This window comes from Tripterygium wilfordii, chromosome 5 (genome assembly GCF_013401445.1).
Source record: "Tripterygium wilfordii isolate XIE 37 chromosome 5, ASM1340144v1, whole genome shotgun sequence".
NCBI lineage: Eukaryota > Viridiplantae > Streptophyta > Magnoliopsida > Celastrales > Celastraceae > Tripterygium > Tripterygium wilfordii.
In genome coordinates, this window is record NC_052236.1 from 633,188 (window position 1) to 686,621 (window position 53,434).

Below are 53,434 nucleotides of genomic sequence, written 5' to 3' on the forward strand. Positions count from 1 at the left end.
GAACATGGGTTGTAAATGTATGACTGTCTCCATTGATTACAAATTATATTTGCTTAGATTTCAAAAGTGGAAGTCCTTTGGTTATAAAAGATCATAACACATTATGTCTGGCAATCATGTCAAAGAGCAATCATGAATCAGCATAAACAGTGATATTGCACACCTCGAAAACATGGTCATAAAGGCCATAAAAATGGCTTTAGACTAGTTCCCAGTCATGTGGGTTCAGTTTATTAAAAAAAAAACAATTATTGGTTCAGATTGTAAAAAGTTAGTTGTTTGAAACTCTTAATACATGTGCATAGAAGGTGGCAGGTTCTAAACCACATTTTGGTGCGATTTAACATTATTTTCGTATTGAGTTTCGGCTCAGGACTTAACCGACTCATGTGGTTTGTGGGTACTGCATATGGTCTGTGGATTTACCATTGGGGTGAAGTCCGATAAACTGTACTTTCGATGAATTCGCTCTTCACCCAAAAAAAGGTTTTGGTTTGTAAATACTGGATAGTGAAGTTAAATATTTTCAATGATTCCTAAAGTATTGAAGAATACCAGGAGCGGATGTCTAGGCCTGCTGTATTTTTTAGGCTCTAAATTTTTTTAAAAAAACCATATATGTATAGTATTTAGTCTAAAAAATATAACAATATTTTTTGTTCCATACAAAAATCAAATTCCATCTTATCGAAATATCTAATGTGTTTTATACCTAATGGTTTAAAAATGTTACACATTTTAGGTTGAATTTAATTTTTGTTTCGGAAAAAAAATGTTTATGATTTTTTTTAAAAAAAAAATCTCAAAATGTTAATACAGTGGGCCCAGCCACTTGCCCAGGAACAGTGTCGTAATTATTATGCTTATTGGGCAAAGATTATGTACGGACAAGGTTGTCTAACTTTATGGATTTTTTAGATCTTCTATTGATTTGTGATATTTGGGACTTGTAATCTTAAGACATGACACCGAGAAATGTAAAACAGGACTTGCTCTATGAGCAGTCGTTTTAATATAAGGAGGAGTCCTTGATGCTGACATGAAATAGGGTGTCAATATTAGTACAATTAATGGGATTTGTCTTAGCATTTTTTGTTTGTATGTGTTTGCATGTGTTTACTCTCATCTTACACAAAAGTTATGTGTTTTTTTGTGCCTACTAATCAATTACTAAGGCATGTGAAAAATAAATCCGTGTGGATTTGTGGTTCAGAACGGACAATATTATTGATGCGTTTGAAGTTGGATTTCCAACATTAGAAGAACCAAATATTACTGCTTATGAAGAACAAATTCGTCCAGGTTTGTGACCCAGAGGCCTGAGCGGACAATTTTCCTTGATGTTTTAGGACTTGGATTTCCAACAACATATGAGAAGTGTGTTAGGATTGATCAATAAATTCAGAATCGATTCGGATCGTGTATGGAGGCGAGGTCTGTTGTTGATATGACATTTCTGGAGTTGCCTCCGAACTGGGGGGTTAGTTTTCTGAACACCTCAGGTGCGTGAAGTGGCATAAGAGCTTTAATAGACCTCTGAATCGAGGAAGGATGAAGACCCGTCAGGACAAATGATAAGGGCATTCGGACGGGTATGCTAAAAAACATGTCTGTAGGACTTTCCGTCCATACAGGTTAAGCAGTCATCTGGACGGTTGACAGGACAATAGTTTTTTCATATAAATAAAAGTGTTTTCTAGAATTGTAACTAAGTTCCCATTGTTTTGTTTTCTCTAAACATGGGTTAGAGAGGCGGCCAGACCTAATAAGACAATAAGGTAGAGAAAACTTTGTGGTATATCTCTTGGTGTAATTGGGTTCCGGGTGTGAGACTGTGAAAGATTCAAGATATAGAGTCTTAGAGAGTATAAGGTGGAGTGGGTTGATGATAATCTCTTGGATTCTTGGATATTATTTGGTTTCTTGGGTAGAGATGTCAATGAGAATATGATTGTACAAATTTGCCACATAATGAATTTCTCTGGTTGTCTCTGACAATGACAGTTATTTTTCTCCGATTTTAGAATTTTTCACGTAAATTCTTGTGTTGTATTGTGTTGCTATTCTCAATTTCAACCAAATGAAGTTGTATTTCTTCAGCTTATACAGCATTTGTCAATTGGATAATTGCGTTATGAACTTTTTATAGGTGACTTATATCTAATTCAATAGGGCCGTACTCATACTGAGTTGCATTCCTTGTATTTGTGTACTTGTCTTCATGGGTTACACACTTAGCTTATTGTTTTTGCATGGCATTGGGGGACGGTTTAAGTATAGGTTGGGTTTTTTTTTTTTTTTTTTAAAAAAAATACCACTGAAAAATATATGTATAGGTTGGTATTTGGTCCCTATTGTATCCTTAAAATTTAGTTAATATGGACATCAAACTTGCCAAAAAAAAGTCACTTAAATGCCGAAAGTGCAAGTTAATATGGCCCATTAGTGCATGGGCTTCTCATTAATTTATCCAGCCCACTAGATTGTGGCCCATTGGTTCCACCCATTTTTTTTTTTTATAAGCCACAATATATTAAACCAAAGAAGACGAAGAAAATAATAGAGCATCTCAGGAGATGGCCTAGATCAAGGATGAAGGAAATGGGACAAAACACCAAGTCATGATCTACAGAAAAACTAAGAAAAGAAACAAAGCAGGCAGAGGACATAAAAACAAAAGACCAGTGCAAGACATTAAGTTTCAATGGAAGTTACAACATGCATGGTCGCAACAATCGTTAGTCGGCAGCAAGGCGGTTCTCGGGGACTAGTCGGGGATTAATCAAATTAATCATTTTAAGTTTTTTTAATTATATATATATATGCAGTACTCATAGAGACTAATAACAAGTCATTCTCATAGAGAGAATATTATATACACATATAATTATATATTATATATTATATATATACATACACTATATAATTTATTCATCATTTTTAAAAAATGAATTGCAATTGAATATATACAAATGAATTGCAATAGAATAACTATTAAAGAAATGATGAAAGAGTTTGAATAAAACTGTGCCATTTGGTGTCAAAAAGGTAGTTGACCAAAGCATATCTATATGTGATCTAATAATTGTGGAGAAACCCACAGCACGAAGACACGAGTGAGATGATTGTTGCGAAGAAACCAAGGAGCTGTGCGAATGCTTCTCTACCTCCTCTGCCATGGTCGCACTCAGAGGTGGGTTTCGATCTCTCCGTTCAATTCAGGTGGTCGAACACTCGGGTCTGTTCTCCATGGCAGGTGCGAAGCCGCGTAGATGGGGATCAGAGTCGGAGGTGACGCAATACCTCTTTTGTTTCGACTATTTGACCTAATTTCACAAAAGCTTCTTCTTGATTTTGTTTTGTTTCTTCACGAACATTGTAAAACAATGTAGTTTAGGCCTTTGCCCTATGAAACGAACCATCACGTATTTAATCGGGTCATCGATTAAGCCGACTATCCCTGACTAGTCGGTATTTAATGGGGTCACCTATTAAGTGACCCGATTACCCTCTAGTAGAAGCGGCAAGCCTCGACTAACGACTAGTCGGCTGACTAGAGGGATTTTTGCAACCATGACAACATGAAAAAGATGTTCTTAATTTACACTACTTGTGGATCTCTTTTATTTGGAATCTTTCAAGTCTATTGGTGGATTGGATTGGTCTCCTTTGGTTGAATGTTTGCCACTTTTGAGGAGACGTTTTGGTTCCAATTGTATTGAGCTTTGTTATGACCTTGGCGCTTTTTGAGGAGATCCTCTCTTCCACCAAAAGTGTGACAGTATTAAATAGTGTCCCAGTGTTCCTAGATTAGCAAGGTAGACTGGAACAGGAACTTCGTGAGCCAGCTATTAAACCCAATCTGGAAAAAAAAAAATTGCCCCCATTTTGAGGACATTCATTATTTTTCTGCAAAAACTTGGAAGAAATTCTGCAAACCCCCACACCCTCGGTAAAAGTGATGGATTGGCTTCATCCATCTCTGATAACAGCTCCGGAGCTTGGCAACAAATCAATTTCAGTATAAATCAAGAAAGAACCCTCTCTGTAAATGCTAAAAAATGGGGCATACACACAGGAGAACGGTAGCTCACGCCCAAGAGAGAAAGGCAGAAAGCCCTTTCCTCCAAACACAATTTGGTATATACACACACCCACACGCAGTGCATACACACAGAGGAAAACAGAGGACAATGCAGACTCGAAGATGTATCTTTTTAAGAATCCACTGGCTTCACCGGACTGGATTCAATATTAAAAACTGTACTTTTACCAAAATATGTTCGTTGTATGCAGAGACGAACTACAAGGCAAAGGATGTATCACTAATGCGAAAACTAATTCCTGTAAAAATTAAGCAAAATGGAAAGAAAAATTTGACGGAAGCTAATATCACAAAAATTTACGAAGCATCTAGTTTCCAGGCAAGCTGTAGCATCAATATGATGAAAAGAAAGAAAGTGAATCTGCATTCATTTTCTAGATATCATCATCACCTTCATCAATGTCTTTATTCCAAACAACAATATTGCGGTCAGCTACATGATTCCATATGAGAAACAATCTCATATATATTTTTAAACACTCTATTTTTTACCTTTCCTCCAAAAAAAAAAATCAAATATACTACTTCTATGATTACCTAGTTCGATTTGCACATGAAAAAGGGCTCTCAAATAGGGCATCTGCATTGCATCATATGCTGCCCCAAAGCATTTCTACATAGTGCAAGCTTGAATCGAAACGGGCAACAATCATACGGATTGTAAGTTTTGGGTTTGCAGAGCTTCCTGTAAACATTGTGCAGCACCATCATAGTTCAAAAAGCCCATATACCAGAATTCATGATTATCAACAGAAATTACTTGAATATATTTCTCAGCAAGATTTACTCTGCTTGTTGAAGGATTGACTGCTTTAAGTTGATGTAATGGGATAACTACCTGTTTAGGCAGGCAAGAACAAGCCAATAATTAAAATAGAAGAATTAAGACAAAACAAAAGGGTGAGCAACAAAAGAAAAACAAAGAATTATCATAAGAAAATCATTGGCAATCTAGGGTGGGCAAGATATATTCTACTAAAGGCAGATGACAATAAACAAGACAATAGTTTACAGAATCCCCAAGACTGATTCAGCACCATAAATCCAGTCTGCTGACGCTACAACATATAAAAGAATTCACGACTAGAAATAATATATACACACACACACACACACACACAAGAATTCATGTCCATGTAACATAAAAAAATTCTAGATAATCACCAAATACAGCAAAAGCGTCGCAAACAGTGCAAATAAAGACAAAATTTACACCGCAGGTTTCGCAAACCTCTTAGAAAATATTAACTCATTTCAAAACACATTGTAGACGAGGCTTTCACTTAGAGATACATAATCCATGAGTGGATGCCATAGACATCAATGTAAGAAATGTATGATAAATATATGCGCCTGGCAAGTAACGGGTGGATGAAATGGATGAGTACATCCGGGGATTTATGCGAGTTCCTCATCTACAACCTAAAGCATTTGAACATTATTTGGAACCTTAGGAAAATAACTAAAGCCTCTTTAACTACACTCTGGAGCTAAGCTATGACAAATTCTTGTCTGTTTCAATTAGAATTCATAATATAATAACTTAGATCTGACCTTTTAAAAAAACTAACTAAAGATGTTCAACCGAATGAAAAGATTATTGCACAGTTGAGGATAACAGCTAAGTCGCACTTAGAGCTAAACAACTACATTAAACACAAAACTCAGAGATTCATAGGATTAATGGAGAGCCATGAGTAACAATGCTCATTTTCAAATTAATAACACTGAAGTCCTTTAACTATGTCCACTTTTGGCAGCAATGAGCCAAATCAATTATGCCACTCAGATAAAGCATAAGACATACATCATATTCATATGTTGTCAATGAATTTTCCACACTGGCAGCCATATCCTTTTAACGTGAAGTTTCCGCCTTTCAGATGGGTGATGAGCAAGAAATCAAGTGAGAGGTGTTAAGTGATTGCAGAGATTATAAATCCAAAATGCTCAAGCATTGATCAGACAATCTTCTCATTATTTATTTTTTAACATGCACATATTCAAGTAAAGGCTAGACAGTCAAAATGAAAATTCAAGCTAATGAATTTGAGCTACAAGCCTACAATTAGGGATACTACATCTTAATGCTGCCATCTCATGCAAGCATATGAGTTTTGTTCAAATGTACCTTGTAGTAGCTCCATTCATTTTTCCCATCAGATTTATATGGAAGAGGGTTATCACTGCAAAATGCTAGCTTTGCAGAAGAGACATACAAAATACCCATGACTGGACCAGCTGACGTGGACAAATAACAGGCAAATGAATTTTGGAGTTGCTCCTCAGCTACTGTCTCAAAAGTTTGTCGAAATATCTTCTCATAACCACCTTCTGCTAAAACCTTTGTTCCTTGAGCAATTCTTCCCAATGCAGCTTCAGTGAAACTAGGGCTTGTTTTCACTAATTCAAAGCAAAAGGAAATCATCATTCCAGTATTCTCATAATTGCAAAATCATGAAAGGTATAATAAGGTGAAAGCAAGAGATGCCACATTATTTGTCAGAGGATTCCAAATTTCATTTAATTTTTTTTCTCTCAAAACCAAGGAAAATAAATTGAGTCTGTTGTAAGCAAGTTTGGATAGTTTGATCTCCTTCAAAAAAAAACAACAATTCAACAAAAGAAAAAAAAAATCTAACTGATTAGCAAAAGCATGCAGTGAAATTGGGTCAATTCTGGGAAAAGGCAACACATCCTTAAATACAAGATTAAGGACAACATGAAAACTCTAATATATCATTATAAAGACCCAATGATCAAACAAACAATGAAAGAACAAAAATCTTAGTAAGAACAATCACCGAATGAAATCTCACAAATTACACATAATGAAAGCAAGGGAAAACTGGACTGAATCCAAACTAAAAAGGAAAAAAAGAAAATAAAAGAAAAAAATGAAGAAATGAATACTCACGGTGTTGCCAGGTGTTTCTTGAGAGATCTTCCGCCTTCTTAGTCGCTTCTCCGACCCTTTTTCCCCATCTCCCCAGCGTATCCCGGACGGACACCATCGTTTCTAATTCAGAACACAATCAGACAAACGAATCCAAAAACACAAGGACACATATATATGGGAAGATAGATAGATATACGTAGTACGTAGATGGTATTCAAACCTTTGAAGGAGAATGAAGAGTCGGGCGCCGGTGAGGAGGAAACGTAGGGATTGGACTCGTCAATGACATTGCGGCTATGAGTATTTATATGATCGGGCGCAGCAGATTCGGACACTAATTCAGGGTTCCAATGCACCGATTTCCTCACCGATCCCGTACTGTCCGCGGATTCCAATACCTCATTCTGAACCTGACTCTGCTTTTCAGTCTCAGCTTGCGACGTATTCTCCGATCCTACCACAAAAGTGGCCCAATTCCCGTCCCCACTCGACGCACTATTTTCTTGCTTCTGATCCCCGCTCTTCGGATCTGGTTTTGGGCTCGGTTCCTGCATCAACACCGGCTCCTGCGTTTTCTGCTCGTTCTCTGTCTTGGTTTCTGCCTTGGGCGGTTCCATCTTCTAGAGGACTCGGAGGTGGAGGTGGAGGTGGAGGTGGAGGTGGAGGTGGAGGCGCGTGATACGAATTGGCTGGTGTGGCCCTCTTCGTTGTTCTACGTTGTGTGTTTTTTGCTTTCGGGTTTGAAAATGGCGTGGGGAGTTTTTTCTTTTTCTTTTTCTGTTTGGATTTGATATAAAGAAGATGAGATGGATTTACCGGGAAGCACGCCGATTGACTTTTTTTTTTTCTGACGCGAATTAAAGGGAAGAACCAATAATGGGCCGACCTGCATGTGTCCATGGGCCGCGTTTGGAAGCTTGAGACAAGCCTCACAATGCTATTGGATTCAATCCAACATTACTCTTGGTTGGTTTTTTTTTTTTTTTTTGCGGGAACGTGAATCATGCAAGTTTTTCCTTTAGACATTGAATATGATTCTAAATTGGATTCGTCATACCCACGCGCACAACAATTTATTACCTGACGTCACGACATGATAAATTAGGTAAAAACTTAACACATGATCCCAAAAATATTGTTATTAGTGATAATCGAACTTAAAACATTTTGAGTCCAATATTTGGTCCTAATACAAGTAGTTAGCTTAGGTCTAATTTGAAGTTTTGAACACATATTGGTTGACTTTGAATCATATCCCTCCAAAATCACTCAATCCAAACACGCTCTAAAGTTTAATAGATGATCCAACCGTTTGGCCCATCATATTGCACAATGGCCCGGCACAATTCAGTGGGCTGGCGGCATTCCTAAACTATTCTTGATTCTGTAGGTCTTTTGGAGATATGATGGCCTCGAGCCCCTTGCCTTGATGTATTCCTGGTATTTCATGCAACAGAAAAGAAAGAACAGAACAAATTGGAGGAGAAAGAAGAAAAGGGTAATTGGGTAGGTGGAGGCCTTTCTCTCATCAACTACGCAGGCAGTGAGTAGTGACACAAACCAATAACTCCTGTAGTCACTAACCTCTCATTTTCTTTCTTTCTTTCTTTCTTCCTTCTTCGTCTGTGTTTCAATTGCAATCACAAATGGCGTCTTCTCTCGCATCCAAAACATTCACCGGGGCTCCGAGAACGAATTTGGGTTCTCTACACCCGGATCTTCAGAAAGCTCTCATCCCCTGCTGTTCAAATTAGGATCCACACGCCAATATGCTTTCATGACCAGACTTTCCTTCAGCAGGAAATGGGGCATCGAGGAAATGAAGGTCCAGCCTTTCGAGCACTGTTTCGGGCCATACAGAGACCCGTTTCTTGAGAATCTATGCACTTGTGTAAAAAGTCACACATATAAAGATGTGAGCACTCATGCCTTGTTTATAAGGCTAAGCCTATCTCTTACCACTAACAAAGCCTTTTCTTAGGTTTGAGTGGATTGGGCCTAACCCACCTGCTTGGGCCTAAGGAGAAACAAAGCCGTGCGGGCTCGATGTATCCATGGGAACCGGACAACCCAAAGCGGACAATATTGTTGATGTGTATAGGGGTGTGGATTTACAACATGGTATCGGAGCAATTCGTTCCTGTTGGACATGACCTCTACTCCACTTATTAGGTCTGGCATAACCCAACCCGGGTTTGGCATAACCCAGCCCACAAGTGCGGGGGAGTGTAAAAAGTCTCACATCTAAACATGTGGGCACTCATGCCTTGTTTATAAGGCTAAGCCCACCTCTTACCACTAACAAAGCATTTTCCTAGGCTTGAGTGGATTGGGCCTAACCCACCTGCTTGGGCCTAAGGAGAAACAAAGCCGTGCGGGCCCGATGTATCCATGGGAACCGGACAACCCAAAATGGACAATATTGTTGGTGTGTATAGGGGTGTGGATTTACAACAACTTATCCTGAATCCGTGAAGGCACAGAATTCTGGGTTTTCTCTTGATGTGAGTGTCCTCCATTTCGTTTTGCTTTCTTTTCCCTTTCCATGTCTCGCAGTGGACAAGTGGCCTTTTCTATGTTATCAATTACTTGGTAGGTCTAGCTCTTGCCCTGACCAAACTGGTTTGGTGGCATTCATTGCTGCAGATTCTCTGTCCATAACTGGTTTCAATTCTCAAACAGAGAGTAAATTGGTGCTTGGTACTTGGTGCTTGGTAAGGGTGTAAGTAAACCCTTTTGCACCGACCCATACCGTTAACCCAACTCAAATCATGAAAAACTGACCCAACCCACTAATAACAAAAAGGATTAGCTTTATCAACACCTAACCCCTTTAAATTACAAGTCGGATAAGGGTTTAGGATATATTTAACCATTTATATCCGACCCAATTCTTTTAATTAAAACCAAAAAATATATAATTTTCTTGACTTTTATTTCCTATAACATTGAGGTGAATCATTATCATGGTTGAATTTCTAATTTTATAACTAATAGTTGATATGATAGTTATTGGTATGTTGTTTCAATAAGATCAATAAATAACTATACTTTATTTTAATATGGATTTATGGTTAATGGTCTTTGATTTTTTTTTAAATTTAACCTTTTTCTATCCTACCCAACTCTCGCCCAAATTAATCCGACCCAATCCTTAATTCATTTAATGAATGGGTTGGATTAGGTTAAAAAAACTCCACCCTCGTAGTAAAAGGGCAGGATGAGGATTAAGCATATACCCAACCCTTTTACTCCTATTGCTTAGCAACACCATTGATGTCTAAATGGGTCTGACCTTGGGTATCAGAGATAGCCTAGGATGAAATTTTTAGTTATTCAATTTTGCCTCCATGTTTAGTGACATAAAAACATGCATCTAAAGTTTTTTGATAACCGAGGACGAAACCATACAAGTTTACCTTTTGGGATAACATATAAGCACATAAACTTAAATTGTCAAGCCCACGCGTACAAAAATTTCTCACTTGGTAACGAGATAAGTTGAGCCAAAACCCAGCACATGGCCACAATAGTATTGCTTTTAGTGAAAATCGAATTCAGACTCTTTCGAATCCATTCAGTTTGGCCACAGAGAAATTCACCAACTAGAATTTCACCCAAGTGGTTAGCATGCACTTATACAAATTCAAGAGTTTACTAGATAAATTAATTTGGTCCTTACAGTTATTCATTTCATATTAGAACATACAATACAAGAAAGTGGTTCTGATATTGTATTTGGATCCATCTTGAATTCAGTCTTGGTGTAGAAACTGAAAATGCAAGTGTAACTAAACAATAGGCTTAAAGAGAGACATCTTTATTCGAGTGAGATCTTCTCAATCCTCTCAATGAAGTCAAGCATCAATTCCACTCCTTTGTCATCTACACAAAAGAAATAGAGAGATGCATTAGGTTTATACGACTTTGTTTTTCTGGGCCGTTCCCAACGATAATTGAGCCCAAAAAGGACTGTTGTTTGGAAAATATTTGGGTTTTTCTTATAAATCATATTGTGTGGTGCTCCCCCAGTAATGTGTGATTACAAGTCTGACAACGAGTAAAAACAAAAGAGCAAATACATTTTGACAACAACCAAAAAAACCGATGATCATGAAGTCGTGACATATGGAGTCGGATTTTGACCTTTGTTTAGTAATTGACCCTTCATAAATTTTGATGGCATATTGGCCTCGTCTGTGTTATTGTTTAGCTGATATTAAGTACAGTTGATATGTAAAAATACTCTGTATGTACTGTTTATAGTAGTAAGATTAAGATTTAATACACACAAGCTATCTACAATATACTAAAAGCACACTCACATAGAGATTATTTCATTCTGATGTTCATGTTTAGGACGAAATGTCCCACATCGGGTATAAACCCATGCGAAGTGCAGTATATAAGAGCAAGCTCTTCTCCCCCTTAATAGGCCTTTTAAGGGGGAGGCCCAATGGGCCCAGAATTATTTACAGATGTGGATGACATCTTCTCAATCCTCTCAATGAATCCAAGCATTATTTCCTGATTTTTCTCATCTGCACAAAAGGGAAAAGAAGATGAACATACACCAAAAACTGGTTAGATTATACTTAGTGAACCTTGGTTATTTTGGAATTTCATTTTTGGTAACCGAGAACGACATCATACAAAACTTGTCCATTGAACATACGATATGAGCATAAACTCGGACCGTCATGTGCGCGAGCACAAAAATTTCTCAAAGTTGGGTTAAAGTCCAACGCGCGGTTATAAAGGTATTGTTCATAGTGAAAATCAAATTCAGGACTTTTCAAACCCATGCGGTCTCCAAAGAGATGCACCAACAGACAATCATCCAAATGATTTGGTTGGTTATTATAGAAGCCAATCTTCTCAATGAAAATCATGATATCATGGGGTCAACAACAACTAACCTAATTTTGGTATACAATGGCCTTCTGGGTGATGAATCACAACTGGGTCCAGAAATGATTCAAGTAGAGCCATCGCCTCTGGCTTCGCAAAATCTTTCTCACCTACACAGACCATGCCCTTATGAGTAACTTATTATAAATCCTACCATTTTATCTCACTTGGGACATAAAGAGCGAACAAATCAATACCCATGATGTGGAGAGAGGGACACTCAATGAGGGATGAAAATGCAGAGGCAGCCATTTCAGGTAATCCGAACTTGGATCCTCCAAGCTTTCCTCCTGATATGACTATCACAAACTTAATCCTCGGAACCTTGGTCAGAGTCACCCCATGTAACTGCATTCCTGGCAATGCTGCTGTCAGAAGTGCCCCCTAAAATTCAGAACCGCCAAGGGGAAAAAAAACCACGATACAATGTTATAAATCGAATACTAGTGAGAACACCGCATAAATCATTCTTAAAATGGTCGTCTTGGTTGTGAGATACTAGATTTTTTACTTGTAAACCACATCGGTGCCTTACACCTGACTCATGTGGGATAAAAGTCTTAATATACGCAGTTTGGGAAAAAATTGAATGAATGAAACAAATCAGACCTGGGAGAAACCTAGAAACCCGTCAAAGGGTCCATGTTTCATCGTGTAATGCTCTATATAAGCAACACATTCTTCAAAATTCCGGTACTCGCTATAATCCTACATTAAGAACAGAAATATCAAATGTTCAGCTCACAAAGATTGATAGACGATTTTTGGCCACTACAACGGGTTTGTTCATAAATCTTAAATATGATAATTGAATTTGTAGAGGGAGTATTGGGTTATTCTGACCTCGTTAGCTTGAAACCACTCAAAGTAAGGAGGATCGAATATGCCTTCATGACCAGACTTTCCTTCAGCAGGAAATGGGGCATTGAGGAAATGAAGATCCAGCCTTTCGAGCACTGTTTCAGGCCATACAGAGACCTGTTTCTTGAGAATCTCTGCACTTGACCTGAATCCATGAAGGCACAGAATTCTGGGTTTTCTCTTGATGTGATTTTCCTCCATTTCGTTTTGCTTTCTTTTCGTTTCAATGTCTGATATGTATCAATTACTTGGTGTTAGTGTTGTCTAAAAAGACAACGGAAGAGATAGCACATTGTGATAGAATTGCCAGCAAATAACCAAAGTTAATTGCTTTGTATTTTCGTAGGTGGCCAACATTTGGTGAGAAATTGATTACATGATCAATAATTCAACAAGATGTGCAGCCCGATTAAATGCTCTTTGGTGTAATTGGGTTTTTGGATGAGAGAGAATTACTCAAGTTGTGGTTGTAATAATTTTCCTCATCTCGAGTCCATGCGGTTTGACTCTCAAAGATTCATCAATTAGGCCAACATCCAAGTGGCCGGACAACCAGTTTAGATTGAATGCCCATACAACTTGATTGTGTCATTTCACTTCATATAATTCTAAGCAATAATTTGACCCTGTAATATTACATAGAACATTTGGTGCTTACAGTGGGGGAAATTTTCCACAATCGAAGATTTGGTTTTAGGGGCCACTGGCAATCCCGCAAAACCCACAAGAAGCATTAGAAGCTCCTTGGCCGGAGGGGTTCCAGCCAAAGAAGCTTCGACGATCTAGTCAATCATGTGTTTTCTCTGAAGTGAAAGTATATTCTTTTGTGAAGAAATGAACTCTGGTTTTACCTGACGCCGAAGCCTCCTTTTATAGTAGAAATTGGTTCGTAACACTCAAATAAGGATCTTAAGAATTGATGGGTTTGGAGTATATTTAGGCGTGTGTGAGAATAAATCCATTGGATTTGGTATTTTCCGGGAGAGAGGTTAACTATTTTAGATCTGTTGTCATAAATGACATGTGTCTCGAGAAGATTACAAAGTGATTGATAGGACATGACTTTATAGGGTATTGATCAGGTAAACCAATGACGCATGATTACATCTAGTGTAGGCAATGTACGGTATGGTCGATGTAGAGGTTGTCTTGCGACAATTTTGACAGGAAGGGGGTTGGTATTCGTAGGGATGGTACTCGATGTCGTCAACATGGAGGTATAATGTCGATGACATTGGTTAGTTGTTTGTCCATGGTCGTGCGTTTCAGGGCTTTAGGCCTTATGAGCCACGATCGAGGGTATAACAAGTTAATAACATATAAATGATAAATTAATAATAATTAGGTTATACCTGCTGTTAATTCATGATCAACGCTGATTAAGATGGATGACGATTTTTGGACATAACATTTACAATTACTCATTTCATACTAAAACTTACAATACGCAAAAATAGTAGTTATGATAGCGTATTTGGATCTACTTTGAATTCAGTGTTAGGTGTAGAAACTGAAGATGCAAGAGTGTAACTAAACAATACGCTTAAAGAGAGACACCTTAATGCGAGTTGAAACTTTTTTTAGTTGTATTTGTGCAAGACAATTCAAGATTTGTGGGCAATCCTAAATTTGTGTGGTAGTTGAAACTTTTTTTAGTTGTTTTTCTTCCACACGGCATTTGAATCTTCAAATGACGAGGGAGGAAGAGAGCTAATTGTGTGGAGATGTTGTTATGAGATGGTGCAGTTGTCATCGGATAGAGTTCATGTGGTGGTGCAGTTATCACCTGGAGGAGCTCTTGTGGTGGAGCTGGAGTTGTAACCGGACTGTGAGAGATTCCAAAATGTAGAGTTTTAGAAAGTACAAGTTGAGTGTGGCTTATGATAATCTCTCGAGTCCATGCGATTTGACTCTTAGAGATTCATCAACTAAGCTATCATCCAAGTGGTTTAAATTGAATGCCCATACAACTTGATTGTGTCATTTCACTTCTTATAATTCTAAGCAATAATTTGGCCTTGTGATATACATAGAACATTTGGTGTTTGACTGTAGGGGAAAATTTCCACAATCAAAGATTTGATTCTAGGGGCCACCAACAATCCTGCAAAACTCACAAGAAGCGTTAGAGGTTCTTTGGCAGGAAAGGTTCTAACCAAATAAGCTTCGATGATCAAGTCATGTGTTATCTCTCAAGTGAAAATATATTCTTTAGTGAAGAAATGATCTATGGTTTTACTTGACGACAAAGCCTCCTTATATAGTGGAATGTGGTTCGTAACGCTCAACATAAGGATATTGAGAATTGATTGGGTTCAGAGTATCTTTAGGCGTGTGTCAAAGTAAATCCATTGAATTTGGTCTTTTTCGAGACAAAGGGTAATTGTTTCATATCTGTTGTCATAAATGACATGTGTCTCGAGAAGATTACGAAGTGATTGATAGGACGTGGCTTTAAAGGGTATTGATCAAGTCAACCAATGACGTTTGATTACGTCAGGTGTAGGCGTATACATGGTATGGTTGAAGTAGAGGTTGTGGTACGACTATTTTGACAGGAGGGGTGATGCAAATTGGGAATTGGAAAGATAGACAAGAAAGAACAATAAGAACACACAGTATAGAGAATCACTTCTAAGATTTTCTTAGTTCAAGGAATCACTCCTTACAGTACTGTTTTTCAATATTAGACAAGATAATTGAAAAGAAAATGAACAAAGCATTTGAATAGGAACCCAAAACATGTCCACCATTAAAGTAAAGGGCGACAATTTCGTTTCCTTTATCGTGGGTGATGGAATATAGCCTATTGTAGTTCCCTTGATCAAGTCGTTTGACCTCCATGATGTTAGTTCATAGGATCATGCTGGATTTGATCACGATTTCCCCTTGATTTAAGCTCAGTGTTAGCACCAATTCCCGCCCGCATGATACGAGTCATTTGGGCTTCTATTGCATCAAGGGGGGTTGGTATTTGTAGGGATTGTGCTCGATGTCGTCGTTATAGGGATAATGTCGATGACATTGGTAAGTTGTTTGTCCATGGTCATGCGTTTCAGGGCTTCGGGCCTTATGAGCCACGACCGAGGGTATTAAAAGTTAATAACAGATAAATGATACATTAATAAGATTCATGATCAACGCTGATTAAGATGGATGATGATTTATGGTTAACACTTACAATTACTCATTTCACACTAAAACTTACAATACACAAAAGCAGCAGCTCTATTTGGAACTACCTTGAATTAAGTCTTAGGTATAGAAACTGAAGATGCAAGTGTAACTAAACAATACGCGTAAAGAGAGACACCTTTATGCGAGTGAGATATTCTCAATCCTCTCAATGAAGCCAAGCATCAATTCCACTCCTTTGTCATCTGCACAAAAGGTTACCGAGAGATGCCAGAATTAGAGTTCAGATTATGATTAATAACAACATGATAGAAGACCAAATCATGAATAATACTACTAATCACCTAATCTCGGTATACGGTGACCTTTAGAATGATAAATCACAACTGGGTTCACAAATGATTCAAGCAGAGCAATCCCCTCTGATTTCAAGAAATCATGCTCACCTGCACTGCCCATACTTCATGAGTTCATGTATCAATCATAAACCATATTTTGTGTTAGGAAACTGGAAAACAAAAGAGCAAGTGAATTTGTACCTATGAAGTGGAGAGATGGACACTCAATGGGAGATGAAAATGCAGTGGCAGCCATGTCAGGTAGTCCGAACTTAGACCCTCCAAATTGAGCCCCTGATATTATAATTACAAACTTTATCTTTGCAACCTTAGTAAGAGCCACCCCATTTAATTGCATTCCAGGCAAGGCAGCTGATATGTGTGCCCCCTAAAATTCAACACCAGCAAAGTCAAAAAAGAATAATGGATTTTGTGGAGCTGGTAGGGGCTCAATTTCTTAGCTACAATTCTCCCTCAAAACTATGTTAGATCATGTCTTAAAATGTGTTATTGAGTATTTTGTAAAAAAAAAAAATTCAAAATCCTAAACCCTAAACACTTAAACCTAATCTTTTTTTGGTAACCAAGTATTCCCAGCCCAACATACGCAAACCAGCTCTAAGTTCAAGTCGCCAATCCAACCCTAAACACTAAAACCTATTCCCTAAACCCTTCTATCATAAATCCTAAACTATAAACCCTAATTCTTAACTCCCAACTCCTAATATATGCCATTTTCAAAAAAAAAAAAAAAACATAAACAAAAACAAAACGTAGTTTTGGGTGAAATTTTGTGATACTTAGTTTGAGACAGAATTAATTAGTCATAAAGTCATACCCGAGAGAAGCCTAATAACCCATCAAATGGTCCATGATTCATCATGTAATCCTCAATGTACGCAACACATCCTTCAAAATTCCGAAACTCCGTGTAATCCTGCAATGAAAACCCCAATTTATGAAGAGGGCCAGATTGACGTGATAACAAAATCTCTCTTGAGGATTAAAGGGTTAACCTGACCTCATTAGATTGGAACCACTCGAAGTAAGGAGGATCAAAGATCCCTTCAACGTTGGACTTCCCTTCAGCAGCGAATGGAGCGTCAAGGAAAACAAGGTCCAGGCTTTCGAGCACTGGTTCGGGCCATACCGAGACCTGTTTTCGGAGAATCTCCGCACTCGTCCTGAACCCGTGAAGACAAAGAATTCTGGGTTTTCTCGTCACGTGATTTTCGTTTTCCATCGCTTTGATTCCTCTCGGATTTTCTATCGTCTTTTCAGTTTATTTGGTAGAGCAGTGGAGGAACAAAGTTTGGTGGGCTTCAAAAGTGGCCCAAAAAGCAGAAACTGTTATGGGCTTTAGTGTTGCGGCCTGCAGGTCACAAATGGGCCTGGCCACAAGTATAGAAAAGCCCAGAACTCCATTTATCTTCGGAAGAAAGAACAAGACTTGGTTTCTTATTTTAGTTCTCAACGGCTAGTATCCCAGCTAGTAAGCTCTACGCAAAAAATTTTATGTACATCATATGAGTCATGTAAAGTCACGAATTCACTTGGATCATGTGCGTCTAACTTAACTACTGAAATAACTAAGATACTAACTGCCGAACCTAATAATAATGATGATGAAAGTAGCTTACAAATTTTCTATAATTAAGTTGGCATTTTCTTAAAAGAAAAGGAAAAAAAAAAAAGGTAGCATTTTCTTAACGACAAAGTATTCTAATTCTAGCCAGCTTTTGGCCAACTTAATTACTTTCATAAGTCAAAACAAAAAAGCTTATAAAAATGAGGTTTGATTAAACTATAGGGAGATATTAATCCAGCCAGTTCTTTGTAGCAACTGGACAGGCAGTGAGAGAAATGAGCCATGAACTCTCTTTCCCATGTTGACACATGTCTTTCGCAAAACCCTAGAGACAAGTGGTTTCCAAGCAAAGCAAGTGCATTGCTATCAGACATGCACAACAGGGTCTTCGCATTTTATCTCTTTTGGAAGTTCCATAATGGCATAATCCATGTTCTAAGAAGGACAACTAGACATGAACATTAGGTGGCAACAATTTGTCTTTGTTTTCCCATTTGCACCGTTTCTTTATATTTGACTATTAACTATTTTGTTGGAATCATTCAGGATCAAACACATCAAGGATATTACTCGCTCTGAACAACGGATATGCACGGATTTATTTTATTTGCCGTCACCAAATGATTCTTAAGCCCAAAAAACATATCATTGTATGAGAGATATAAGACCTTTATTTATATACCACTCGATTGAGTTATGTCAATTTGATATGAAATATTAGTCTTGACACTCTCTCACACTTGTTGGTTACGTTATGCCAAGACCCAACAAATGGTAAATATCAAGTCTAAATGGATCGAGACTTTACTCTGATATCATGTTGAAAATCCAAGCTCAAACACATCAAAAATATTGTCCGCTTTGGGACACGAAGACGCACATATTTGTTCTTCATGGGACGACATCAAATGGTTCTTAAGCCTAAAAAATGTATCTTTGTGTGAGATGTCCAGGGTTTTACTAATTATAGACCATTTTGTTCGGTTATGTCAATTTAATGTGGGATATATATTAGTCTTGACATATTTGGCAACAGCTAGTGTTGGGCATGGTCCGGTTAATTGTGGACCATTAGGCCCAAACTGAAAACTGAACCAAAACAAGTGATTTGGTAATTTTAGAAATCGAAACCGGACCATCTAACATCAAATCGAAATCGGACCATCTAACATCAAAAGTAATGACTATGGTGGCATAAAATATCATATTAAAATGCCATAATATGGATTGGGAGCTAGGTTTTCAGCTTGGGTCTTTGACACATGGTGGCATGTTGGTATTGTTGCATTTTAGAGTTTGTCATTTAAGGGTGAATATTCAATATTGCATTTACATATCGATGATGGATATTAAATATGAAATACATTTACAAATTAACGGTCCGATCTAATTAATCATTGGTTTTACAAATATTACACTATTGGAATGGACCGGACTAACACGGTTAGATTTGGTTAGTGAAACTATTTGACCAAACAAAGTCCACAAACCAATTCAGACTAGACCGACCGGTTCTGGTTATGGGATCATTGACCCAGCCCTAGCAGCAGCAACCAAAAATAAACTAAATTTAGCAAACCTTTTTAGTATTTTGTAAGTAAGTATCATGTACGTATATGAGCACACAAGAGGACCTTGTTAATGTTTAGAGTTTCCTGGAAACTTGAAACGAAGAAATGTTCAAAGGAGTAACGTAGGGTAATATAGTAAAAACAGCCGACCACGCAAAGAGTTGTTGTAAAGGTTAACGCTGAGGGCTATCCGTGAAAGGCAAGAAAAACAAAATTTTTAATTGTCAATGTTGTCTGCTAAAGACATCTTACTCAACCTTAGCAACCGGGTCAAATACGATATAACCTCACAAGTCACAAAGCCCCATCTTAATTTTACAAATCCAACACTTCACATGGACAAGTGTCATGCAGGGGCGTCCCGGGGTGGGGTTGAGTAGGGTAGTTGCCCAGGGTCCCCAAATTTTGAGGATCCATATTTTAAAAAAAAGAGTAGATTGTCAGTACTATATTAGATATAAAAAAGATTAAATGAGTTAATTATATTGTTTATCGAAAATAATAATTTAATGAAAAAAATTGATTACACTAACATAATTAATTATTTTACATCTAAAAATGCCACAAAATTGGTATTTAAGTAATATACAACCTATAATTTTTTTTCAAGAGTGTCCATTTTTAGAGTTCGTCTAGGTCATTGAAAACTCAGGTACGCCATTGGTGTCATGGTCCGGATTGGTCGGTTACGTTGGCGCGTCCTACCCATCTGGGGCATCGATGAAGATTCAAAGAAATAGAAGCAGAAGAAGAAGTAAACCTCAACATGATTGGGATTGGGCATGTCCCGCGTAGAATTTTATATATATATATAACAATTAACAATCATATTGGAATCTCTGTACTCATCTCCCTCTCAACATTCTCTCGTCTCTTCACTCTCATTCTCCTCTCTAGTTTCTCCCTTCCATTATTCTCTCGTGAAATTGAAGATGAATTCGTCCATGATCAAGCTCTTCCTTATCTTAGGTCTTTTGGCCACATCATGCGTGTCTCAGGCTCCAGGTCCCTCTCCCACACCGACGTCAACACCACCCTCACCGACGCCTGCACCAACTACAGTTCCGCCGACGTCGACTCCATCGCCGACACCGACTTCATCACCAGCACCTGCTCCGGGCACACCTGCACCAACTCCAGCACCAACAACTGCCCCGACTCCTTCACCGACCTCGGCTCCTCCATCTGAGGCTCCCACTCCCAGCTTTACACCTCCTCCGGCACCATCACCATTCTCTCCTTCTTCCGAGCCACCGGCGGCCGAAGTTCCCAGCGGAACCTTCGCTGCTGGGTGGATAGACAGAGTCGTGATCGCCGGAACTGCTCTCGCCGGGACTTTCTTGGTTGTGACTTTGGCTTAGAGAGACTGATTCCCGATTTTGGTACCCCGATCCGGACTACATCTTCAGTAATTTTTTTTTCTTTTTACACGTGTTTTTTTTTATTCTATATTGGATTTGGACGGTTGATTATTTTTTGGGTTGACACGTGTACCGTTTGATTTTGGAAAGTGGTGGATTTTAAAGATGGGGTTGTAGATGAGATGATTTAGTTTGAATAAAACAGTTTGCTATTCTTTCTTTTTTCTTTTTATTATGCAACTAATGTACATAATAATAATTATTATTATTATGTGTGATTGTCATTAGCTTATCATTAACCTTGAACGACACTTCATTCCATTACCCTTACACATTGGACGACATGGGGACATAAAAAATGAAAGAGAGGGATGGAGTTTCTCTTGTTTATGGCATTGTGGGCCATAGCGGGAGGCCTACACGATGAATTGGGCTCATTTGGCAAATCGGTTGCCAAAGCGAGATTGCTATTGATGCGTGGTGGAAAAAGTTAATTTATGAGATATGAAATAAAATGTCCTATGTTTATCATAGGTTCACAGCTACCAAACAAAGTTAAAAGTTATGAAAAGTAAGTTAATTTATAAACTGTGAAATAAAATATAAGATGTTTGATAAAACTTATAACTGACATTAGTTTATAAGTTGTGCAAAGTCTATATTAATTTCTTTGTAAGAGTCTCAAATTCAAAACCACTTGGCGATACCTTAGCTAGTTATCTCTCCAAACTTAGGATGTAAAGAATCTCGTCTAAGACCATGAGTTCGATTCTAAACTAGAGCACTTATTTTCAAGTGGTTTGTGATGGGTCTTAACCAAAATTTGAGTTTAATGGGCCGTTCAAAAGAAACCCTACATAGTGATTCATGGTTAAAAACTTTTCTCTAACTCAGTCAAACAGAAAAAATGTAAATTTGCAATTTTGCTTTTGATTTGAGAGAGAGGGACTAAAACGTGCAATAATGACTGAGAATTAGCTCGAATAGGGCTGTACAAAATTATTGATATAATCGAATTAATAGGTCGGTTATTTTCAAAAAAAAAATTACATATTTCTTTAAAAAATTATCAAAATAACCAAAATCACGGTAAAAAAACATTTTAAAAAAATTTGACCGTTTACACCTCTCTAATGTCGGCTCCTGAGTCTACTATCACTTTGGACGCTGGAGCCTTGAAGCCGTCACTTCAGTTATCCGGTACTCGATTTTATAACCTTGGACCTATAATAATTAATAACACTACCCAACTTATTTGTTTCATGGACTTACTATGGGCCATTTTTCTTCTCAAATTCCTCCTCTCTTTTTTTTCCAATGGGCCTTTCTATCCCATTCAGTAGTGGGCTTTCTAATTTTCAGCCCAATTCTTGTTTTTTTCTGGGGCTACCTTCTCTGATTTCTAATTAACAAGAAAATAAAATCATTTATTTATATCAGAACAAAAAAAAGACCCTGCAGATGATATGGGGACCAGTGAGAGGGCTAAAAATGACTAGTATCAGGATTCAGGGCCCAGGTTGTTAACCTGTCTGGTTTTACTGGTGGGACTGACCCACTGTGACTGAGCCTCGCTTCTCTGCGTCTTCTGAACCAAATTGGTTCGGGAAAATGGAAGCATCCAATGAACCTTTCGGATTGTGATTCCACTCACCAACCTTTACCTGTGTTAATCAATGCATACAACAGGACTGAACTTTATTTTGGAGCGTGGTTCCACCCACCATCCTTTCCCCACCTCTTTAATGCTACTTTTGGTATGACCATCTCTAGGGCTGTTATTGGTACGGTTACTGTTACCAAACACGGAATACCGTTACCATACCAATTCTTTCGGTAACTCAAAAAATGTTACCGTTACCGTTACCGGAAGAGTCGGTATACCGATGGTCGGTATATCGATCGATCGGTAATGGTAAATCGGTAATTGGTAAATTTACCAGTTCTTAAAACCTATTTAAAAAAGAGAAAAAAAAAAAAACATCAAGTAGCATTGTGCTTAATAGTTATTGTATAAGACTACAACACTTTCATCTTGCCTACAATACCAATAATAAAAATGATAGATTAATGAGAAGGATCATTGTGCTACATGTGAATAAGAGAAAATACCTATCAATCGGAGAAAAAAAGAAAGGAGAATTCACATAACATTATTCCAACAATCTATAACAGAAAATCTTTCATTTCATTAATTTCTAATATTTTTAGTATCCGAAGTGTTTTAAACTCCACAGCAGGAAAGCTAAAAGAAGCAAGATAAATAAAGATAAAAGACCATAATGGAAAGGGAGAAGAAAAGCATGTAATCAATACCAACAAAGCATTTTGTTATGTAACAAACACTGCTTTAAAGTTAATGAAATTGCTACGAGTGATATATAAATGATAACCCTAAAAATAATCAATGGTCTAGATTAAATTAGATCAATCTAATGGTCATAATTAAATAAAACTAAAACTAAAAATAATATTAATATATATTTAATATATATGACGGTAATCGGGAAATTAACCAGTTTTGAACTTTGCTTACCGTTACCATTACCGAAATCATCAGTAAATTTACCGTACCGAACAATTGGTAACGGTATACCAATCTTTTGCTATTTTCGGTAACCAATTCGTCGATAATGGTATACCAATGGATAATTTACCATACCAGTAACAGCCCTAACCATCTCGGCCGGAACCATAGGCGTTCCTAGGGTGGGGCGATATTGTTGGAAAATGAGGGTTAACTATAGTTTGACCATTATTAATTGAAAACTCAATAATAATTATTGAATGAAAGTTATGAGAAATTGATCTTTGTTATAAGGACAATAAATTGGAGCAATTAGTGTGACCAAATCATTTATTGGTTGAATGTAAAAAGACTCCAAAGTGACCATGATGAGCATGGTGGACGTAGTGCAATAAGTGTGTGTATGGAAATCCTACATTAGAAAAATATCATATGGATGTGTTGTTTATATGGATGTGTTGTTTATAAGCCCAAGTGTTGTAATAAGACTTTGAACCCAAGGACACCCAAGCTTTTGTAGGAGTGAGAGACTCCACATTATGAACTTGGACTAAAACACGCGCGCGCGTCGGTTGGTAGGGCGAGGCGGGCGTGCGGATCAGGCCCTTCTCACCTGGTCAACCAGAGCAGTTGCACCAGCCCAAGATATGGGCTGGTGGTTGCAACCTTGCTTGGTCAAATTGCCAGCCCAAAAATCAGTGATTACTCACTGATTTTTCTGGGTTTTTTGTTGCTAAGCCTCCTATATAAGGAGAGCCTTGGCAGCAGCTTCATAAGAGAGAAAACTTCTTCTTCTTCTGTCATTCTGCTGCTCTTCTTAGTCTCTCTTTCTTCATTTGTTTTAAGAGTGCAATTCTAAATTGGTTCGTGTAAGTCCATTAGTATTGAAGTGCTGCTTACTAGTGGTTTGCGGAGCGTTGTATCTTGGAAAGAGTCTGTCTGGAAAGCTTGGCACCAATGACTGGGACATTTATCTTTAAGGAGATTTGCGAATGGCGTACCTCGCTCCCACAATTCCTACCAGTTGTTTACGGTTTTTGGTATTTTAATTTTAAGCATCAATTATTGAGTTCATATGTGTTAACGTTACTGTTTCTGATTAATGTTACTGTTTTATTTCTATAGCTTGTTCAATGTTCATGCAATATAAATATTAATTGGTTTATTGCATGTTATATTCCAACAGATATGAGGCGACGCTCAAGTCCCCAAATCTTATATTTTTGAAAAAAATACTAGTATTGTAGCATCCGGAACGATCATCTAACTCTCATTGTGGATAGTTCATTTCAACTTAAAAACCAATAAATATGTGTTAGTTATTTTGTTTGTTGTAAGTGATTTGGTAAAAAAATTTGATTACACCAACGTAATTAGTGATTTTACATCTCATAAATATTAAAAGAGTCGTATTTATATAATATGCGACATTTAATTTTTTCTTTTTAGATGATGCTTTTTTTTAGAGTTTGCCCAAGAGTCCCTAAGACTCAATTACGTCATTGGCCGGAACCCAATGATCAATTTGATAGTCAAATGGAACGTCACATATGGATTATGTAGGGCATGTGAGACTTACATTTTTACATGGATTCATATGCGTCCATCTCAACATTTAAGATGGGTTGAACAAAGAAACTGGGATATGTAAGACCGCTGGAAAAGACAAGGGGAATGATCGGTCTTCTTTCAAGTTTCAATCCTGCCCGAGAAATGCATTCATGGATCTTTGAAGCCTCAAAAGCAATGATTCCATGAGCAATCATTAGTTCCAGAACTTAAAAGCCAGAGATTAGAATTAAGGGCAAATGCAATGGTGAAGTGGTATTGGGCCAACAAAGATGTTGTCTTTTACTGATGTGGCTGTATTGTAAAATGTGTTTTGCTTATGTGGCTGTATTGGGATAAGTGTTTTGCTGATGTGACTGTATTGATATTTAATGTTTTGGTGTAGTTTTGTTGTGGATAATATGGAGGAATGGAATGTTGTTGGGTTGGGTGGAAAGAGAAAGTGTGTGGGAAGAAAAAGTGTATAGAAATTTGTGTTTTGCTGATGTGGCTGTATTAGAATACGTGTTTGACTTGACTCTTTGTGTAATAAAAGTGAGACCGGGCCAACAAAAATGTTGACCCAATAAATTGTTTCTTATTGCATTTGCCCCAAGGATTAATCGTTACCTCAATCAGCTCTTCTTTAATTCATATGCAATATCGAGGTGAGTTTAGGGATCCCTCCACCTCCATCTCCATCTCCATCTCCATCTCCAGGTTGGGTACTGAAAGGTCAATTTCGACACTGCCATGGGCTATAATTTTCTTACCACATGGCCAGCTGTAGCTTCTTCTTCATCAGCCCAACATTATCGAACCTGCTTTTTCTTTGCTTCATTAAAATACTTTATTTTTGATGTCCTGCAAAGGTGAAAAAAGTACAGTAAACCAGCTCAAAGTCTACCAATAATGCATGAATTGGGTCCTGTGTTTTGACCCCAAATATCTCACATAGCATTATTGCATTACCACTTTTTTTTATCCAAAATTATCAAAAATGACGGCATAATCACATCAACAATATTGTTCGCTTTTGATTCTTTGGTTCACTATACATCGGGGACGTACGATAGGCCTAAGAAAAAGCCTTTGGTTGAATATTGGAGATTTGACCCTCTCTCACAATAATATTATCTGTTATAGGATTCTAATTCACTGTGAATACATCGGATTATCCTCACGACTTGATTGATTCATTGGCCAGGCTTTATTGTATGCGAGATGCTAGAGCTTTTCTTGTAAACCAGATTGTTTGATACTCTCAAAGCCATGGCGATGTGGAGTTATGGATTTGGACAAAAATTGACATTCATTGCTAAAGGAACTGATACAAGAGACACAAAGTAAAAGGTTGTTGAGATGGTTTTTTCGAAAACTTGTTGCCCACATTTTACTTATTTTGCCTTGCAAAATATTATTTTTCATGTCAATCAATTACGTTTGGCAGCTGGAAGGCAGAAATGTAGGGTAAATTTTCTAATTACTTTTTTTGGATAAATATAATTTTCCCTCGTTCAAATATGTAATTAGTTTCATTTTCATCGTTAAACTATTTTTGCTATCAATTTCGTTCTTTAACTATGATAAAAGTACCTATTTCGTCATTCAAGTGAAAAAGTGATCAGAAAATCCTACGTGACATCTATGTGGCATATTGAAAAAAAAAATTATGTGACAAACTTCAATATTACGGTTTGTAAATTATATAAGTGTTACATTTTTCGTCCATCAACTATGCAACAAGTAATTATTTTGTCCCTTAAATCATATTAAGACATAAAAAGTGTAGAAATCAAGACCAAAACAGAGGCAAATATAAAATATATAATTAACCTTATATTTTTTATTAAATGATTAAAAACCAACATTCAATAATGATAGTCTCAAATCTCAATCACTTAATTCATTGTTTTTTTTAATCATTTGTTTAAATTGAGTGCTCTTAAGGTCTAAAGTAAGACAGACTAACTAATGTTCATGGCGCCAAATAAGAATAAAATTGATTGAGAAAAACTCTTTCATTCATGGATGTCTATAATCATATTCTTATCCTAATTATGACTTGTCATTGAAAGCAAATTTAATCCCTTTTCCCTTCTATTACTCACCTCACCATGGCCTCCATACCCTTTGAAAAATCTCATATTTAGTTGATATTTTTGCTAAATTTTTTTTAGATTCTATTACATAGGTTTTGTATTGTATATATTTTAATAATGCCCCCTGAAACTTAATTTAAGTTTTTTCCATTTATACATAATGTGAGTTGTACACAGTATTTCATGTACTATATGTGAAGTTCACGAATTCATTTGAATCTCGTGCATTCAATTCGGAAAAAACAAAAGAGATGCCGTGAGCAATGACGTCGACCTACTAGTTTTTGTTTGATTCAGCGACTTCAGTGATGCAGAGCCAGCCATTCGGGCTAGAGAGCTTCATAAGTCATAACCCTTCATGGGGACAGTAGCTTGTGATGTTACAAAACGTGGCTTATATTTTATGGTTCTTGCTGGATCTTTTTTGCACATTAGCAGACATTTACAATAGCATACGGCGCGCTCTCTCTCTGTGCAACAAAAAGTGAGAAAACCCAATAAAATATTGAAACAAAATACTAGTGATTTTAGCAGAGATGAAAGAAATGCCTAGCAAGGGTGCAGTAGTGGAGGAAAAGAAGGTTCCTTTACTTGAAGATTTGGATTCTAAGTATGAAGAAGATGATCAAAATCAGACCCTGATAAGGAGGTTCTGGATTGAATCAAAAAAACTATGGCCGATTGTTGGTCCTGCAATCGTCAGCCGTATCACCTCATATTCTATGCTGGTTATCACTCAAGCTTTTGCAGGTCATTTGGGTGAACTTGAGCTTGCTGCCATTTCAGTTTCCAATAATGTTATTGTGGGTCTTGATTTCGGTCTCATGGTATGATCAGTTAATGCCTGCCATGTGTTGTATTTATGTTCATGACATAAATCTTTTTGGGTTTTCCACAAGAATTCACAAAATGTTTCTGATTACTTGCAAATTAAACTCTTTTTAATGTTTGATATGCCGTTCTTTGATTCAGTTGGGAATGGCAAGTGCATTGGAAACACTATGTGGGCAAGCGTTTGGGGCAAAGAAGTACTACATGTTGGGAGTGTATATGCAGCGATCATGGATTGTGTTGTTCTTGTGCTGTATCCTCCTTTTGCCTCTATATCTCTTTGCCTCTCCAATCTTAAAAATCTTTGGACAGCCTTCAGACATAGCTGAGTTATCTGGGGTTGTTTCCATATGGTTGATACCACTTCACTTCAGCTTTGCTTTGCAGTTCCCTCTGCAGAGGTTCTTGCAAAGCCAGCTAAAGAACATGGTGACAGCATGGGTGTCAACGGCAGCTCTTTTAGTGCATGTGTTTGTGAGTTGGTTGTTTGTGTATAAGTTTCAACTGGGTCTGGTTGGTACTGCAGTTACATTAAACTTTTCTTGGTGGGTTTTGGTTTTTGGGCATATGGGTTATACTATTTTTGGTGGGTGTCCTCATACTTGGACTGGTTTCTCCATTGAAGCATTTTCTGGTCTCTGGGAATTCGCCAAACTATCTGCTGCTTCTGGTGTCATGCTCTGGTAACTAAAACAGTCTTATTGAACATTTCAAGCTTCCACATCTTCTCTCAGTGTCTTAAAATTTTGTCTTTTCTGTTCTTTCTGCCATTGACAATACAGCTTGGAGAATTGGTATTACAGAATACTGATATTGATGACTGGAAATCTTCAGAATCCAAAGATTGCTGTGGATTCTTTGTCGATCTGGTATGCATAATCTTCTTTTTTTTTATTTTTCTTTTCATTGCATAATATAACTTGCAATAGCTTTTGATACTTAAAACTTTTTTTGATGTGGGACAAACAATTGACAATTCCTACTTTCTTAAAGTAACTGTAATTTCTCATTCAAAAACAAATACAGTGCAAAATAAGTTATTCTATGATTGCACTCACTATATAGTCAACCATGGGGCAATAGCCCATTTGGTTATCTCGCTTTAAGCATTCTGTATGTGCGGGCGTCCGACGTTCGAAACCCTCTGGGGCTTACGCACATGGGCTTCGGCCTAGTCTTAATTATCGTCATGGTGGTATGCGCTAGCTTGACAGTTCGAGTTTAGGCCAATTTAGCTGTCCGAAGGGCTAAGAAATATGGATATCGGCAAGAAAACTCAAACCATACACTATTCATCAAACATAATGGTAAGAAAGTAACCTTGCTTATCATATATGTTGATGATATGATCGTCACTAGAGATGATGTACAAGAAGTTGAGAGATTGCAAAAGCACATTTCGTCAGAGTTTGAGATGAAAGACCTAGGAGGACTCAAGTACTTCTTGGGTATTGAAGTTGCACGCTCTCCGAAGGGAATTTGTCTATCACCGTTACCCCAAAAAAAAAGTTCTTTATATGTACACAAAGGGTTAAGTGTAATGATGATGATTATTATACGTATCATGAGTTGTGGAATGATGTCATTTATATGTTTTGGCAGCATGAGCATCAATGGATGGGAGATGATGATTCCATTCGCATTCTTCGCTGGGACCGGGTAACAAACTCTCGTTCCCCTTCCATTGTCCTCTTATCTTTGCAATCTAAAAGCTTGGATAGTTGGATCTCATTTAATGGTCAAATAAATTGGTGATATCTTATGTATATCCCTAAAATTGTCCACTGAGTTTATGACATGTTTGTGAAGCTGTTTTTAAAGGGTCCACATAGGTTTGATCTTATTAGTTTTTTTTTTTTTATCTCTTTCTCTGTTTTTTATGCTCTTGAAGATTGTTGATTTACTAGTCATGTTCATGAACACTACTTGCAACAGATGTATACAAAATTAATTAGAGTAGATAATGACTTTTCAAGAAAAAGTGTGTGGATGACCCTATTAGTGTTTGTCGTCAATTGCAGGGCTTAGAAAATTAGTGAATGGTCTAGAATGATATTGGGCATAGTCTATTCATTGAAAACCAGACCACGTTCTCTCTATACCTAACTGAACTTTCCACTCTTAGTTTACACCTTCAATCAAATTTTTTGCTTGGAAAGAAGGATTTTGCTTTATTTTGCAAACTTCAGAAGACAACTTCAAATTGTTTTTCCTTAAAATAGCTTGCTTTTGGCTTCAATGATATAGAAGCATACAAAATTATTCATGAGATTATAGATGCATGAGGGTGACTGATTCATCAAACAAAGTCGTATTCTGAGAATTCACATGGGCCTGGTTATCTTTGTTAAAAATGTTTAAAAAGTCGGTGATTTTTGTCGGATTTAACCTTGGATATTTTGAGAGTATCACATGAATTATAGTGTTTAAGAATATTTTATATCGGTTGAACGCATTTAACAAGCAAACAACTTGTCCTACTCTATGGAATTTTGTGTGAAACTTGTGCAGTTAATTTGGAACTTTGTTAAAAAGTGCTTTGATGAAGTCCACGAATTGACAGGCTTCTTCTTTCCACTGTGAAATGATACTATTCTCTTAACAATTGCAGAAGGGAAATTTTGGTTTAATGGTGGTGGTTCAATATGCAGAGTAAGGGTTGCAAATGAGCTTGGAGCTGGCAATGGCAGAGGAGCCAAGTTCGCGACGATCGTGGCGGTTTCAACATCAATTGTTATTGGCATTTTCTTCTGGATATTGATCTTCTTCTTCCACAAGAATATTGGCATGATATTCACTTCAAGTGAGACAGTCTTAGAAGCAGTGAACCGGCTCTCAATCCTCTTAGCCTTCACTGTTCTCCTCAACAGTGTTCAGCCAGTTCTCTCAGGTTTAATTTTGAATTACAATACACCAAGCAACGAACACCTACATACACATACATACACACATATGTATATATATAATCATTGGTTAGTTATTACAAAACAACTAGTCTTAAGATGTTGCAACTTGATAATAACAACTTTATTGGTCTGGTTTGGACACAGGAGTGGCTGTGGGTTCTGGATGGCAGTCCTATGTTGCATACGTCAACTTAGGTTGCTATTATCTGATTGGTGTCCCCCTTGGATTTTTGATGGGCTGGGTTTTCGACCAAGGAGTTATGGTACGTATAATTTCGACGTGTTTTAATGGGTTCGGCCCATTGGGCTTTCATATGCGCCATGCCCAGCCCAATACAAAAGCTTTAAATTCCTACATAGATGGTTGTCTTTCTAACAATCCAACATTGTACATGAAAATGAACTCAAATAGGGAATCTGGGCTGGAATGATTTTTGGTGGGACTGCAATACAAACCTCGGTATTAGCCATCATTACTTACCGATGTAATTGGGATAATGAGGTGATTAACTTTTTCTTCTTATATGTATGTGTGTGTGTATTTTGGGGATTTGGAAATAGTGCCTTTGATATGATCTGTTTGGGGTTGTGTTTTGCAGGCAGAGAAAGCAAGCATGCGCGTACAAAAATGGGAAGGAAACATTTGAAAGGACCTTGAGGTCCAGAGTTCTATTCTCACCAGGGATTTGAGATTTGGGTAGTTTTCCATCCATTGTGATGGCCTTCATGCCCCTCGGGTATGGCTTAGCGTGTGTGTGGCATTTAAAAAAAAAAAACAGAGAGATTCCCTTTTGTACAATAAATTTGTTTTGAAGATTATACATATTTTTATATTTGCATCAAAATGCTTCTTCTAATTAATGAAATTTAGGGTTTGTTTGCTATATATATATATATTTTGGAAAATAGATAACAATGCCAACGACATGTTTGGTTGTCCATTTTTAAAAACACGGAAAATAAAAAGTAACTTAATCAGTTGAAAAAAGAAAACAAAAAATATTTTTTTATTTTAAAAAAAAAACAGAGAAGAAGAGAAGAAGACAAACGGATAAAAGAGCTAAAGACCACACATTTTGTTCAATAAGATATTTTGGGCCAAACTTGACAAATAAAAGTTGATTCAATCCTAACTCTCTGTTTAAGTCTGACCATGGCCCAGCCCATGAGCCCAAAACTTAAGTTGGGCTTCATTTTTGGCCCAACCCCACTCTATGGCCTAATATACAGAAATTGATGGCCCAGCTCATATACAGTAACATTTATCAACCAACTTAGCAACATCATAAATTGTGTTATAAAAGGTAGAAATAGGATATACAAAATGATAAGAGTCTGTCTGGTATATTTGTTTTCTATATATTTTCTGCTTTGGGAAATACGTTTTCCGAAAAATATAGTACACGATGTAAGAAATAATAGGAAAAAAAAAACCAAACGGACACTAATTTTCTTCAAAGAATTTTATTACTCAATATACTTTTCTAATGATAAAACAACTTTGAAGTTTTAATTTTTTTTTTCCTTTCATAATTAAGAGTTTGACACTTTGATGGATTGGGAGAGAATCGATGCACTAGTGCACCGGTAATTAGATCTGTTTAATGTTCAACCGTCATATTATAGACAGATCTGTCAGTTCACCTAAAAACCACGTCACAGTCTAATTAAATGACTCACTGAATCTCTCCCAATCCTACCACCACAAGTTTTAACGCTCCACACAAGATATCTCTTAATCGAGCCTCTCGAACAATCATAGATCTCAAGCTTTAGGTATTTTTCATTGGGTTCAACTTTCAAATCTCTCCTCATTATTTGTGAATTCATATTTTGTTTTTCATGATCGCAATTTCTGGGTCTAGGCAAAGGAGGAGCAAAGAGACACCACCAGGTCTTCTGTGATAACATCAAGAGCATCACTAAGCCTACGATTCATCGTTTGACTCGCAGAGGAGGAGGCAAGAGGAACAATGGTTTGATCTACGAGGACTCAAGAGGATCTATTTGAAATTCTTTTTCCTCTGATTTGTGACTTTAATCTTGGCTTTAATTTTGTGTGAATTGTTGTTCAACTTAGAAATTTGTGGTTCATCCTTTCGCAAGATTTACGACTATAAATTAACTTGGTTTGTGGTTTCAAAAATAAGACTATGATTTGTGATTTCAGAAATAAGACTTGGATATGTGGGTTTTTCAAAGAGACGGCAAAGTGAATAGTCATATCTATTTCTTATGATCTGACGATTAAGAACTAAACAAGTCTAATGACCGATGCACTAGTGCACCGATTCTCCCCCATCTGAGTTTGACCTTATTATAAGGCTTCAGTCTGTCTTAACATCCATGGCTTAGGATAGTTGAAGGTCAAAGCAACATAAGTTTTAGCTTAATCAATAAAAAATAAATAAGTAATACAAATCTAAAAATTAGCATTTCTTTTTGAAATTGAGAGACCCATTATAGCGAGGAAAAAAAATAATATAGAAAGCTATATTGGAAGAAAGTCCTAATTTTGCGGAGCAGCTAACAGAAATGGTTCCATGGTCTAGTGGTTAGGACATTGGACTCTGAATCCAGTAACCCGAGTTCAAATCTCGGTGGAACCTTTTTCATTTTTAATTTTGTATGATTATTTTTTTAGCAAATTTTACGAAATAGCAAGTTGAATATCATTAGAAAGACAATTTTTACACAAAAAGAAGGTAGAATTTGATGTAAAAAGCACAACTCGGTCTCTGACTCACCTCATTGACTAGGACCAAAACTTCATTTGTTGATGACAAATAAATAATCCTCACCCATCATACCAAGTCCACCAATTTGTAGTCAAGAATGTGTAAAAGTTCTAGCCTTTTGCATCTCTCTTCTATCAAATTTACCGGAGAATCAAGTTTTCTCTTAGCAAATTAGTGTTTTTGAGTGATGTGATGAGAATGAAGTCGCCTTTTGAAGGTAGAGTTAGAACTTCATAATCACTTAGGATAACTTAGCTAATGAATCTTTTGGGGTCAAATTATATAAATTCGGGTGTCCTGAGTCAATGACGAAGCTAGGATATAATATGAGGGGAATCGTCAGGGGGCAGATATAAGATTTCATGTCAGGATTGACAAATATAAGTGGGGGTTCCCCATAATTTTATGGGTTATTTATTAATTATACCTTCCAAAATATGAAAAGTAACACTAAAAAAATCAAAAGATTGTCTTTTTTGTAATTTGAAGTGAGATAGGACAAATTCAGGGGGTCTTTTTTTGTAATTTAAGATATACTTAGGGAGTCTTTTTTGTAATTTACTATATACTTAGGGGATCTTTTATGTAATTTACTATATGTTTAAGGTTATTTAAAATTTTTTGAGGGATCCCTCAATAACATGAAGTTTGGCATGAGTTCGATTCTGGTTGGGGGCAATACCCTTATGGTCTGACAATGTGCTTTGGCTCAACCTTTCCTGTCTTCAGATGGGAAACTTCAGTGTGTGTTGGCTTGATGGAACGAGTTTAGGTACATATTTGATGTTCAAAGGAAAATTTTGTATGATTTTATTATCGGTTTAGAAAAACAATCAACCAATATCTAATAGGCAAATGTTTGGGTTCGTTTGGCAAGCATTTTTGGGTAGCATATATGCTACTATCTTGTCAAACAACCATTTTACACCCATAATTTCATAATTTTAAATAAGTCTTTAAATTATTTAATTTATAATTTTAAATAAGTCTTTAATTATTATTTAAATAAAAATTCTTTAATTATTCCATTTAAGATAAAATGCATAATATTCCTGAATATAATTTGTTACAGTATTTTAAATAGTTTTATGCTACCAACAGAAATACGATCAAACACTACCAACATTTCACACAATATTTACACTACTAGCATGTATGTTATTGACAAAATTATTTGTCAAACAAATTCGAAATATAGATTGAAATAATTTCATACTACGTGTGGATTAATGAATGATGAGGTGTCGTCTTCCATAGAAATGGATTGCAATTGCGGATTCTACACTTTTCATGCCAAATTGTAGAGACTCTTATGGGGGGATGAGGGAATTTTGGCTAATTACAATTCTCACTTAATGATGAAGAATAAGTCCGGTTGATAAAAGACAAAAGGATGATGTGATGTGACACACTATACAAATCATTAGATAATAATTGTATGACTATGGAAATTACAGAACCCTACACCATATTATGATTGACTTAACTAAAATACTTATTTTAATTTTTACGTCTAGAAGTTTTTAATATTATTAAATTTCTAACCTCTTTTTATCAGATTAATTATTGGACAAAAGTGTTGTGACATGGAGACAATATCAATTAGCCGAGACAATGAGATGGCACAGAGAATCTTTTGTCGTAAGAGTCTTCTCTCTTTTGTTCGCATGTTCAATTGCAAAAGAAACAAATTTTCTTTTCCAATATAAACAGATATATATATATACACACATACAACATGAAGGCCCAGTTATTTAGGGAAATGAAAACTATTGGAAACAACAGTGGGATAGACTTGCTATCAATGTTAAATGTCTTAGATCTACAAACATTTTCCCCAACCAACTTTGTTGTTTTTTTATGTGCTTGGTTTGGCATGGCTGTAAATTAAGTAATATTTTTTTTTTATAAAAACAAAAGATAAATCAAGTAATTTTTAAGTAATATCGTCCATCTTGAGTTTTTTGGTTCACTGTGAATAAATCGGACATGCACGACTTTATTTTTCTAGGTCGTGTCACTTAACAATACTTGAACCCATAAAAGACATCTTTGTTGATTGAGAAAAACTTACGTTCTTCTTATAAACCACACTTGATATTCTCCAAACTGATATGGGATTTTAAGTGCAACACAAAAAAAAAGTTGAACAAAAAGCAAGTAAAGAAATAAACTACAAAAATGAAGAAGAAGTGGACAAATTGAAAGGTGACTTTCTGGCAATGCTTACATGGAAAGGCAAAAGGGAGAGGACATGAGTGGAGAAAACCAGGCTAGAAAGCAGAAATCTATTCTCATTCTGTTGTGCTTAACCAATACATGCAAATAAGATCTCAAAGTGCTCTGTGTGTGCGTGTCCTTTTTAAGCCCTTGCATTCTTGAAAAAAAGTCTCAAAGAAGACATAAATTGTTAAATAGTTGTAAAGTTATTGGGTGCGCAATATATATCCTTGGAGTCTAATGATTAGTTGATTGAGTAAAATGTTCGTGTAGAAGAAATTTGAAATGCAATTGAATTTCTCTAGGGCCAAATCATATAAACTCAGGAGGTTTTAAGTTCTATTTTCACTGAAAACAATATACCTTTATACTCACGCGTTGAGTTTTGACCCAACTTATCCTGTCATGAGATGAGAAATTTATGTGCAAACAAGGACAAGCTTATATTGTGTCGTTCTCGATTATCAAAAAATTTTACTATGCTTTAGCAATGTGACTATGTGAGACATCAATCATATGTATATGATAACATTATTAATTTAAAATATGAAAGAAAAAAGTTCCTAGTAGCTTCGCTATACTTATATAAATCCTCCATCTTCAACAAACCCCCATAAGCCTCCAACACACAATGTCCTATACCACCGTCGCCACCACCACCACCATCACCAACGGCATCACCGCCGTGGACTGCCAGAAACAAGTCCGGTCACGGAGACTCCTCCGTGCTCTCTTACAACTCCTAATCCCAACTTGCTACTGCACCATCACTGAAGAAGAACAAGAAACCAAACCATCAACCACCTTTAAATTACTCCAATACTACCTAAAACCCACCTTCAATTCCTCCTCCACCACAATCACCGGCACCATATTCGGGTATCGCCGCGGCAAAGTAAGCTTCTGTATTCAATCCAACTCCAAATCAACAACAAACCCAATTCTCCTCCTTGAATTAGCAGTCCCCACAATCACTCTAGCCAAAGAAATGAAAGGTGGAGTGCTACGTATAGCATTAGAGTGCAATATTAATGCATATGACTCTCAATGTAACGATAATTCACTACTTCTGTCAATGCCATTGTGGACTATGTATTGTAATGGGAGGATAGTAGGGTATGCAGTTAAGAGAAGACCTTCAAAGGGTGACATGGATGCAATTAACCTAATGAGCTCCATTGTTGCAGGAGCTGGAGTTATAAGTGGCAAAGAGCTTGAGATTATGTATCTTAGAGCGAAATTTGAGACAGTTCTCAGTTCAAGTGATTCTGAATCGTTTCATTTGATCGACCCAGATGGGAGTATCGGTCAAGAGCTCAGTATCTTCTTTCTTCGGTCACGTTGGTCGTGATCCAAGTATCATAACTAAGTCTCAGCTCAAATCTCAACTGATTCATATGGATTGTAAAATTTTCCATGTGGCTCGGAATTTTTCAATAAGTTGTCCGTTGAGCTGAGTTCCTAAAAAAGTTATCCAAGTACCCTGCCGTCACAATAACCTTGAATTAGTGAAGTTGGACATAGGTGAAGAATTAATCCATATTTTTTGAGGGGTGTTAACGCAATCAAACCAAACTTTAAGGGTCTGGTTGCATATCTTCCTTTTTTGAGCTTTGCTTTGTAGCATGGCTTTCATGGGCTTGCAGATTCCAATGGGCTTTATTTATTTACTTTTTTGAGCAGCAATGGGCTTTTTTTTTAAAAAAAGATTTCTTAAGTGGACTCGTGTTGTTGTGCAATTGGGCTTTTGAATTTTAATATATATATATATATATGTTTATTTTAAATATGGTATGGATATATCATATATGTAGCCATGTAGGCATTCTTAGAGTTCTAAATCGTTTGTTGTATATATACATACAAATATATAGATATATTATATGTATGTATATTATATATGTACATCCTAGGGCTTCCTAGCCTAACTTCTTCAAGCTCGGACTCGACCCATTTAACCAAACAGGCTTCAAAATAAGCTCAAATTAGAATCCTACATCATACGACCTAAGCTGGGGCCGGACCTAAAATGGGCCGGCCGCGGACGAGCCTAGCCCCTTACATCTCTGTTGGATCAATTCGAGAAGTTTCACTTTTTCTACAGAGAAAACCACCGCCTCTTCCCCTTCAAGTACACGCCACGTTCAACGAAAAATAACGACGATCCAAGACCCTCGTGCGGCTACTTGTACCGATTTTATCAATTTCCTCCCCCACGTGCACTGCCGCCCTAAATGTCGCTATTACTCCCTACACACAACCACCTCCTCCACCAAATTTTTTTATTCTCAATATGGGTCCCATGATTTAATCACCACCGTCCGATACAGTTCACGGACTGGTAGGAGTGGCTAAACTTTATCTAATCCGAATGATCAAATTTATCCAATCCAAATTAAATCAAGTTTTAACATAAATTATATGTTCGAAATCCAGATTCAAACACAAAATTTGTCCTGTTTAAAATCAAGTCTTAGTCCAAACACATGCACCTTATCTGGTTTACTTATTCAAACCATAACTTTGATTGTGTTATTGTCAAGTTTATTTATCTTGATTTAAACCAATTCGAATTTGATCAATTAACTACGTTTGAAAATCAATCCATTTTAGGCTCTGAACATATAAATGTTACTAACCTGAAATCTTTTTTTTTTTTTTCCCATCCTATGGACTGGCAGGATTCGACATGAATGGCAATGATTTCCACGTGTATATGGCATTGACAAATAAGCTTCGACCAGGCTGTCGATTTAAAATTGCTGCAATTTCTCCTTCTATATATATGAACAAAAGAGGGCACAGAAAAGTGAAAAACAGGGGAAGGTGAAGAGTTCCACAAGATACCCAAGAAGAAGACAGCCATAAATGGGTTGTTCCAAACCAGAAAGGACATGCAAGAACCACCCAGATCTCAAGCAATTACAGGGTGTCTGCGCATCTTGTCTGAGAGAGAAACTAACTGATCTCAATCTGCCATTACAGATGAACAAGCGAGAACCTTCTCGTTCTTCTTCATTCAGTGTTTCTATCTCTTCCCCGTCCAAACATGGTAATTATCATCGCCACAAGCGGGTCGGGTCGGATATAATTGGTTCAATGCGATGTATTGCAAGTGTTGGTGATGGATTGAAGAAGAGCAAATCCATCACTTTCGTGCCAACAAACAGAGTTGGTGGTGAGGATAAGAAAAAGGGGTTCTGGTCGAAATTGCTTCTTCATTCAAAAGGGAGTAAAAAGGAAGTTCTTATGCATTCAAAGACTGCAAGAGCAAGGTTGTATTGATTGATCTAGTGATTTCCATTGTTAATTATCATTGTGGTTATAGAAAATGTGATAGAATTCAATTTGAGAAGTTGAGATTTCAGTGTAAGTTTTGTTTCAATTTACGAGATGCCTCCGTTGATAATTGATTGGGTTAGACATATGTGTATTCAAAGTTCGATTATAATAAAAAACATATTTCTCAAAGGTATATAAAAAAATAAAATAGAGTGTACGAACTTGTCAGGGCACAATCAATCTGTTTGACTTTGTGGACCTTGTTTGAAACGACTTACTTCTTTTTTTTGCTTGAAAACGCGGTTATATGGTATTGTTTTCGGTTAAAAAAAAATACTTCTTGCTATGTGATTGGCGTGGAACTGATGACAAATCTTCTTAAACTCCTTTTGCACGAAAGAAATAGATCTCTTCGTCTTTATCTTTAAAACCTGCTAGTCTTTGATGTTAATTTTGTCATAAATTTTGGTCCGTTCCATTCATTTTCCACGATCCTTCATTGTTAGTAAACTAAAACTTAATGTGGTCAAAAATCCATCCTTCTTTTTTTCTAGTCCTATTTTTCAATTCCACGATTTTTATAAGAATTTAGGAATAGTAAGAGATAGACTAAAAACGACATTTCTTATGTCAATCACATCAAGTGAAAGAGATTAAATGAATGAATTGGGATATGGATGGAATATAATGAAATATAGCCAATGGGAGTTGTAGACGTGATATTATACTTCTATAATCAATATAATGTTGATTGAGGTCGCTAATAACCTGTAAAGATCACAAAGAAAATCGTCGGATGAAAGCTTCAGGTCGGTGTGATGCTGGCCAGGAATTTCTCACGATCAAGCTAGTGGAGTGGCTGAGAGATTTTAGAGAGAGTATAATCTTAGAAAGGGGGAGCAATTAATACCCAAAAACAGGGTCATTTCAAAGTGGCGTGACCAACTGACCTTGATATTTATAGGCATATGACTCACATAACCAACTAACAACACATGGATGCTAAGTTGTATTGGGCTTTGGGCCTACACGTACTTGTTGAAACCATGGGTTTGTAGAAGAGCTGGTGGAGGCCATGGGCCTCTAGGAGAGCTTCCTGGGCTATGGACTTATTTGATCGATGGTCGCCTAGGTCATGGATTTGTTGGGCGTCTTCTAGATCATGGGACTATAAAAGTCTTCTGGATATTGAAGAGAAAAATTGACCAGAAGAGAGTTCAAATTCACACCAAGTGGGGAGGGAAGAACAAGGTCAAGCTCGAGCATGCATTTTTCATGGATTTGAGGGCATCGTAATTCGTTTAAAATTATAGAGTCTACAATTTGAATCCAATGGTTTGGGAAGTGTGTCACATCACACTACATGTTTATTTTTCCATTTTCAAAACATGTCTAACTTTTCCTCCACCATTACATATAAATTGTGGAGCTCTCAAATCCGTGTTTCACTTTCACAATAGAGAGCTGGTAGACGCGTGGAGGAAAAGATGGGGAAGTTGCAACTAAAATAGACAAGGCAGACAAGACACAAAAGTTTTTAGCCACCCAGGCCAAAGAATTGCCATGTAGGCCCTACCGAGGCTTGGCGGCCCAGAGAAGAGGGGCCCTTAGACTGCAGAGGCCCATTAAAATGTTTGTTCTTGTAACAAGAACAACTAACATTACCAGACACCCCTTACTGACTTTCACAAGATACTCTGTTCCTCCAATTTCTGATGGATGTAAGCAGCTCAGTATAGCAGCAATCTTCAGTTACATATGGGGTATCCAACACCACCCTTATCGAAAATCTGTAGATTTGGTCCCAGTTTCTACAGCCGCAGCTAAGCAAATGCCTTTACCAAACATCATCACTGGCTAGGGCCAGAAACCCTAGTGTGTATATCAATGGAACACTATGCTACACACTATAGAATACATCAATATCAAGGTAACTTTACCCTCGTAATGACAAAGTCACACTATGTTATGCCTTTTCTTGTTTGTTTCAATAGAACAGGTAGAATAAAGAGTACTGCAGCAACAGCACTTTTGTTACAAACAAGGGAAAAATATCTTGCAAGGCCTCACACATGGAGAGAGAACATACTTACCACCATTTTGATGGTAGTCTATTGATGCATCTCTTTGGCTTCAAATTGTACGAACTCGTTGTTAAAGAATTAGTCCCACATTGGTTAGAAGATCCAATCATTTTTGGTTTATAAACTCAAACTCACCTCTTAACATAGAACTAGGCATTTTTCTTAGGCTTTAGTGAATTGGGTTTAATCCACTTGTTGGTTTTGATAGGAATAAAGTTGTGTGGACTCAATAAATCCGTAAGAATTGATAAAATTTAAACGGACAATATAATTGATCGTACGGGGATGTAGATTTCTGATAGTCGAAAAAAATTTGTGATCAACTTTAATTCATAACCAATCTTTAGTTTTTATTTTTTATTCAATTGCAAATCAAGGAATAGTAGTAAAAGAAAATCTGGAAAGCCAAAAAGGCTTTGGTTTGGCTTATTTGGCTCAGCTTGTAAGCTCCAACTAGTCAGTCTCAGCTCTCGATCAGCACAGAAATTTAGGGGTCCATCAGATGCTTCTAGGGATGTGTGCTGTACCAAGAGAAATACTAGTTTACATAAATCTGGGTCCCACCCATTGACACGTAGAAACACTATACATAGATGTGGGCCCCACTTTCCTTTTCAATTTCCTCGTTTACTCTCCTCTCCGGTTGCTCATTTTACTTATGAGTGGCCACAAAAAAAGAAAAGGTTATGGGTCGGCTTCAGGTCCAACAATATCAAGTATTTATGAAATATTTATATTTATAAACTCTAATTTGAATTGAGTTTTGGAGATAGTTAATTGATCACATTAGGATTTGTTTAAGTCCAGACAAGTAAATCAAACAATAACTTAATCCGAGTTAGGGTCCGAACAACTAAACTGGATAAGATTTATATGTTTGGACTCGGACTTGATTTTAAATCGGATAAAATTTTATGTTTGGACCCAGATTTTCAATATATAATTTATGTTCGAACTTGGTTTAATGCTGATCGGATAGACTTTTGTCATCCCTCATTTTACTATTCTAAAGTCTAATGCAAATATGTAGGGGTGAAAGTTAATTGGTTCAGTTCGAGTTCGGTCTGGTCCGATTTTAGCCAAATGGAATTTTTTTGATTTCATATTTAAACAAACCGAACAAGACTGAATAACATACATAAACCGAAATAAATCAAGCTGTTTATTTCGATTTCAACTTTCGGTTTAAATCAGAAAAACTATAATTTTATTTCACAATCTAGTTATAATGGTATACGAATTTTCTAATTTTTAATTTTCTAGTAAGTACTAAATAATATTTTAATAATAATAAAGCACCAAACAGTTTAACTTTAAACTAATAAAGTAAACGTATTATAACAATATAACATACTAACATTAACTACATAAGATACAAATATATAATAAATATATAAATAAAAATAAGTTCCTTTTTGGTTTTAAACCAAAAATATAATTTTCAAACCAAACCGTAAACCAAAAATCCAATATATCTAAAATTTCAAATCGTAACCAAACCATACTAAAAATTATGATTTGATTTACAGTTTGGATAGATTTTTAACAACGCTACGAATATGTAATCCCTAATCTCTCTATATTGTCCTCTTATAAAAGAACTTTATATAATTATATTCCTTCATAATTTGATAATATTCATTTGCTAATGGAACCAAAAATACAATTTATTTTTTTATTGATTTTTTATTTTTTGTAATATAGTGAAATAGTTTTTTAATAATACAAAATATTAATAAATATAGTAAACGAGTTTCCGAATCCGGGCCGAGACTTAAAAAAAAAGATGGGGGGTGGGGGTTTGTTTGGGCGCATCCAAAAGCCAATCCTGTTTGGTTACAGAACTGTTATGATGTGACCTGACACGTGGGTGTTGTGGGGTCCACTACCCACGAACCATGTGTGACTTTGTGGTGAAGCGTGTAGAGCCCTCTACTCCTCTATCAATTCCACTTATCCCACGCGCACAACTGCTTAATGTAATTCACTTGCTCTATTGCCTTATCGAATATCAATCCCTACTATTCAATATGTTAATATCCTTATACAAAGCAATAGGTAGAAAGAAGTTCCCATTTTTGTACGATTGATAAGAGTATTAATTGAAGCTTAAAATAATAGAGATTATAGAAGCTCAAATTATAAAGAGGGAAAAAAAATATTTTTATAGATATATAAAAATTCATAGTGTGATGTACTAGGTTAAAAGTCGTACTGATTAGATTGTATATCAATCGCCAATTAGTTTTATTTAATGATATAAAATTAAAAAATAATGTCGTACCTCTTCAAACCGACTAAACCTCTCAAAATTGTTTGAATGGTTTGAACCATATTGATTTGATTAGTATGATTGGTCAATGTATTATGTATTTTTAAACTCCAAATGAATGTCCAATATACTATTTTTTCCACAACATGTTAGTATCATTTAGCTACGAGCCTACGATGTTCATAAAAGCAATAAACGTAAGTGCACAAGAACGATTGAGAAATATTCAAATACCTAAAAGAGCTAGCCATATCAGAGTAATTAGCTCATGATTATTCATGTTTAGTGATTTTTAATTGTGGGATGAGATTATTTGGATATTAAAAAGTATTAACTCCAAATTTTAAAAATAAAATAAAATAAATAATACCTCGATTTGTTTTTCTTCTTAAAATTAAAAAGGTCTCACGCGCACCTCAACTTATGGTGTGGTTCTGTCAGCGGTTACTATCACTGGGGTATCCGTGTCCGAGAGTCTAGGGAGTTCTGGGCCCACAGAGAGAGCCCCTTTCAATGCAGGCCCTACCTAAAGGTACTTCTTTTCAAACTACGAGCTCTACTTGAGAGTTGGAATGAGCCCACCCTGGCCAGCCCATACCCACCCCCACCTTTTTCATGCACATAACGACAAAATTCGACAGTATCTTCTGAGTTACTGTCATTTATTAGATCTATCTTATTAGAACTATAGATTTTAATCGAACGCGATATCATACAAGTTTATTTATTAGAAATTTGATGTGGATTTAAATTCATATAGTCAGATACTTATGTGTATATAGAAGTTTCTCACATGACAAAAAGATAAATCGAGCCAAAACCCAACGCTTAATCACAAGGGTGTTGTTGTCGGTGGGAGTCGAAACTCGAAATCTTCAGAACTCATATCGTTTGACTCTAGAGAGATTCATGATTAGTTGCCATGCACCCAAGTAGTTAAAATTGCACAAAACGTTATGTACAAAATCATCTTCAAATAGCTGGGTGTGGGTTGGACGGGTGTCAAAAAACCACTCCCCCACAGTAATCAACCTTTAAAGCATGGTGAATTGGTGATGGCGGGCTTTGGGTTGTGTATTCAATGAATTAAATAAAATTACATGGATAAAATATATTTGATGGCACAATGCTCAATATATATATATAACATTAATCAACCTTCCTTTCTACCGAAGTGGATAAGGCAAAATCCAAACCAACATTAGAATCTTGATTCTGGACACCTGACACGGGTAAGAAATTTTAACTATGTCAAGGGGAAAAAAAAAAATATATATATATATATATATATCTCATAATATCTTAGGATGTGGTGCAATGCATATTTTAATACGATCGAGAACAGTGAAGAAATTAAGAAAAGTTCACACACCAAACTTTGATGAAGATATCTTTGGTACATAAATACACGTACGTGGCAGCAAATGATGTGTAATTGTCTAAATTTGGTTAATATTTAGTAAGAAGGGGAAAAAAAAAAAAGGGTGGGGTTGGTATGGGTATCAGATTTAATAAGTCACCGTGAGTATAAGGGAGTATAACTATAAAGATACATGTCCGGTTTAAGTAATAACTATTGAGTTATGTGTAAGACGAATCTGACTTCACATTTTCATTGAAATACAAGTTGGCAAAAACCCCTCTCAAAAGCATATGGTTCACAAAATTCAACCCGATCAATGGGTCGTTATAATTTATGCAAATTAGTAAATTACATAGCACACGGGATTAATATTCAAACTCATGATAGCTAGAATAAGAGGAGATTTATGACCTTCACTTTACCAACAGGCCACCAACGGTTTGGTTCGATTTTAATTGGTAACGTTTTATATTCGTCTCTTTCTCAAAAACCATCTCCATACATAATCTTCATTCCTCATCTCCAAACTTAAGGGGTTATCGATATAAGTCCGGCCTCCTTCTAGCTATCGTGATATCCAACCTTGTGTTTTTCAAATTTTACATAAATTATAGTAGATCGTTGATGGGGGCTAATTTTCGTAAGCCAGCTATTTTGGAGAGACTTTTGCAAATATGTGCTTTGGTAGCACTATGATAACGGACTCGCTCTTTGAACAATAGTTATGGCTTAAAATGGATATTCCACGGCGAGTATCACCTATTGTTACTCTCAAGGGCCGGGGTTGCTAACTTTGGTCATCCCTGCCCACCATTTTCATGTTGAAGAGAACCCACCTAAAGGCTAAAGCCAGGAACCGATTTGGTGAATATTGGCAAGTCGATGTCTATATGATGGTACTGGCTGGTGACCTAAGTGTTCCTATTTTATATTATTTTACGAATCCTATTTTTTCAAAGGTTCCTCTACTTTCTTATATTTTTAATTGTGTATCTAGCTTTCATACATTGTCCCCACTACACATATATATATATACACACAAACACACATAGAGTTGATGGGGACATTGACAAGGCTCCTGTAATTAATTAATTATATTTATAAATATAAAAAAAATAATAGACATATATCAAATCTCATGGATTTGAGCATTTTTTTATCTCAATTATCTCATATGTCGAGAATGCTTCACACGATTTGATATGTATCATGTAAGACACATGGATTCCGTGATTTTACATGGATCATGTGCGTCCATCTCAATATTTTGGGATTGATCGGATAAAAAAAACATTGCAATCCTTAACATTTTTCGCTTATATGTATGCACAGGCCTTTTGCAAGATATTTCTTAAGAGTGGGAAGCTAAAGCCAAACGAGAAAGAAAGAAAGAAAGAGACGCCAACCTAAGACAAAAAGCTTTTTGATTGCATTAATTTTGGACAAATAAGCTGGGTGATTAAAGCTAAAGAACCGACCAAATTTCCTTAGAATATCACCACTTGATGGTTGCGGCTGCAAATTACCCAATAACAGAAAGGTCGCAGGCACACATGGAGAAGTCCGTGAAGCACACAAACTTGCGTTTAGAGTACGTACTCATGACTTATGATATATAACCATTCAAACCCAAGGCTTACGAAAGTCCAAGAAGCCCAAAAAAACAAACAAGATTGTGAAAACATGTATGTATAAATATATATATATAATTGGTTGAAAACACTAATGAAGTCTAAGGTGTGTTGTGTAGGTATACTGAACTTCTTAGGTGATAATCTTCATGGACGTCTGCGTGTGATAGTCTAGAATCTCTCTTAGGTCAAACTGTATATATTCGAGAGATTTTGAATTCGATTCTCACTAATAGCAATACATTTATGACCCACCTTACTCTGTCATCAAGTAGGAAACTTAGTCTCATACCAAATATCAAAAGGATAAACTTATATAGTATCGTTCTCGATACCTAGATTCTTAATTTCTTATATATGTAGGTTGGTTGTTGGTTTCGTAGACAATCACTCTCCTGGTCAAGAGTTAGTAGAATGAAGTTGGGATCCAATTGCAGGAGTAGAAGCAAGATGAGAGTAAATCCAAAATAAGTAGAGTCAAGTCAATCTCCGGTTGGGGCCACAAGAAATCATGGTGTCTCTTGGGTAGGGCAATATGGGCCTCTGCCAGGATCTCATATTTTTTAAAAAATATCAGTGTTATAATAGCCCCAAATCCATTTCAATAACATACGACATTTAAATCTTTTTTATAATTCACCCAGGGCCACTGTTAGGAATGGCCAAAAATTGATTTAGAGATGGACAATAGCAAGTGTTTACGAAATATTTACATGTTGAGATCCTAACCCTAACTGGATTTCAGACGTACTTAATTGATCAAAACCCGATTGGTGTAAATCCAAACAAATAAATATGACAATAATATAATTCGGATTAGAGCCGAACAAGTAAATCGGATAAGATTTCTATGTTTGGATATAAACCTGATTTTAAAAATCAGATAAATTTTTTTTATTTGAACTCGGATTTTAAATATTTAATTTATGTCTAAACTTGATTTAATTCGAGTAGAACAAATTCATCATTCAAGCCAAAGACTATTTTGCCACACCTGGCCACTGCAAGAAATCTACATGGAGAAGAAAAGTAAAAGTATATGGCTGTCAAGGTCAAAGAAATTGACTCTCATGGCGTAGATTGTAAATAAGGCCTCCTCCCTCGTCCAGTCGTCCACACTCGATCCGCCAGCACACGCAAACACACAACAAAACATTTAAAAAGCGATACTCAATTGTATTTGTCTTGAACGGCGCCGTCTCATTCGACTTTCCAAATCTATCAACTTTACTGTCTCCGTCGCAACGTTGTTGGTCTTTCCACGTCACTCTTGGAGTTTAAAGTTGACCGTCGATTCATCCGTCGCTCGTTGCAGCTCCGCCCCGCCAAACAGGCAAGATCCGTTGATTACATACATGAATCACAATCATAATGATAAAATTTTATTGGACAATAAAAATGATAAAATTTTATTGGACAATAAAAATGTATTGGATTTTGTGTTTTATTGATGTGATTATATTGAGATTTTGTGTTTTGGTGAAGTTTTATTGGCTATAACATGGAGACATGGAAAGTTGTCGGCCTCAATGTTGGGTGGAAATAGATAATGTACAAGAATTTATGTTTTGTTGATCTGGTTGTATTGAGATATGTGTTTTATTAATGTGACTGTATTGGAATACATGTGTAACTTGATTTTTTGTGTAATAATGTGAGATTTTTATTGACCCAGTAAAAATGTCCTTTTGCATTTGTTCTAATGGAAGTTTCTAAAAAGCTACAATTTTTTTAAAAAAATATTGACGTGGGGCCGTAAAAATATAAGTTGTTTTATTTTTTAAAAATTAATGTGGGTCCTACTGTTTGTTTACAGGGCTGTCTCTAGCATTTTGGAGGCACTAGACAAGTTAAGAAAAATGAGGTCCTCTTCCCCCAAAATAATTTGTTTTTATAAATCTGAAATCCAACATATCTAATAAATCCAAAATACAATATAATTAATTCTTGAATACACATAAATTATCACCAATATCCAAAAAATTAAGCAACTCAAACTTATAAATTTATTACATCAAATGAAATCAAGTAACGCTAAACTAAATCTAAAAAGAAAGTATTGATACTCTTCTAGCCTTTTGGTGGGCAAAATTGTCAATTAAATCGTTGTGATCAAGTTTAGCCTTTTGGCAGCATATTTGTAGGTTTTACTTACCTATTCATAGATCCCGTGAGAGATTGTGTGAGTTTATCTTGTCGTTCTTTCTTCTTCCTCTTCGAACTTCCCGATTCAAATTTTCTTTTACCTGTCATGATTTCCCAATCACACGCAAACCTAACAGAAAGAAAAAGGAAATTAGGGTTTAGAGAAACAAATAACAATTTACAATTTCTAATTAAGTGTGCCAAAAAAGGCCAAAGCAATAGAAATATATGAAAGGTGATTTACCGGTGGCTTCCCTTTTCTTTCAATCTCTGACTCTCTCTCAAAACTCTCAAAACCTTTTTTCAATAAGATGAGTAGACAGTAGACGACAAACAGCAAAAGTGCAGAACATATTCTCTTAGTTTTTGGTCTTTACTAGTGTTCTTTCAATTCTTTAATTCTTATTTTACAATTATGATCTTGTCATTTTGTGTTTAGGCTAACGGGCTTGTTTTCTTAATTTGCTAAAGATTAGGATATTTTCTTCTTATAAAACTATACAACTTAATAAAAAGTGAGGCCCCTCCCATGAGAGGCCCTAGGCAATTGACTGTCTGGCCTCCCCTTGGAGCCGGCCCTGTTTGTTTATATGAAAAGAAATTGTTTATTAATTTCTTTATACATATATTAATTTCTTTATTAATTTTCTTTTAAAAAATATTTGTATTATTATTTTACTTAACATTTTTTAATCTCATATAACATAAAAAAATAATTTATACTTAAAAATAAATTAAATTTAATAACAAAAATTATTATAAAAATCATAAGATCTAACATTATAAAATTTAAAATAATACTTTAATTCCATAGCTTTTCTACTGAAGTTGATTTTTAATTCGCCAAACACCTCACCGCATATTACACAATTTTAAGTTTCTTTTTTCTACAGCTTTTTCATCAACATTAAAAATCAATCCAACCGCTCCACCAAACGTATTCTGTGTGTTTAAAGGAGTTTACATATAGATTATTAGAGTTTGGGGGGGAGGGATCCCAAGATGAAGTAATTTATAAGGAATAGAAGCATATCCCAATATGTTACATCACACTCTTATAAAATTAATCGTTATCGGGGGGGGGGGGGGGGGGGGGGGGGGAGGGATCCCAAGATGAAGTAATTTATAAGGAATAGAAGCATATCCCAATATGTTACATCACACTCTTATAAAATTAATCGTTATCGGTCATCTACTTTAAAAAATAAAAAGGAAAACTATATCATCTTCATTATTATACCGAAGTTGTAGGCACTAGCTAGGGTTTATGGCATATATATATATGAATATGCCCATAGGGCCCCATTTGAATATGTAAATACGAGATAAAAAGGGATTATAGCTTTTGCTAACATTTCCTCCTTAAATTTGTGCATTGTCGACATGTAAAGGGTTCATGCAATTTATATTCAAAACTCAAAAGTATAGTTTTAAATTATACATAAATGGGGAGCTTCAGGGGCCAACAACCCCTCAACCGATCGAGATGATTAAAATATATACTCGATTTAGTGTTACCGAAGTTTGATTCTCCATACACTTTTACCTAACCAAAATAAGAGCGAGGAGGAAAAAAGAACGCAACACAAAGGAATAGCCAGAAGAGCAAAACCAAAAGAGATTAGCTAGCAAGAGTATTAAATGTATATTAATAATCATTAATTAATTAAGAATCCAAACATAGTATTCCATGGTTGTGTGGACAAAGTAAAACATGCCACCCTATGTGTTGCCGCCTCGAATTACCAAATAAACTATACAAAGGTAGTGTTAAAAGAATATATAATCATGATAATTAATCAAAAAATTAAAGGTGATTTAAACTAGGGTTCTCCTTTTAATCAACTTTAGGTGACAAAGAGTGGAGATAAAGAGCTTCATCATTAAAATAAGCCCAACGTGAAGCACCTGAAGTGAGGTGGAGGAGCAACATATATAGAGAGATTCCCTCTCACCAAATATTCTAGCTACATATAATAATAATAATAATAATAATAATAATATTTCATTATTTTATTGGTAACTTAAATCCTAAATCCTAAACCCTAAACTTTAATTTTTGTTTTTGATAACCAAGAATAACACTTTACAAGCTTATTATTGTGGACATCCGATATATATGAGCCTAAACTCCGGTCATCAAGTCGACACACGCAAAAGTTTTTCTCACATAACAACATAGTAAGTTGACCAAAACTCATATCGTGACCTTAATGGTAAGTTAGACCAAAACTCATATCGGGATCATAAACGCATGACTCCAAGTGATAATATATCACTTAGAACCTCGCGAAATCGTAAACCTTAAAACATTCCTTTACATACTAACCAAATTTGGGAGAGAAAGAAACCAGACTTGCTTTAATATAACTAAGGCAACATCGATCTTTGCATTAATCATCATTTTTAATTCCTTACAATTCGATGGTAATAATAAAAGGCCTTATAAAATAGCACTCGGATCATGAAAATGACTTGCATGTTTAACGTTTTGATGCATCAAGGGACCCAACTCACATGGCGTCGCGAATACCTTCTCCGTTTCTCTTAGCCATTTGGAAACACACTAAAGTAAGGACCCCTCCTTTCGATAGCACTACAAGAGCAGTTAAGGGTACTTGACCCCCCCTGCAATTTTCAATGTAGCCGTTCGATCTGTTTTTAAATATGGGACTCTCACACTATTTTTAATTTTTTTTTCTAATACATCACTTCTCCCACTTTTATATTTTAAGTAGTATTTTGAAATTGTTCAAAAAGCAAACATTTGAGTAGTGTTTGAACTTTTTAATCACCAAATATTCAAAATACGTCACATTTATCAATGATATTTCAAATATACCATGTTGTACACCAACAAATTATATATATATATATATATATATATAAAAAAAAATTATTTTTTTAAAATAATATAATTTGTCACATATTATAATATTTATTTGATATAAATATTATATTAGGTAAAAAATTAATATTTTAGTGTTGAATATGTCCTTAATTCGTTTGAAATTAACAATTTGATAATTGATTACTTTTATAATTTGCCATAACATTTGAAATAACAAATATACTACAAGTAAAAATTGAACCAAATATTCATAACATTTGCGACAATACATATGTTAGTATTTGAAACAACATTAGCATATATACTGCTTCTCAAATTGTTTCAATATAACACTTGACTGAGTTTACTATTTAGGGGTGGTTCTTGGAAGGGATGACTTTTGGGTGATTTCTCTATCACCCAAAAAAATAGTGTGATGTTACTAATTATAAAATAGATTTTTGTAATTGATGTTAAGACCAATAAAAAGTTTCACTTCGGTTTGATGTAAGTCAATATATAAATTATAAGTGTAATTTTAAACCTCAAAATTTTAGTAGCGCCTTTTGAAGGATGAAACTAGACTAGTGAACCCAAAACTAAAAAATACTTCAAGTGAATTGGGTCAAACCTCCCTATTCGATATCCCAATCTAGTGCATGGTGGCATTTCGTAGCTATCAGAGGGCCCCATCACCGTACACGTGGACAGAAACAGACGCGATCACAAAAGGGTTAACCATGTGCGGCCTCTGCAGCTGATACCATTCAAGGGAGCGGGGTGTTGCGCTTGCTGCCAAAATAGTACAAATTAAAAAACATTACACAAAAAATAAAAAAAAGGAGCAAATTAGTTAAATTAAATTAAAAAAAGAGGATTTGCTTTCCGAGCAAGTGATTGGAGGTTACGTGGCCGAATCTGCCCACTGGTGCGTGTGGGGTTTGTAGTGGTCGCTGTCTTACCTTTGTCTTTACTCTATATTTATATTTGTTATTATTTTATGCTATGAGAGTGGTGGTTTGCTTGTCGTAGGGGACTACCTGAAAATATTTATTTTTGAAAAAGATTATATATAGAAAAAAAAAAGTGAGGGGGGAATTTAAAGTTACGGCGAAATCGAAAGGCAAGGAGAAAGCTGCGGCAGTAATCAGACACGTGCATTTTGGAGCCAATCGTGTGGCGCTTCTTTTTCCTTTTATTATACATAGTTATGATTATAGTAAAATGTATTTATTAAATCTTCTGTGTAGTTTTTTCTTTTTTTTTTAATCGAGGCAAGGTTTTTTGGGGTCTTTTTTTAGGGTGGGATTTTGGGTTTGAGTGGCTGAATTTATTAGGTCTTCGTACTAACTCACAAACTATGAATACAAGCCAAGTCGTGTGATCTCATACGTCCGAAGGGATTAAACCTTGGTGGAGAGCATGACTAAAATATACATTTTCACTATATCAACACTATCATTGGCTTAATTCCATCACATCTCTAATTCCTTTTTCAAATTTTCTAGATATTATTTTTTTTAATTTTTGTTATGTAATCATTATCTTCACTTTCTCTCAAACAAATCTCTCAGTAATTAGTTTTCATCACTTTCAAAACTGTTTTCGGTCTTTAGGACGTATCAGGTGGTAGGATTGACATCAAATGTTATAATTGATTCTGATGGGGATGGCTTGCATAAGATAACACATAAGCTAAGTGGGAGAATGTGCTCAGGAGATCTCTTCGATGCTCAAGTCAGTAAGTTACCAATTGAAAGTGCTCAGATCTCTCTCCCTCTAACAGCTAATAAAGTGTAGGGATAGAGTTAAGAATCGTTTACTTGTAGCAAGGATCCCCTTTTATATGAGTTAAATGAGTTTCCATTTTGGTAGAAGTAGATCTTCTCCCCTTATTTGAGGTGGATTTACAAGAAGGCGAATCCTATCATGATTCATTTCTCAAGTGGAGTCGGTCTCCTCTCGGACTCTTGATTCCCTTATGATTTTTGGTCATCATGATTTACCGAGAAGCCATGTTTGGTATTACGCCAAGGGTACATCTCGGTCTTGCCGAGAAGCTATCTCCTCGATATCACGATTTGTGTTGACTCTTCGAATGTCTTCTCCTCAGTTGGTGTGTCCTTGGTTTTAACTTGGTTTGTAACTAGGGATGCTCGACTTGGTGGGAACTTGAATTTACATGC

The 53,434-nt window shown here is 36.1% G+C and overlaps 6 protein-coding genes, 1 long non-coding RNA gene and 1 other non-coding gene across 8 annotated transcripts; 4 read left to right on the forward strand and 4 right to left on the reverse strand.

Annotated features, from left to right (window-relative positions):
- Positions 1-4,432: 4,432 nt before the first annotated feature.
- Positions 4,433-7,748, reverse strand: LOC119998129 (putative GEM-like protein 3). Its single transcript, XM_038845356.1, has 4 exons — positions 7,225-7,748; positions 7,023-7,124; positions 6,237-6,508; positions 4,433-4,943 (listed from the first exon to the last, which is right to left on the reverse strand). Exons 1-4 carry the CDS (start codon positions 7,619-7,621, stop codon positions 4,755-4,757), a joined length of 960 nt encoding a protein of 319 aa, XP_038701284.1. The 5' UTR covers positions 7,622-7,748; the 3' UTR covers positions 4,433-4,754.
- Positions 7,749-10,640: 2,892 nt separating this feature from the next.
- On the reverse strand, positions 10,641-11,359 carry LOC119998989. The gene is made up of 2 exons (XR_005468322.1): positions 11,330-11,359; positions 10,641-10,889 (listed from the first exon to the last, which is right to left on the reverse strand). It is a non-coding gene; the product is annotated as an uncharacterized LOC119998989 (long non-coding RNA).
- Positions 11,360-11,951: 592 nt separating this feature from the next.
- On the reverse strand, positions 11,952-13,033 carry LOC119998988 (esterase OVCA2-like). The gene is made up of 3 exons (XM_038846474.1): positions 12,759-13,033; positions 12,525-12,623; positions 11,952-12,299 (listed from the first exon to the last, which is right to left on the reverse strand). Exons 1-3 carry the CDS (start codon positions 12,975-12,977, stop codon positions 12,066-12,068), a joined length of 552 nt encoding a protein of 183 aa, XP_038702402.1. The 5' UTR covers positions 12,978-13,033; the 3' UTR covers positions 11,952-12,065.
- A 2,868-nt stretch (positions 13,034-15,901) lies between these two features.
- On the reverse strand, positions 15,902-17,522 carry LOC119998867 (esterase CG5412-like). The gene is made up of 5 exons (XM_038846337.1): positions 17,271-17,522; positions 17,088-17,186; positions 16,451-16,637; positions 16,256-16,357; positions 15,902-16,156 (listed from the first exon to the last, which is right to left on the reverse strand). Exons 1-5 carry the CDS (start codon positions 17,490-17,492, stop codon positions 16,092-16,094), a joined length of 675 nt encoding a protein of 224 aa, XP_038702265.1. The 5' UTR covers positions 17,493-17,522; the 3' UTR covers positions 15,902-16,091.
- A 2,717-nt stretch (positions 17,523-20,239) lies between these two features.
- On the forward strand, positions 20,240-20,995 carry LOC119998840 (classical arabinogalactan protein 2-like). Its single transcript, XM_038846293.1, has one exon. It carries the CDS (start codon positions 20,341-20,343, stop codon positions 20,767-20,769), a length of 429 nt encoding a protein of 142 aa, XP_038702221.1. The 5' UTR covers positions 20,240-20,340; the 3' UTR covers positions 20,770-20,995.
- A 6,361-nt stretch (positions 20,996-27,356) lies between these two features.
- Positions 27,357-31,567, forward strand: LOC119998170 (protein DETOXIFICATION 27-like). The gene is made up of 8 exons (XM_038845410.1): positions 27,357-27,773; positions 27,919-28,460; positions 28,560-28,646; positions 29,380-29,436; positions 30,429-30,667; positions 30,828-30,946; positions 31,096-31,185; positions 31,283-31,567. Exons 1-8 carry the CDS (start codon positions 27,483-27,485, stop codon positions 31,328-31,330), a joined length of 1,473 nt encoding a protein of 490 aa, XP_038701338.1. The 5' UTR covers positions 27,357-27,482; the 3' UTR covers positions 31,331-31,567.
- A 1,653-nt stretch (positions 31,568-33,220) lies between these two features.
- On the forward strand, positions 33,221-33,292 carry TRNAQ-CUG. The gene has a single exon. It is a non-coding gene; the product is annotated as a tRNA-Gln (tRNA).
- Positions 33,293-36,272: 2,980 nt separating this feature from the next.
- On the forward strand, positions 36,273-38,471 carry LOC119999104 (protein MIZU-KUSSEI 1-like). The gene is made up of 3 exons (XM_038846624.1): positions 36,273-36,981; positions 37,746-37,982; positions 38,323-38,471. Exons 1-3 carry the CDS (start codon positions 36,273-36,275, stop codon positions 38,469-38,471), a joined length of 1,095 nt encoding a protein of 364 aa, XP_038702552.1.
- The last annotated feature ends 14,963 nt before the right edge of the window (positions 38,472-53,434 follow it).

What these genes read in the sequence shown, in the direction of transcription:
- LOC119998170 (XM_038845410.1), top strand. Translation starts at nt 27,483, where the DNA reads ATGAAAGAAATGCCTAGCAAGGGTGCAGTAGTGGAGGAAAAGAAGGTT. An exon ending in TGTTCAGCCAGTTCTCTCAG is followed by an intron (nt 30,668 to 30,827) that starts GTTTAATTTTGA and finishes GTTTGGACACAG; the next exon opens with GAGTGGCTGTGGGTTCTGGA. An exon ending in GATGTAATTGGGATAATGAG is followed by an intron (nt 31,186 to 31,282) that starts GTGATTAACTTT and finishes TGTGTTTTGCAG; the next exon opens with GCAGAGAAAGCAAGCATGCG.
- LOC119998129 (XM_038845356.1), bottom strand. Translation starts at nt 7,621, where the DNA reads ATGGAACCGCCCAAGGCAGAAACCAAGACAGAGAACGAGCAGAAAACG. An exon ending in CTCTTCATTCTCCTTCAAAG is followed by an intron (nt 7,125 to 7,224) that starts GTTTGAATACCA and finishes GTTCTGAATTAG; the next exon opens with AAACGATGGTGTCCGTCCGG. An exon ending in ATGAATGGAGCTACTACAAG is followed by an intron (nt 4,944 to 6,236) that starts GTACATTTGAAC and finishes CTGCCTAAACAG; the next exon opens with GTAGTTATCCCATTACATCA.
- LOC119999104 (XM_038846624.1), top strand. Translation starts at nt 36,273, where the DNA reads ATGTCCTATACCACCGTCGCCACCACCACCACCATCACCAACGGCATC. An exon ending in TATCTTCTTTCTTCGGTCAC is followed by an intron (nt 36,982 to 37,745) that starts GTTGGTCGTGAT and finishes CTTTTTCTACAG; the next exon opens with AGAAAACCACCGCCTCTTCC. An exon ending in CCGATACAGTTCACGGACTG is followed by an intron (nt 37,983 to 38,322) that starts GTAGGAGTGGCT and finishes ATGGACTGGCAG; the next exon opens with GATTCGACATGAATGGCAAT.
- LOC119998867 (XM_038846337.1), bottom strand. Translation starts at nt 17,492, where the DNA reads ATGGAAAACGAAAATCACGTGACGAGAAAACCCAGAATTCTTTGTCTT. An exon ending in AGTGGTTCCAATCTAATGAG is followed by an intron (nt 17,187 to 17,270) that starts GTCAGGTTAACC and finishes TTTTCATTGCAG; the next exon opens with GATTACACGGAGTTTCGGAA. An exon ending in TCCATCTCTCCACTTCATAG is followed by an intron (nt 16,358 to 16,450) that starts GTACAAATTCAC and finishes TGGGCAGTGCAG; the next exon opens with GTGAGCATGATTTCTTGAAA.
- LOC119998988 (XM_038846474.1), bottom strand. Translation starts at nt 12,977, where the DNA reads ATGGAGGAAAATCACATCAAGAGAAAACCCAGAATTCTGTGCCTTCAT. An exon ending in AGTGGTTTCAAGCTAACGAG is followed by an intron (nt 12,624 to 12,758) that starts GTCAGAATAACC and finishes TTCTTAATGTAG; the next exon opens with GATTATAGCGAGTACCGGAA. An exon ending in GGTTTCTAGGTTTCTCCCAG is followed by an intron (nt 12,300 to 12,524) that starts GTCTGATTTGTT and finishes TCTGAATTTTAG; the next exon opens with GGGGCACTTCTGACAGCAGC.
- LOC119998840 (XM_038846293.1), top strand. Translation starts at nt 20,341, where the DNA reads ATGAATTCGTCCATGATCAAGCTCTTCCTTATCTTAGGTCTTTTGGCC.